General features: G+C 40.3%; 3 protein-coding genes across 9 annotated transcripts; 2 read left to right on the forward strand and 1 right to left on the reverse strand.

Moving 5' to 3' along the window:
- The first annotated feature begins 902 nt into the window (after positions 1 to 902).
- On the forward strand, positions 903 to 44,886 carry tead1b (TEA domain family member 1b). 5 transcript variants are annotated; one of them, XM_061067930.1, is made up of 14 exons: positions 903 to 1,071; positions 13,494 to 13,746; positions 29,491 to 29,555; positions 31,270 to 31,332; positions 31,423 to 31,485; positions 33,712 to 33,723; positions 34,819 to 34,950; positions 35,255 to 35,301; positions 35,390 to 35,451; positions 36,666 to 36,790; positions 37,968 to 38,141; positions 39,947 to 40,087; positions 40,185 to 40,337; positions 41,777 to 44,886. In XM_061067930.1, the coding sequence occupies exons 2-14, from the start codon at positions 13,545 to 13,547 to the stop codon at positions 41,888 to 41,890; spliced, it is 1,353 nt and encodes a 450-aa protein (XP_060923913.1). In that variant the 5' UTR covers positions 903 to 1,071; positions 13,494 to 13,544; the 3' UTR covers positions 41,891 to 44,886. The 5 variants fall into 5 exon arrangements, with proteins under 5 accessions (XP_060923913.1, XP_060923911.1, XP_060923915.1 ...); XM_061067928.1 differs by having other exon boundaries at positions 31,270 to 31,485; XM_061067932.1 differs by lacking the exon at positions 31,423 to 31,485.
- Positions 44,887 to 47,917: 3,031 nt separating this feature from the next.
- On the forward strand, positions 47,918 to 49,186 carry rassf10b (Ras association domain family member 10b). The gene has a single exon (XM_061068893.1). The coding sequence runs from the start codon at positions 47,918 to 47,920 to the stop codon at positions 49,184 to 49,186; it is 1,269 nt and encodes a 422-aa protein (XP_060924876.1).
- A 13,248-nt stretch (positions 49,187 to 62,434) lies between these two features.
- On the reverse strand, positions 62,435 to 70,210 carry btbd10b (BTB (POZ) domain containing 10b). Of its 3 annotated transcripts, none has more exons than XM_061067911.1 (8): positions 70,142 to 70,210; positions 68,445 to 68,641; positions 66,708 to 67,023; positions 66,428 to 66,530; positions 65,784 to 65,904; positions 64,492 to 64,689; positions 64,292 to 64,402; positions 62,435 to 63,486 (listed from the first exon to the last, which is right to left on the reverse strand). In XM_061067911.1, the coding sequence occupies exons 1-8, from the start codon at positions 70,198 to 70,200 to the stop codon at positions 63,158 to 63,160; spliced, it is 1,434 nt and encodes a 477-aa protein (XP_060923894.1). In that variant the 5' UTR covers positions 70,201 to 70,210; the 3' UTR covers positions 62,435 to 63,157. The 3 variants fall into 3 exon arrangements, with proteins under 3 accessions (XP_060923894.1, XP_060923896.1, XP_060923895.1); XM_061067913.1 differs by having other exon boundaries at positions 70,138 to 70,210; XM_061067912.1 differs by lacking the exon at positions 70,142 to 70,210 and adding an exon at positions 69,612 to 70,127.
- Between the last annotated feature and the right edge of the window lie 1,879 nt (positions 70,211 to 72,089).

Consider the following 72,089-nt stretch of genomic DNA (forward strand, 5'->3'; position numbering starts at 1 on the left):
ATGCACTTATTGTAAGTCGCTGTTGATAAAAGCGTCAGCTAAATGAAATGTAATGTAATGTAATTTCTGGAAACTCTCTTGGACAGTTGTTCTGAAATGGGGGTACGTGTTCCCCTGGGGGCACGTGAAGGCACTCCAGGGGGTACGTGACATTTAAAAAAACAAACAGTTATTTGATACATATTCAAGAAAAGATAAGTGTAAGTTCATGAACTGAATTTTATATTCAGTAGGCTATTCAATTTCATTATGATTAAAAACCCAACCCTCATCTTTTTTATTTCCAAATAGTTTAAAAGAGACCACTACGAATGAGCAACGTTATACATATTGATGGAGTTTTAAATGTTTTGTTGATGTTTTTCAAATGTTTGAAAGTGTCTAGATTAATATATTAGACACTGATGGCACAGTGCTGTGTATTACATCTTTTTTTCAACCAAAAATGCTTTGTGCTGGTTAAATAAAATGAATAAATATTTCACAGGGGGTACATCACTGACAAAAGGTTGAGAACCACTGCTCTAGGATGTCCTGACCCACAAGTTGGGAACCCCTGCTTCAAGTTAATGAGAAGAGGACTTGGCTCTGTGTTGATACTCGTCGCCAGGATCGACACTCGGAGACTCCCGGAGCTCTAAATTCGGAGCTTTGCGGCCGGCCCCTGAATGCGTCCGTTCCCCGGGATGTGCCTCCCCTCCCTCCCGGACTCGCCTGGTCCCTCCCCGGTCCCTCCCCGGTCCCTCCCTCGGTCCCTCCCCCGGTCCCTCCCGCCGCCGCTGCCCGGGCTGCCTGCCGCCGCCGCCGGCCTCGGGATGACGCCACCTCTCGCTCCGCCCCGGCGCACCAACTCGCTTCCTCGCGTTCATTTCATTCCTCGCCTCATTCCGAGCATTCCTCGCATCTCTTGTCAGTGGTTCACCCTGAACTCCTCTCCCCGGGCCGGCTGCAGAAACACCACAGTAACTTGACATAGTATTAAAAAAAAAAGAGAGAAAAAGAAATACCCAGTAACATCACACTACTACCTAAGGCAGGGGGACATTTTTTAAATGAGATATCAATAACGAGGTAAGTTTCGTTGGCAGGTATTCTCAGTGTGGACTTGTGTTGTGGTGTTGATGGAAGATGACGGTGCTCACTCTTCCTCCCGTGTAGCCTCAGGTTGTGTGTTTCCTCACGGACACACACACATGCACATGGCCGCTGGCTGCAACAGGAGGCTTCACTTCTAACACTCACTGTTGCAGCTCTCGGCTTCGACACAGCAGCGACGCAAATCTTTGACATTTTTCACATTTTTTCCCCCGAAAACGAGCCCGCTCCTCCGCCCCTGTATAAAAGCCTCGTCCGCGGTCAGACCCTCGTCAAAGATCCGGGAGCAGCCCCCCAAAACAAGCCCCCCTACCCCGCAGCGATAAGAGCCTTTTGGACAAGATGCCGGTTCAAATCGTTGCTGTTTTCCTCTCCGTAGTGGGCTCAGCCGGGAGTTGTTCTCGGAGCTTCCATCGGAAGAGAAAATCCCTCTCGGAGAGACTTGTTGCTTCAGCGCACTTTGACGGTGCTTTTATTTTTTCCAAATCTCCATCGAAGTTTGGTGTAAGTAGATTATTATTTTGTTGGGTATTGTTTCTTACTTCTCTCGACGGTCTCCATGTTGTTACTGTAACAGGGAACGGTTATTACTCAGGATTGTTTCATTAAAGCTCCTCTATGACGCGTTATCCAAAAACAAAAACAAATGTGTTTATTTGCTGTGGTGTTGCTGTCAGGGTTTTATTAAAAGACCATGACTTGACCCTTAAGTTGAAGTAGCTTATATTTAAGTTAGCTGTTCCCTTGTTTTTAAAATAGCTGCAAATTGAAACATTGCCTTTAATTCAAAGGACAATTTTGCTGATTTATGTAAACGGCAGAATTTGTTGGGCTAAATAGTATTGGAAGGGTTTAACCTGGTCCTTAAGTTGAGGAGGAAAATTATATTTAAATGTAAATGTTGACATTACATTTTTTTTTTTTAATGGCTGCAAATTGAAACATTGCCTTTGATTCAAAGGACAGTTTGTGGATTTATGTAAAAGTGTAGAGTTTCTGGAGCTGAATGGTATTAAAAGGGCTTAACATGAGCCTAGAGTTGAGGATGAAAACTACCTTAAATTAAAGTTTCCTATTCCCTTGTTTTTAAAATAGCTGTAAATGCAGACCATGCTATTAATTCACAGGACAGTTTGCTGATTTATGTAAAGAGCGTCTTTGTGGAGTTTGTGAAGCTTTTTATTTGGGGTTTCCTTCATTGTTTTCCTTTCCTCCCTCTGCTTTGGGAAATGCCTGCTCAGCTAAAACTGCAGTCCCCCAGCTGTGGGCCAGCAGTGTGTGTTTGTGTATGTGCGTGTGTGTGTGTCACTGAAGTTTTACACCTCTCAATTATTTTAGCCACATACCTTATTGTGGACTTCCTGGATACGACATCTTCTATTATGCAAAGGGAGGGGGTGAGAAAAAGCCATACGCACACATTAGCTACAGTTGATTTAGCTTAAAAAGTTTGTTCAAACACTTACAGATTTCCTCTTTGTGCCAGACTCTAGTTACTCCCCGCCACCTCCTCAGTATTTGTTGCACTACATTGTCAGATTTGGTTTGCTTTGAACCAACAGGCCAGTCAGGTCACCGGGGCACTGTTGACATGGCTCAGATATGCTGCTGTGATTCAATTAAAGCGTGCATATACTTCATTTAACAAGCCACGTTTTATAAAATATTCACATGACCCGATTTATAATGTTTTGTCAGCTATCTATTCTTTCTGCTAGAGCAAAATTGCCTTATGAGAAAATTAATTATTGTAAAAGTTGCTGCTTTGTGTTAAAATAATCTCAACATAGGGGACACAGCTGAGCGTTGGGCTGAAAAACATTACCTGATGTTTCTGTAACAAATCCACTTTAGCTTTCTGCTGCAGCACCGACAGTCTCTTACCTCCTTGTGTTTTTCATGTGAAAGCATGAGCGGGTTATGTTGAGTGTGCAGAAGCTCTCTGCTCTCATAAGGTTAAATATGCATATTCTTACAGTTAACCTGCTGTTAAACATTTTGTGTAACTTTGTAGAAAGCAAATAGCTGAGAAAAAAAAATCCGTTGTCATGTAATTTACGTGAACGGGCTGTTATCACCCACAGGAAACAGTCTGAATGCAGTCAGGCGTAACTCCAGACATGTCACAGTGTAAATCTCCCTGCTTGGAAGAAAAAAAGTAGGAGTAGAAATAGATGCTTTGTTTTCGGCTTATGTAACCAGTGGACCTGTTGGAAGGAAGCCTGCATAACATTTGAGCAAGAATAGGATGTTGTCTTTGTTTGACCCAATGAGACTTCACTTCTGCAAGTAGGAGTTTCCAAACTAGTTTGTTTAAGAGACTACATAGACGTGTTCACTGCTGTGATTACATGGAACACTTTACTATAACTAGTCTATACTTTTAAATAATGTAGAATTAGTATTGAGCCAATGTAGTTTTTCTTTGAAAATGCTTTTTTTAAATGGGAATGTGATGTTTATTTAAGTAGATGCCATTAAATATCTGGATGCGAGCGAGCCGTGTTTTGTATACGGCTCGTCAGAGACAACACAGGCGATGTCTAACTTTAGTGGTTTGTTGGCTCAGGTTTTGTTCATTTATGTTCCTTTGCTGAGGTCTGAGGGCAGGACTACAGAGTGTGGACAGAATAATGTGCTTTTGTGAAGGACACAGTGGACTGTGTTAATTCTTGGAGTTAAGTGAGACTGTACATTTCTTGGAGGTCCATATTCACTATTGTTTTGGTCATTTGTAAGCTGTATTTGCTCATTTTGTGATTTACATGAAAACAGACAAAGATTTATTTTCTCCTGCAGTCGTTGGTTTGTTCTTGCAATGGTACAGAACTTGACATTGTCTTTGCGTACAATAATGACAGAATATAACAATGTTTATCTTTGGCATTTGGGAATATATTGATGTGTCATGAAATATAACTTGTATCAGTTTGGACCTTTTAACCACCGTTAGAGTGACATTGATACACTCAATAATGTTAATGACTTTTTTTAAAACCAAGTGAGGAATCCAAACCCTCCCTTGAGCCATGTTATTGATATTGTGAATATTAACATCCTGAGCTGAAATTTTAGAATAACTTCTAATGGTATTTTGATTTATAGCACATTAAGAGCAACAGTCTGAAGTAGGAAGCACCTGAGTCCTCGGTGCTCTCTGCAACAGGTGTTAGGGTGATACGGGTCAAATTATCTACGGTTTATAAAATTCCATCAGTATTAGTTTGAATTACATAATTATGGGGTATTCAATCCATCTAATATTTTTGGTAAGATTTGCTAAGCTGTTTGATGTCGGTGGCTAAAGGCTTTGTTAGCTCTAAGTTTTTACAGTGTTCGGGCATTAATCTGTTTCATACATTGTGTGAATAGACATATTGATGGTAAAAATAAAGGCTTTACCTGACTGAAAATATAAATGTATGTGTAACGAGGCATCTTCTCTATTTATGGGCCTGTTAAATCCCTCGTGGGAATGTCAACACATTATGTGTCCCACATTTTAATTGAAACGACAATACGCAATATTATGATTTGTTTTTGTTCTGAAAATTCCAGAGTAGAAAAACAATGTGTGATCTGTAATTGAATGTGGACACATGCTCATTAATTGTGTAATTAGATGTGATATGTGGCGGAGTTAGAATCCCATCAAAACATCAGTGTTGTTCACAGTCAAAGTGCGCTTTTAAAGGAGGACACTCCTACAGGCGTCCAGACTGTGTGTGCCCTGAGGTAAACTGTGATCTAGAAAGGGAATTTCAGAGTGTGTGCTGCTGCTCAGCAGTTTGAGCAGGGCCCACTGAGGCCAGTGGAGAGAGCCACCAAAAAGGAAAAGCTGGCTCAAAGCCACTGACGTCATCTAAGTAAATCTGCTTCACTGCTGCAGCCATAAAATGACTGCCAGCTACCGAATGCACTTTGGCCTTGTCAACTACCTTAGTGGTGCAACACTGTAATTTTTTTTCTCTCTCTCTTCATGTGCATACTCATGAAAGACACTTTGTTTTTAAGTCTAGTGTCGTTCTGCTGTACTAGCAGACTTTGGCTTTTTCATTCATAAGGACAAGTCGTGTTTGAGCCTTTCCAGGTTTTCATAAACGCATCAAATCCCTCAGCTTCTCTCACCCTTTGATGTCATAGCACATTAATATAGCATTGCTAATGTGAACCATATGGCAGTCTCAATCATTTGCACTGGAGAACAGAGCATATAGACAGTATAATGTCTGTTTAATGTCCTAACCACTTATTACTGACGGGCTGTGCCTTAGAAGCTGTTCACTGGGACATGCACTTTTTCTTCCTACTTTTATTTGAACACAAAGACAAATAAATGAGCTGCTTCATGATCACTCACAGATGAAAAGCAATATTTTCTCCATGAATCATTACATGAGTCAGTTTCTGAAACCACTATAAACATTTTGAGTTCTTGACCACAATGAAAGCAGGAAATCTCGGTTTCAACAACTTCCTGTCTCTGGTGGCCATAGGAGCCGCCGTGGTGTTCAGCTTCCCCACTGGTGAAAAGAAAACCCCTTTGGAACAAAGGCTCACAGTCACTTCATTTACTGAAAGTGTGTATAATTTGCGGCTCGTATACAATTGTGGGTTATTCAGTCTCTCAGGCAACGTATTCAGTCGTTGCTTGTAACAAATTCCCACAAGACCTTTTATCAATGGTCGTTGTGTTTTTGATCATGGCTGACACAGATCAGGCAGACTCTCTCTGTCCTGAAGGTGCCCTGGATTCAGACGGACTTGAGGATGAGCTCCCAACATTGATATGCAGGCTGTGCCCGGTAAATAAGTTTGGAATCTGAGCTGGGACACGGCATCAGAGAGCGGCATTGTCCAGTTGAACATTGTAGGAACGCATGAAGAACCTTAAATTCTTAAAAATAAGATGTTTATCTATAGTCAAGGAATATGAGGAGACCCGTATAGAGACAGATTTAGTGATCCGCCAACATGAGCCTTTCACCGACACATTGGTATCGCTGTTAATGTTTAGCAATATGTACCTATATGAAAACCTTTATTGTACAGAATAAACCATGCAGAAAAGATTTGCATTTATTAGAATATTTTCATTTCCTAGTTCAAGTTCTGTATACTTGGTGGTTGTGTTTTCTTCTTTTATTTGTAGTTTTGTATTGATAGTAAAGTATAAAGATAAACTGTTAAAAATTAAGTCTCAATTACATCTATTTGTCAAAATTGGCAAATGCTTTAAAACTTATGTGCCAGCTGATTTACCGGTGGGGTAAATTTACCCCTATTTATTATCTGTATCGACATCAAGCCCCCAATATCCATATTGGTCAGGATGAACTTCCAGTGGCTTCAGGTAACGTCAGGTCAGCGTAATGTCTGAAATTTAAGTTTGTCTGCTTCTCTCAGTCTTTTGATATAATGACTAACAGGCTTAATACTTTTTGTATGTTTTGGTATTTGTAGCTATCTCGTCATCTCACTGCTGGTTGATAGTTGCCTTGGATCCGTATTTCTCCTTCGTATCTGAAACTCAGTCAAGATAACCATTATTTGTGTTTAATTTGTAGATTCATCTCAAAATTTATTTTCTTTCTTTTGCAATGACCTACAAGTAGTCATGGCAATTAGGAAGTCAAATTACATTTCTGTTACTTTTGAAGGATCTTTGTATCCATCTGTGTTTCCTGCTCCAACTCTTAGAGCCTGCCTCTCCTTCATTGAATTAGGTGAAAGAGAAATTTGGTAAAATATGTGTTTTCTTTTGTTATGTTAGAAGAATTTTAATTTGGCTCAGGTTGGCCTGTGTTTTTGTGATCATACCAGTACTGGTGTGTAGCGGAGCGTGTGCCTTAGTAGTAAATATGGCAGCTTTAATACAAATAAGCCAAAGGTTTTTAATTATTTCCTTCATATCTTACTTGATCTTCTTTCATTGCCAAACAATAATGAAAGAAACTGAACATGGCCAAAAGGTTGAAAAGGCAACCAACCTTAAAATAAATAGTTTTAGTAGTGGAGAATTATTACACTTTGTGTTCACATTTCTAAAACACATTAAGAATATTTCACTTTCTTTGATGATGGTCAGTTCTCTAAATGCTTACATTATTAAAAACCTTAAATTTAGCAGGATCCATGCTGTGGCTTGGTCTTTACTGTCTATAGATTAATGAAGAATTTTTCAACGTAACCGTTGATAATCTTGTACAAATACTTGTGTATAAATAGATTCTCAATGCACCCACAGTCATCGCTAAAGTCTCATTAGAAATTCAGAAACTGTTATGTAGTATAAGAAAAGAAAATATCGTTTGACGTTTTTAATTACACTTGTCAATACAGCACCTCTCAAGAGGTTGTTTCATGGCAGATGATTCCATGGTATAAAATAGTTGCCAGGGTGAAAAATAAAGAAGGGAGAGAAAAAGAAGAATGGGACGAGACAAGATAGTAAGAAGTACACAAGGGGATAAATGATGACTAGAGATGCAGAAGAAAAGAGATGGAAGTCGGTGTGAATTGGCAGAGCCAAATGCAAATAGTGGCCTTCATGCTCATCACCATGATTTGTTTTTTCATGAGCGTCCACACGCGTCCTGAATGAGCCGGTGGCCAGCCCTCGGCCTGCTCTGCTCTCATAACTGTCAGGAGATCCTTTATCTGACGGACCTTTATTTACAGCTTTAATTTCCTGAGCTTTATGTGTTCTGCTCGCACACCACACCACTGTGACATGGACGAACGCCGTCTGGAATGCACCGCAAATTTTTTGATAGGCAAATGTCCCCCGAGCTTTCATTACATTTCATGTTTGAATGGTAAATTGTATCCTCAGAAGGAAAGATTTTTGTCTCTGAGATTACAGTGATTTTTTCCCTCTGTTGTTCGAAGTGGAAGACCTTTAGCTATGCCTCTTTTCTGGACTGCCCACATGTCTGATTTTATCCAGGTCATGTTGTTGCTACCTGTTTCTCAGTCTGAGGCAGGTAGAAAAAGGGGCTGCTTTGACAGAACCTGTAAATCAATCCCATTCTCTGGCAAACAAAGATTGATCCCTCGGTGGCCTGACGGTTGCTGGGTGGTGGGATCCAGGCCTCGGATTTGAGTGGGATGATATCAGACAGATTCATGGCACATAAGCCTTCTGGTTCAAAGAGGCATGAAATAAATACTAGGCCACTGCCAATAATAAGAAGCAGCATAAGTACGCTTTCACACCTCTCCAGCGGACCTTTGTAAAATGAGAATTGAAAACCTTGTTTATGCATTCGTCCGTACTATAAATGAAACCTAAAGGAAAATCTCACACAGAATCAATCGTTTTTTCCTGAATTTCTTGCATTCTGTAGTGACATACTCCTCTGTTTGGAAATGTTTTCGACATGACTGCAGTAATTAAAATTTCCCCTGCTATTCAGCCCATTTCCTTTTCCTAAATGAAATGCAGGAGGTTAAGTGCATGCTTAAAAAATGTGTTTCAATTAAAGTCTTGTACAGGTTTTGTTGATTTTATTTATTTTAAACAGTGGCTGCATGCCGCCGCTCCACCTTGAGTTGTAAAGCTTTCTAAATAACCTCAAAAAGTATCTCCATGGATTTTTGGTGAATTTAATTTTTTTGTGTGTTCCTTGTAACACTCAAGGTCTTCAGGGACCTGCTGTCAAAGCCCTCATTCCATAAACATGTTTTTCACGAGGCAATTAATTTGCTTTAATGACAAAAACTAAATGGAATTTCAGAAACGTCTTTCATTGTAAATTTTCATAGCTGGTTACGCATGGCTCAAAACCGAATACTTTTGACATCGCTGTTGCAATTATGCAAAAGCCAGGATATGTCTTTACAACACAGTGAAAATGTGGAGTTTTGAAATCACAAGGTAATTATAGTTTTACACATTGTGGCCTTAACTACTGGGCCATTATGGGGTGCACAAAAGTCATTCACAGCATCATTATTGCGCCCTCTGAGATAACGGCACAAAAGAACTCCACGTGGAAAATTACATTTGAGACCTCTCATCTGCTATTTCATTACCTTGCTCTTTCTGATGGGTGAAATGGGTTCTCTTAATTTAAGGAGCTGGATTCCAGCTTGGTGAGTGATTTATGTAATCTCACGGTAAGTGTAATTTCCCATAATGCCATGTCAGAGCTACTACTCTGCTTAGCTACCACATTCACTCATTGCATTGTGAGCCATCTTCGCCCTGCACCTCACAAATAAGACCATTTCTATGGTGTACACACTGCAAAGACAGAAGTATGCAATTATCTGTGAGCCACAAGTGTGTCTATGGGTGACATTCATGCCTTCTTTGGACAGACATAATTAGTCCGCAGATTCTCAGGCACTAAGAGACTGTCTTCATTGACAGCTCTGCGAGGTTACTCACATGCTGCACATGGCAAAGACATCCGATCGGTGTCATGGGATTCGAATAAACAAATCTGTTGAACACAGGGATTAGTTATATGCTCAATTATTGAACTGTCTGGTAAAAAAACTGAATGATAAGACAAAGTTTTATAAATCGATATCTGTTGCCTTCTTTAAACTCATTGCTTACACATGCATGAAAAATGTAACCCCAAACATTAAATTTCTTTTCTCATTTACCATATCGCCAAATATGTTGGTATAGTTTAACACTTAATAAACAACACTGTGTAGTTTTGACAGACGGGAGCTGAATGAGTTTGTGTCATCGTGTCTGTGCAGTGCAGCGTCTTACAGATCAATGGAATCTTAACAGTGTTTTAAACCAAAGACAACATTTGAACTATATAGTTTTAATTTGGTCAGCGTAGTGTATTCTTGAAGTGATAACAAGCAGATGCACATGTGCTGCTTATTCAAAGGATCTGGGGCCCAAATATTTTTTGTAACATAAGTTTTCAATTATGTTAGTTTTTCTAAAGATATGAAGGAGAAATTCACTGAAAACATCACTCAGATCACTAAAGGGGATTAAAGTAACTCTAAATAACCAGAAAACCTTTAAGTTTTTTAGGTTAGGTTTAGGTGTAAATGTGCATAAAACCTATGTCACGAGTTCTGGATGACCTGAAGTGATGAGTTGATGCATGACTTTGGGATCATTTTTTTTCAGAAGCTTTGTGTGACTTGTATGTTGAACTTGAACTTTTTTATTTATGAGTGAAGCTTCAGTCTTATCTGGAAAGGTTAAATACCTGGGGTCTGCCACGGTGGCTCTGCCTCACGACTCATTCTCTCATTATTGATGGAAAATTTGGAAATTTGGTGGTGGTGAATACATTTAACAGTCAGTGGGAAGGAAGTCGAAAGTCAGTTTTCTATGGTGTTGTGGGGTTTGTTGTGTTATTTGTACTTGGCTGATTTGTTTCATTTTTCCTGAGAAATGTCCGTAGAAGCGAAGTATTGATGTTTTTTCTGTTGCTGAGTGATTTGGGACATGGTGATGTAGACGCTTCATCATTCTTGACTTCATAACTCAACATTTAATCTTTAAAGATACATTTCAGCAGCAGCAGCTTTTCCTTAATATCGATGTTTGTCAGAGAGGCTAGTGGGTGGAGCTGATGTTTATGTAGTTCATTGCATGTTACTGTAACAGTGATATAATTGTCCTGGTGTGGTGTTGGAGGAAAGCACCTGCAGAGGAAGGAAACAGAGCCAAATGTGTAAGAATCAATTTCCTGTAATGGACGGAGCCACAAAGTCACTGAGGACTACTTACATGAGTCCCACTTTATCAACTTTAACATACCGTAGAAATAAAACAGAACCAGGGCTCATCCAACATTTATAGATATTCAGAGAGAATTTTTGTCTCTTAACAGATTTAGAGTGATTTACAAATAATGTTTGTTAAAAAGCACTTGACTTATAATTTAAAGGATGTTTTAGTAGATAATACATTATAAAGCTTTATTGAAACATACTGAAAACCACTTTAGTATAAAACATATCTTACTTTTCGTGGGCCTCTGGAAACCTCTGTAATTCAGGGTTTGGAAAGGATGAGGATTTTATTTTCTCCATCTTGCTATGAAAATGTAAGCTGGAAATGATTACCGGCACAGTTCATCATTTGGTTGGGATGAGAGGAGCACAGCTATAAAGAGTCGCAGCCTTTTAGTGGTTGAAATGGGAATTTATTTTCCCCCTCCCTCATCAGTTTGTGAGCTCGTTCTGCAGTGTCAGCAGTCGGCACACAAAAACAGAATTCAGTAAAAGCTCCCTGCTCTCCGGGAGTTTCCCCCCCCCCCAACAGCTTGCTACCATCCCCCCCTTTCCCCCTCATGAACTGACATGCTGGAAGAAACATATGCTACTATTCCCACTTCCTGACAGCTTGTGCTGCTTGAATGGGATCTTGCTCAGGGAGGAAGCAGTTGTCTGGAAAGAGAGGAGAGATTAAGAAAAGAGAAAAACCTCCATGATTTTTCTGTAAAGGAAGTAAAACATCAAGCTACTGTAGTTTAAATAGTGAATTAAGGGTACAGCCAATAGAAGCCTGACAGTTTGATACTAACTCTTGAGATTGAAACACTTTTTGCTGACAGTCCAATTTGTGATTTGTCCTGAGCTGATAGATACAAAATACACACAGGAAGCATGTTGATCAAAGTTATAGGGACTTTGAAGAGTGGATTTGTATCTTTATATCTTTGGCTAAATTACCCTTTGCAGTGACAGCAGCACATCAGCATCTCAGCAACAACAGCTGGAGTCCCAGCGTGAACACTCAACATATTCAGCTTCAGTACATTTGACATGCGCCCAATACACAATCATTTTTTCAAGCTATATTTATGTTGAAGAAAAGATATAAAGCCAAACACAACACTAATTTTATTGAATATTCCTCTCTGGGAACTTTCAGAAGATGTGTCTGTATTTAATTTTTCTTCCATACCTTTGTGTTCAGTTGCTGTACCTTGGCGCGAGTTCTCTGAAACATTTCTTGTTATGATTATGCAACCATTATTAACCTATAACTAAGAACATTCTTGACTCCTTGTTTCCTTGAGCTTTTCATGTTGCAACACCTGCTCATCTGCATTTGCGAGATAACCCATTTGACAAACAGATCTGGGAGTGGCATGTTCTAAGAATAACTTCTCCATATTTCTACAGCATAATAACACGTATTACCTTGTAGCGTCCAACCTATAGGTTCTGTATCTGCGTAGTTGCGAGGGGTTGGCTCAATCTTCAAAGTACTGCGTACAGAAATGTCCTCATTCATCCATTACCATGAGGGTCTGTGTGTCCCAAAATTTGTCAGCGTACATACAGTGTACATCTGCTAATTATGTGCATTTCTTGTGTTTCATCCAGCCCTCAAGCTAGTGCACCTCCACCATGCCATGTACTCAATGTACTCGACCTCTACATCGTTAATGAGGCGTTTTCTCTCTGGCCATGCGCAACACAGAACCTACGAAGGACGTTCTGATGTCTGCTCTTTATCTAATCTAATCAAAACTCTTGAAGTCCAGCGTTGGACTCTAATGCCACTGTATGCAGAATGCTTTCCATTCACGAAGGCCACACACTACATCAACCACAGCCCTTCTGAATCACATTTCACCACCCACATGCTTCAGTCGCATCTGTGCATTCATGAAGTCGTATTGTGTAATACTTATTTCCCATAATATAATGTTCTGTTTTTTGGTTCTTCTGCTCCTGGTGCCGCCACCACATAATGACGCAGTCCTCCGTTTATTAGCTGCAGATTTACCATTAAGCGTGTTGATCTTTTCAGTACCTCCTGGTGAGACTTTCTCCTGTTATTTGAGCAGTTTGGTCGAAGAGAACTGAGTTCTTGGACCGTGTCGTAAATCTGCAAACTGTGGATGCCTGTAGGTCTCCGGTCTCTTTTTAAAAGAACATGTCTAATGTCTATATGTACTCGGATGTCTTCTGCTTTTAATATTGCAGAGTGACTTGCGTTTACATTGGTGACCAAGTGTGTTTGCTCAAGGGCACTTCAGTGTCCAAGGCTTCTCTCTTATTTCCCGTCCCAGATTTATGGCTCCAGGCCAAACACATTTTATTGAAAAGTCATGGTTGACCAACTGCTAATCTCTCCATGGCCTTTTTATGTGTAGGAGCAAAGTTTTTTTAGGCATCGGGTTCATTTAGTCTGACATCTAATTTTTAAACCTTTTTCAAACCCGACTTCTCTCATTTATTGAGGAGTAAGAACCAAAAGGTTGATGAGAGAAAATATTTTATTTGTTCGAATTCATATCACCCGTTGTAAAACATTATTGGTGATGTCCAATTTAGTTTGCCTTCTTTTGTTCCACATCTGGTTATCAGCTAACAGCGTGCACTTTCTGTCCACTGTTCTGTTGCGGAGAGTGACAGTTTGCTTGTGTTTGTTTATTTGGGAATTCCAGGTCTCTCCCTAGTCTGTTCCAGGCTTCAGCTTGGAGAGCCCAACCGCCAAGATGGATCCTAGCAGCTGGAGCGGCAGCGAGAGCCCTGCCGAGGACCTGGAGAGGATGAGCGACTCGGCAGACAAGCCGGTAGACACTGATGCCGAGGGAGTGTGGAGCCCTGACATTGAACAGAGCTTCCAGGAGGCGCTGGCCATCTATCCTCCGTGTGGACGCAGGAAAATCATCCTCTCTGATGAGGGAAAGATGTACGGTAGGTACAGATGTGTTTTAACCCAAATATTATCTGTGTTTCATACTTTTCTAAGAGGTGAGAACTGAAGAATAATTTGGCATTTTGGGGAATATTTGCTTTCTTGCTAGAGTTAAAATGAGAAAATCGATATCACTCACATGTCTGTCCTTTAATATGCAGCTAGTATCTGAGCTGGTTAGTGGTACTTAGCAAAGCGAATGAAAACCTCTAGCCTGCATTTGGCTACATCTTGCTACTAAGTTTAGTTTTAAAACGCGTCATTGCTGCTCCTCCAGCGGCAATGTTGGCCCCGCATTAGTTTGAAAAATCCAGGGCTCCATTGTGGTCTGAACGGGCAACAACAGAGACGTTTGGACACGATGATACAATCGGCTGCATCGGTTTCCTGATTGTTGGTTGTTATCAGTCACGACCTGACTATCAGTGGTGAAGGCAAACAGTTGCAAACACTTACTGTCAGTCACAGTTCCACCTCATCCTCGGACCCAAACAAATACATCCCTCTTCCTACTTTTCACCATTGCTGTTTCTTGTTTTGCTGTAAGTTTGCCACCAACAGCAGAGTATAAAATCTCCTTCCTGTTTACAGTACATACCTAAATGATCAGATGATATATGTTGTGTAAGTATGGATGGAGATTATAACTGAAGGGTGCAAAGGTTATGAAACCATCACCCGGTGGCTCAAGAACTACCTTTTTATACCTTGTTTTCTAAATGAATACAAAAAATGAAAGTGTAAAAACATCTATTTGAGGTAATTTCTCAGTTACCAGGAAAATAATGGCACCTGGCCAAATATACAGCCCTTTTTTCAACTTAGGTGGTGTATTCACTCCTGGGTCTTGTTTCATATTTAACCCGGCATCAGACATGATATCAATCTAATTTTATAATTACACAAAAAGAGTGAATGAATGCATTTTCCTAGAAAAAGACTCAATACATGATTTGGGCGGGGAGATTCAACATTATATTTCAGTCTCGTATCTCCGATGAGTGCTGTGATGATGGCCTTACAGCTACGACTCTGGTTCACAGAAGTGCAAGTTTATAAGTAAAGCAGCATGAACTATTAGTCAGTAGCAGATGGTACTGCGGCTGCCACCAGCTGTGCCCCCGCTCCTCCCTCCTCTTCCCCCGATTCCTGGCTGGGTGATGTCATGGAAAGAGGGAATATTTTCTCTCTGCGGTGTTGGACCGTCTCACAGCCTGTCAGTGTCAAGTGAAGGCAGAAAGCCCCTCAGAGCATTCGCTCGCAGCTGTCATGTGACCCCTCCGGCCAAACAAAATGTAAATTCTAGGAGTCGCAGTGAAACCCCTCAGCTGCCAGTACAAAGATGTGAGCTCAGACAACAGGACCCTCCCTACTGTTGCTTCCTATGATTCCCAACGTCCCCATTAAATTAGAGGATGAAGATTCGCTCTTTTAAAGTTCAAAATGAGCAGTGCTAACCGCAGACCTCACTATAACCCAGAGGACCTTCTCAATGTCATGCAAATGTTCAGCTTTCTGTCACACTGACATTAAGAATATATGTATTTTGACAAGTTATGGAGCAAGTAAACATTCAGAGTTAGTCGTACTTGTTGATTTACTGCAAGCAGCCAAATGTTGAAGGTGCCTCGCTTTCAAATATTACTATCAAATTAGATAAGCAGATGATAATTATCACAACTGGCATTGATGCAATGACAAAAGACAAGCCACTAAAATCTGCCTCATGAAAATGATTTATAGGGAAAAAAGTAGTAGACTGAAAAATATTGTGTTTCAACTTTTCTTACTCTGCATTTTACAATGATTGTTACTCAAGAGAGATTCAAAACCCTAATAACTAACCCGAGGAGACGTTTTGTGTTTGCGGTGTTGAATCCACCTTCATATCTGCTGAGGAGACGACTGTAGGGTTGAATAGACGTCCGTCCTGCCAGATGTGTTCCGGATCTTGTTACATGCTGTCTCACCAGTGGCAGAATCCTTCCACTGGCTAGTCATAGTAATTCAGACCTGGTAGATTTGAAATAAATACCAGATATTTACCCAACTTCAAGTGTAGAAACGGGAAATATGCAACAGATGATTATGTGTTGTGAAATTGTGGCAGAGAATGGAGGTACATTGTCAGTTGTTGGCAGCTACAGAGGTTATTGTTGTTTTTCTGAGATTTCAGGGAGAATTGTGGATTCCTCCCTCTTGCTTAACATGAGTGTGTTTCGTGGGGATAGTGCTTGTTGCTCAGTCCTGCAACTGTGCTGCATCCCAGTGCCCGTTCCATCATACCATGAACTATGACAATCTCCCAAAGACAGGAAGGTTCCTTCTGAAAGTGCATTGAGACAGTTCAGTACTAAAATACATTGTTTACCCAATATGAAAGTTGGACCAGGAACAATTCAATGGGTTGTCATGGTTATGGGTATAACACAGTATTTTCAGAATAAACACTCACCCATGTTACTATTAGGCACTTGAGGATTAGAGGAAAAATGATGCACGTCCTTATTCCTCTTTGTGTGAAAATAAGCAACTAAATTTCCACACCTGCTATATGCAGGGCAGTATTATGCAAAGGCAGCTGTACATGTTCTGCTTAATACAAAGGGTCGTATCTGTTCCATTCAACCCTATGTGCGTCCCTGTAAGAAGGAAAAATGTCACTACTTCCTCTTTGTCACTGCAGCATATGTTTAAATGTGTGACATATTGTATAATAAATCAATGGTCAGTGTTAGGCATTCATAATGTAGCAAACAAAACAATGCATTTTATTTTTCATCAATACTATTCAGTTATCCTGCAAATGTGTTGTTTAAAAATATAATTTAAAAAACAGGTCAAATTTATTTTGCTATTTAAAGAACTTGTCTGAAAAGATGGAGTCCAAGCCCTGGCTGCCCCCGATGAACAGAAGACGCTCTCATTGCCATGTAAAGATAAATTCTTTGTAGGATGCCCCAGGTTTCCGTTCGTGCTTCTTTAAACACCGTCAGAGATTTACCAATGAAATGGTCCTCCGTGCTGTTAAAAGGGATTGATTTGTCTAAAACATTCAGTGATCTGGCTTTTTAAAAGGGTTCAGCTAACCACGGTGAGGCTGATATGGTGCTGTGGTCCAGGTCCATAGGGTTTATAACAGACACACACTGACATCACACAGAGACTCTCATGGCATCTGAGATGAAAGTTGTATACAAGGAGGCAGGTATTTTGTGGTTGAGAGACCCTGGGGAAGGCATAGTGTTCCATACACAGAGCTCATCACAAGAGGAGCCGCCCTGAGTGCCCTTAAGCCCTTTGTTATCTTGGGGTAGAGTGCAGTTAATTAGCAACAGTCTCTATAGCAACTGTGTTGCGGTACAAAACAATTTCTAATTTCTGCTTCTTAGCTTATTGTTGTGTTTACCTGAAGTGTTTCGGATACGCTGAGACCAGCGTCGGCTGGCGCTGTGCCCTTTCTCTGAGGCTAATTGTGACTGCAATGGAAGACACTACATCTGCATAGACTGCATCACCCGGCACTCTCCTCGGCCCCACAGTTATTTAGAATATTTTAAAAAGTAAAGGGAAATGGAGGGCACTGGCCCCCAGCCACAGGCCCGAGATTCTGCACTTGCATAATTCACCTGCTGTGCTAGGCTGCATTCATTTATCCCAGAAATAGAGTTGATAAATGAAACAACACGTTTCTCTCAAATTGCATGTTTATTCATTGAGTTATGTATTTGCACTTGCCCCAAACGCTAAATGACAGTGGTGAATTTTTCGCAGTTACTGGCTATAAAAAAGCAAACGGCTTTTTATTCCATCAACTGACAAATAAATATGTAAATACTTACTCTTCTTAGCCTATACCACTCCCATCTCGTGTTTTTGCTCAGGCGACCAGTTGTATTTGTTGCCTGAGCTTTAAAGTCTATTTAAATAAAGATGGAGACATAATCACCTTATGGCACTTTGTGATGGACTATAAGTCTGGTTCTAAAGAAATATCAATAATTACACTACAAATGTTTCATATTTAACCTGAAATAATATTTACAATCCAGAAATTATTAAAATACATACATGTTGTAATATTCCTGTTGCAAACGTATACTGCTGGCCTGTGGTTGCATGTTACTTTGGATGTAAAGCTTTTCCTGTTACCATTCTGCTGTTTGCTCTGCCATCTCGTCAGTGATCCAGCCCAGACCCCTCCTGTGGGAACTAAGTGGCACTTGGTTTGCAGAGATGCCAAGGATGAGTTAGATATAATGAGCAGACCTGGCTTGCCCCCGATGGCCCAGCACTGTGCTCCTCTGGGTCTCGTCTCACCGGGCCGAGCATGCTCTGAGACAGAGCGAGCGGATCTGATCCTCCCTGCTGGGCAGATAATGAGGAATTCTGGGATCAGCTCAGGCTCCCCGAGTCACCTGCATTCACTCAGAATGGAGTGTGAGGAACTTCATCGCAGCAGAGACATCACACACCTCCAGAATAATCCGTCATTTGTTCCTCTGCCATTGTCAGTGGAAGGCTGCAGTGTTTTCACACACATGGTAGTGAAAAAAGTCCAATTATTTTATGTCTTCCTCAAAAGGGGTAAGTGTAGAACGTGTAAATAGTCCTGATGCAGGTATGATGGAGGAGGGAGGAAGCCATTTTGAGGTATAGTTCGAGGTAGGGTTGTGTCGAACATGTTATTTTATCACGAGTAGCGATGAAGATGCCACATACTTCTTTCAGCTTGATACAAATTAACCTGGTTTTATGACCCTTCTCTCCAGCATGGTGCATCACTTGTCACATTTTACTCTTCTCAACGTGGATTTTCTACAACAGATGGGAAATTAAGTAAATATTATATTTTATACTTTGCGTTTTCCTCTGCATTTAGTCTTGTCCTAACGAAAACAGCTTTTTTAAATCACTGAAACTAAGATTCTTACAAATGCCCTCCAATGTGCAGATTTTCTTTAACTCCGGTTTCAGGGTACATGCATGTCCAGTGTTGCTTTGTGCAATGAATATGCACCAGAAACAACTACAAGAAATGGTGCCTGTAAAATGGTTTCTCTACGTTTGGTGAGAACTGTTTGTCGCTGAATTTATTTTGACGGCATCACAGGCTTCTGCCGTTCCTAATACTTCGATGGCAGCGTTCTTCTTTGGTATTTGATGGATCGTTGATGTAGACTTTATCGCCACCCACTGGTCCGGCACACTTGTTTGGTAGATTGTAGTCGTTTTATGTTCTCTTCTTGACGTAGATATTTATATGAAACAAAGAAGAATGTGGTCAAAAATATCTGCAGTACTGTGGACAAGAGCTGACACTTACCTGTGTTTTGTACTCATGTTATCTAGTAATATGGAGAGGAATAATACTCACAGACCTCCAGCCTGCCTCGTCCCAGCCTATGACAGCAGTCTCATACATGAGGCACGTCGGGTATATCACTTTATCTTCCTGTCTTTCCACTGTTGTGAAAGTTAATTTGGACTGATGCAATTTAAATAGTAATATATAGATACATGCATGATTATATAGTATGCATATATATTTAACGATCCCTTCATGTGTGTTGAAAAAAGCCTGGATGATCCTTCTGCACCTGTTGTTTTTCAAAGCAATGAGCTGCACTCATGGGTCTAATATGCCCAGTAGACTCTAGTCGGCGCACCTGGAGCCAACAAAAACATCCAGAAAAAAGATTACCTTAACATCATTGTGATTTTTTTTACCACACTGGTTTTGCATCGATCAATTCCTACATATCTTAAGTTTATCATCCACGTGTGTTTCTGTGGCTCGGGGAACAAGCAATTAATGAAAGCCAAAATGGCTCTACATTTGTATCTCCTCTGTTGCTGAGCAGCAGAATTGATTTTGAAGTGCATATTATTTCATGGTAGTCTGTCCAGGGGGCAGATTTCCACTCCAGCTCGTGTCCATGTTGTGGTGATCAAGCATAACATGTTGTCGCTCGTGTGAGACCTCCACTCTCACAACCTCACCCCGTCTGGGTCGTTCTTGCCTCACACAGCTGCTTATCATGAACTGTGGTGCTAGAGGGGCTCAGAGCAGAGTGTGATGCAGTGGAGAGAGATAGAGAGAGAGAGAGATTTGAAAATAGAAAAGTGGACTGTCTGAAAAAGAGATTTTGTGTGTTGCTTTGCATATTGTTTAGGATATATTCATGTTTATCAAATGTGCACTGCAACATTACATGAAATAAACATCTCACGCAGCAAGTTAATAGAGTCAATACAGGACCTAGTAATGCTTTTATTGTCAAATATTATACTGTATCACCCTAAAAATGTTCCGTGAAATTTTAGTCATTTATATTTTTACTGCTAACGTTTCCAGATCAGCGCTGGAAAGAGGATAAACAAACTGATCCGTGAGTGTGTGTTTGTGATTTTCCGAATGTGTGGAAGTGTTTGCACTGCCTGGTTGGACAACAGGCTGTGGTTCTGTGCCTGCCTGAATCAGGAGTGCCGGGGGTGTGTCCCTGCTCTGAGGACTGTGTGAGGCCCTCTGAGCCGGGCTTCTGGTTTCAGGTTGCATGTTCCCAATTGGCTGCTTTTGTTTGACTAAAACACAGCGAGACCCTCGTCTTCTTAAAGATGCAGTGTCACTTTTTTTTTGTGTGCTCTCCTCAAGGAAATATCCTCAGTTTCGTGCTGATTACATCATATTCCATTCTGACTAGATCATCTCATGCTGATGGGACCATTTTGTGTAATCAACATATGAATGGAATCTGAATGCCAGAGTTATTCTCTCGTCCAGTGCACAGGGACTACACTCCAGCTCAAACACAGACTGTCATTTGTTTCTGTGCTGTTTGTGGAGAAGAGAAATGTCCCTCAGCACTGAACGGCATTACACTCAGACAGACAGAGCCATAAAGTGATCATACTCAATGCTGTCTCATGGTCTGACCTTAACATGCCATGTATATGATCATTGCTATTATTGTCCTTGCAATCGAAGAGTAAGTGCATGTTTATGACGTTCTCACTATCTGGAGTATTCCCATTAACTATTTAGAACCTCCTGTGTCTCCAAAAAACTTGGATTGACTTTTCAGTCCAGCCTCCCTCGGCTTGTGCTCGTGATTACGGAAGAATGCGACAATAGAGCCCATCATGTCCTCTAAGTTTGACTTTTCATTTATTGGTCACAGCCAACATCTCTCCCTTTGTGCTCGGAAGCTGAATTGATCCTGAGAGATTGAAAGTATTGATTTGACTCAGTGTCTTACTTTGTTGTGGAGGAGGCGGGGGGCATAAGCAGTGCACCTTTCTGACTGTTAGAGCCAACGTTCACACATTGCACTCGCCACACAGCCAGTTCCTCGGGGGACTCATAATTACAGCCGTCCTCTCAGATTAGTCCAGCAGCCTGTCCAACTGTGGCTTCACTCCCTGGTCATTTATTTCAGCTGTTTCTCTCTCCTGAGAGGCACACCTCAGCACAATGACCAGGCCCGGTCTCTACAATAATGTATGTGATGATAAACACAGTGGCTCCTAATTGATAGAGTGATTCAGACAAGGTCTGGCTGTGCAAATTGGTCCCCTGTGAATATGTTGCAAAGAGTTGGGACTAACAGGTTTCAGCTCTGGCGTGGTTTGAGAGACGTAGAGAGGAGAGAGAGAGGAAATAGAAGGGGCCGGACCCGCTGAGTGATAAAGAGGCTGTCTTTGCCTGCTCAGCCCCGTCTGAATACAGGCACAGTTCAGCAGAGGTTGGCTGCTGTAATCCTCTCAGTGTCTCCAGGAAGGCTCAGGTTAGTGACCTGCTGCTTTGTGATGTCTTGTAAGATTTTGAGAGAACACCTCACCTTTAATCCCCCACTGTTCAACTAACACATTAGCTCAACCGCTCCTGACCCAGCCCTTGCGATAAAGCCTTTTATCCCGCTCAATAAGGTCATTTGAAGTTAAGTATTGATTTCTTATGGTGTCCAGAGAAAAAATGGATTTTTAAAGAGCTGTTAATTAGAGTTGCACACTGCATTATCTGGAGAACTTAATTTTGCCCGGGCTGGATTTTTAAACCCTGAGTGATACTTGCAGTCATCAATTAAAATCTTGAAAGCTGTAATGTCTGTTAGCAGAGCTTCATTCAGTTGACTTCACGAAATATGTTTTATATATGTGTGTACATATATTTGAGATACTGTGCAGCTATATAAAAAAATATACCCATTTGACTTAGGTCAGAAGTGGATACAATTTCTGGTTGCACTAAGTATATTTTGTTCACCTGCTTTTATGAACATTTCCATTCTGTCAATAGAAAATGTGGATTTTTTACAGGTTCTAAGTTTAATAGTTATATCCACCTGGTTTAGGTAGATACGTTGCTGTATTGATTCAAGCAAGGTGCAATGGAAGCAAACCTGGTGTGTTAATCTCAACATACATGAAGAGTGTTACTTCCGCTGTAGAGATCTGTGAGCACCAGGGACCCCTTAACCACACATGAATGATATTTTTATCACAGTTTTCACATTGTTATTGCTTGTATGACTTTATTTCGTGGAAATTCATTTGAGATTTAATAATTTTGTTTATACAATTGCACAAACTGTAGCTGATCATATCGGATTTTACTTTTAGCACAGGTATTAAAGATATTAACAAAGCCCTCTATTCAATAGAAAAATTCACGTCTGCATTCCTAACCAGTTCAGGACCATAAGAGACATTGGCATTGGTCTTCTGTGTAAATAAACACATAAAGTATCGCAAAGAATAAAACATTTTACAGTTCTGTCTTGTCATAAAATAGAGACATGTTTGAAAACCCTCTCATCGTCTCGTCTCTATCTGTCTTCGGTTCAGATATTCTCACGATTATAAATAAAGAAACAGCACTTAATTGAAGGTCTTTCTTATTTTATGTCCCAGCCTTTCTTGCCCGAGTGAGAAGTGAATAGAGCCGTTTCCTGCGGATGCGGGAGGAACACCCATGTGCAAGTGAGGCCAGAACTGAGAGAGGCTGAGAGAATTCAATGTGAGCCGCTGTATGGAAATCCTGAATCAGCACTGAGTTCGAAAAAGTGGGAAATTCCAACAATGTAGAGGTTTTGACACATTAAAACGATATGACCTTATATACAATAACAATGACAAGTTCTATTATCTACATTTTACTTCCTGGTTGGGAATCATTCCTGCCTGAATAGAACAAAGGATACATAAATACAGAGCCAGTGTAACAAGAAGATATATGGTCTATGAACTTTTCCGTTTCAGCCTGCAGGCATGTGTGTCTGTGTGTGTGTCTGTGTGCGTGTGTGTCTGTGTGTGTGTGTGCACAATGAGGAGGAGGGATTTCTATTGTCTCTCAGAGAAAAGCATTAGTGCTTGTGATCATCGTGGCGTCGCTCATACACCCGGCCTTGGAGTCTTTCTTATGGACCCACGCTTCTCGTACAAAGGCCCAACAATACAGGAAGTTAAAGCACTTGTCACAAGCAGCAGGTGGTTTGGAGTCAGTTGTTATGATCAGCAGAGATTATCTCCTGACTCTAACATGAGATTTCACTGTTAAACAGAGAGAAGAGACTTATACATGGTGGTGCTAAATCACCTGCAAGGCCATCTGTACACCTTTTGTTTTTAGTCGTTATTGTTTATGTTTATGTAGCTGACATACTTTTTTTTAATTCCAAGATTTGGTTGTTAGTCCTGTGTAAAATGATTCATCCCACATGATCCTTGTCCTCAGCGCAGCCTTTTGCCTTTTACCCACAGCTAACAATGCTAAATAATGCTAAACAGATAGCGTGGCGTTTTCCTTCCAAAAATGCCACTGTCAGTTTTCTTTCAAGTCACAAGTCACAGCTTCTTCCCCACTTGGCAAGCAGTGATTTCCCATTGATACTGCGAGTGAAAGGCTTCCTGGCTCTGCCTGCTCTTCCCAAAAACCTGGGCCGAATGCCTTCATATTGTTCGTTGAGTCTATTGTGATGCTAATGTCTGCCTGAGACCCTTGAGTCATCTATCACGGATGACAGGAAAGCTGGGGCCATTGTGTCGGCCTGCTACACGCACACACACGTGCACACACACAAGGAAATCAACATACAACAGGCTATGGTCTGTAAACCAAAAGAAAGGTTTGAATCAACAGATTAAAATCAAAATATTGTTTGGGTTAATATGAACAGTTGCAATTTAGGCTTAACCAACTGTTATATAAATTGTTGATTAAGTTGTTTATCATATTTTATATAATTATTCAGTCTTAAGTAATGGTGAAAAGCATTCATCCCAAGTTTCAAGAGCTCAAGGTCGCATTTTCATTCCAGAACAAAAATAACCAGTTTGCAATAACAAAACAAAAATTCACATTTCAGATGCTTGAACTGGGAAATATTTGATGTTTTCTTACTGAAACTATTCAAACTTAATTTTCTGTTGATTGACAGGAGCATGACGTTGTAGCTTCAGCAGTATTTTATATATTAGTTCTGTACTTAATAAATTAGAAGTCTAGGGCTGCATTGAATTACTATTAAATATCTATATATTTAAGTTGCCTGTCATTTTCTGAGGCTGAAGCTATAAGTTTTGTTCAGACCTGTGTTTTTGCTGCATGTCTTCCCTGCTCACTCTCGCCCTGTCACGCTTACACACGGTCCTATCAATAAAGGTACAAATTCCGCCAAAATATCTGAAAAACAATAAAAAATTTGCACAGTTTCCAAGGATATTTAGTTTTGAAGAACTTGAACTATCAAATATTTGTCAGTTCTGCAAGAAAAATGATTTGAACAATTAATGAATGATACTTTCTAGCCTGTTGTACCAAAGCCACCTCCGGTCTAACCACAGTTTAAAGGTATTGTAATGTGAACATTTAAAAAAACAAAGAATTGAATGAAGGGTTGATGAAAGACGGGTCTTATACTGTGTTGGGTAGCGTCACAGATTTGTCCTCGGTTCTGTCAGGCCCTGCTCACAGAGCTGAGTGGTAGGAGCCACACATGTCGGCAATCTGCCGACTGATTCTTGGCCAGGCCCGGCTCTGTCTCACTGTCTCATGGCAGAGTGCTGGGCCAGATGTGACTGTGGTTGTGCCTGCATTAGGAAAAAGTGCTGTTACAGGAAATGGATGCTTTTAAAAGGAGGAAAAGAAAAAAAACTGCACTGAGCAGTAAAGTATTGTTCTTGCTGCTCAGAGGATGTAACCAAGCCAGTTAAATTGTTTAATGTACCATTACTTAAATTAGACTGTTTGTGTTACACAGGTGTATAAAGGCGTTGGTAGTGAATTCAATGACAAGCATTTGGGTTTGCATGCTAGTGGAGATTCAGCAATGTTTTAGTGGTACTCTAGTAAAGTGGACATTTGGAAACATGAAATACAAGCCATGTTAATTGTCATGTCATATTGATTAGCCTTGTATGTTGCTTCTATTTTATACTACATTGATTGTTGAGTGTTTGCGTTGGATTTAAACACTGTTCTCAAGGACTTCTTGTGGACTGTCACTGAAGCCCATCACTAGAAATAAGATGTAAGAAGCTGTATCGGACAGCTGTGAGATGATTTATTCATTTTACAAATGTCTCAAACCTCTCTGCATGATTTCAAAAACGGTTCTTGATATCCTTTGTAGAGCTAAAACAATCTATATTTACTGAAATATTTAGTAGTTTCAGCTTTCCGTTTTTTAGAATAAGTGGTATTTTTTGTATTTAAAAGTAAATTGATCATATTTATTACTAAGACAATATGTGTTTCCATCTAACTAATAAACTGCTTCATTTTGAAATTAACTTAAAGTTGAATCCTTTGTTATCTACAATCGTGGTTTAAACTGATGTTCCAACAATCATACAGGGTGCAACCCATTAAGGGAGAGGTCGGAATATACCAGTTTCTTTGAGAAGGTTTTAAAAGCCAGAATACAATATAAACCTGAAATATGTTGTGCTCAGAGTAAATGACAAAACTCTCTCTTCACTTTACCTTTCTTGGAAAATCTAATTCTCTTTCACTTTAAAGTTGCACAAAGCACAGTAGGGCCTAAAATAGCTCTTACGCTTGAACTGACTAATGCAGAATTTGAGGGTATACATGTATTTTTCAAGGTACATGGAATCACATATTTATCAGCAGAAAGGATGATTGCACTCTTTAAAATATCTGGTTTTAGCAGGAGTTCGTAGTGAAGCAGAAAATGAGCAATGCAGGATTGATTTTTAACCAACTACATACATGTCTACGACTTTCACAGAAAACGAATCGGCGTCTACTTTGACGGTCGATCATCTGTAGGTAACCTTCAAAGGAAAACTTGGATGACCTGAAGATTTGCCTTGTCACAGCATTATCGTAAAGACAGAACCTTTGGAATTTAGGCTGCTATGTTGTTTGGTTCCATTCCCCACTCTCAACTTCTCCAGTGTGAAGATTTGCTGTGGTCATTAATTCAGTGTCTTTGAGTTTGGACTGTTGCTCAAACAAAACAAGCTATTATAGGCTTGAAGAAAATTGTCATCAGCATCTTTTCACCATTAGTTAATGGAACAAATCAATAATCAAATAATCGAGACAATAAACATCAGTCAGGATTATCAACTGTTGATTTCGACATTGAAAGTCTAATGGGAGGAAATGGTAAGTTATCTCTGGGTGTGGTACCTCTGAGGTTGGTCCACATGTCGACTGGGGACAATTCACTCCATTGTCATTCACAACAGAGGGAGCCCGTCCCAGGTTCCTCAGACAGAGGATGCTGAGGGCCAAATTGGATTTCTGACTGAATGAGGAATCAGCTGCTTGGAGACGGTCTAGAGAAAGCCGAGCCAGCGTCTCTTTGTGGGGCTGCTGCTGGAGTGCCATTCACATGTCGCCGATCTTCCACACTCATTGAAATTCTGAGGAGAGTTTACTCTGGCCAGGTGGAGGGCTCCTCTAGCTGCTAAACAACACAGACCTGCTCAGGGGTCACACTATAAATATTTAATCCCCTTCCTGCTGCTTTGAGTGACGGGAACACCCAATAAAGAGTTAATTTTCTTAGCCTTCTCCTGGCACTGCTACGACAGCAGGACCTTATTTAACCCTCAGCTCCTGTCTCAGTTGTAGATAGGTTGATCATTTAAAACGAATGGGAAGAAAATCTTTCGGGGCTTAGTTGAAAAAAATAGCCAGCACCCTCAATAAGATGACTTTCCCAAATTCAAAGTTTAGATCTTAAGCTCTGCCAGTGACACTCTGAATTTCAGTTGTATTAATTGTTCAACAGATTGGCTCTTAAAGTTGAATCATTAAATCAGTATACAAAGTACATAAAGCTATGCTTTAATCAAGCCTTAATGCATGTGAGCAAACTTTGAACCAAACATAGAAGCTGAAAAACTGACGATTTTTTTAATGAACTCCTTCCTGTACTAGTCTTCTTCTTTGAAAATGGTTATAGTCTTATGACTAGTTTTGGGAACCATAGTTGAGTTTAAATACATACATCTACTGAAAGTGCGACAAATTTATATTGTAATAACAAAATCCGCTTATCCGCAACGTCATGTAGACTTACTTTTTACAAAAACTGTCGGCAATTTGTTATTTGTGGAAGATCATTGATTTATTAGTTGGTAATGTAGCAGAGTAGCACTACATGGATTTCAGGAAGGAAAAGCTGAGTTTTATTGTGAATGTGGACAGCCACATCTTTTTTCAGGAATTGTTGTTTTGCAGAGCCAACTCAGGCAAGAAGAGAGAAAGAAAAAAAGAACATGGGCCAGCCAGGACCCACTGAGCTTTTTTCCAGCCTGGTGAAAAGAATGAATTATTCAACAGTAAGCAAGCTTTCAGCTGGCCATTTGTGTGCTTTGATCTACGAATCAGGAGTTTGCATGAATGCCTGTATTGTCATGTCATGTTTCCATAGTGTGTGAATTATTGAAAATAGCGCAGCCCTCCCCCTCCGCTACTACATCTAGTAAATTGTACACTGCAGGTGGCTGGACCTGTCACTCGCCAGATGTTGATGTTTATATGTCCAGCGTGGTCACATGACTGGGTTCATGTGTGTTGGCCTGGTTTAAATGTTCAGTGTGAAAAGAGCCATGGAGTCCACCTTCAAAAAACTCCAACAAATATGACGTTTTTTTGGGATTTATTATGGTAATGAACCATTAATTGATCATTATTGGTCAATCAATCATCACTTGCAAGACATGGATATAGCAGGTTTTGAGGTTTTGATGAAAGCTAGCTATACCTTGCTAGCATGAGTAGAATATAAGATCGCTGGTGCCACACAAGATGAGGCTTTAGGGCGATTATCTCCACCAGGGAGCTGATGTTTTCTTGTCTATTTGTCTGTTAGTAGGATTATGCAAAAACTACGAATCCGATTTTATTGAAACTGGCATCATGGATCTTGAAAATAAAATCTGATGATATCGAAACATCCACGAGGGTGTATAATTTGGTGAGGCTTAAAGGTGACTGTTGGCTCTTAGCTGAGAGGTATGCGCTATACCGAGTACCTTTCTAGTTACATTTCCATTGTTCTCTTGTCTATAGATCCATCAAAGGTGTCTGTTTATGTTCTCCGTCACATTCTCTGATCCGTGATGTGCCTCCATTGATAGAAGATGCCTTTTGTTCTGATTACCTGAGATACAGCTTATTAGCACATGTGCAACACGTTGTGGTCCCATTGTGTCGTAATAATAAAGTAAGACCATTAATTGATAATGAAGTGAACGTAGAAAAATGTGTCATTATGTTGAGGGTTTGGTGCATTTCATAGAGGAGCAGAACAGATCCATGGCATTGGTGGACTACAGCTGGACACATAATTAGAGAGCCTCCTTACCTATAATTTGTGTAATAGTTTTGGTTGGCGGCATGTTATTACCATATGAAAGGGCTAAGCTGGGGTCATGTGCATTGCTACAGCAATTAGAGCAGAGCTGAGGGCAGAAGAATGTTTGGAGCCGTTGTTAATTGGAAATCTCTACAAAGCTATGCTTTAATTATAATTTAGTCAGAGCTGCACTGTTTTAAACCCAATATATTCGGTAGCCATTATTTTCTGTAATAGTATGAACAGCTAGGACTGTTTCCTTTCAAAGCGTCGGGCTTTGAAGAGAATGAGATTGAATTAGATTAATTTGAAAGGCTGTGCTGCTGCCAGTTTTTTTTTTAATGCTAATGTCACATGGTGTTTTCATAGGGAAATTAGATCTGGTTTGTTTATAAGATATACATATCTTCTGTTTTGTACGGTTGCACACGCTATAGGTGCTTTGTCTAAATAAATCCATGACTACTACCTAAAAAGTTAATAAGCATTTTCCACATTCACAATTTGTATGTTCAGGGTTGTGTACCCTATGTACAAAGGTATTAATTCATTTAATTGAAGCAAAAAAACTTTTTCTGGAGCTTATCAGCGCTGCTGAATGATCAATGCCTCTACTTTTACCTACATTCATAAACTCAATCAACATTTTTGTTGTTTTTTTTAATTAAAAAACTAAAAATCAAACCCAGAAGCAACATAAAAAAACAAGATGATGAATGTTGAGCCTAAAGAATCACAGACACTTGTACACACTATCTGGAGCACACACACACAACAGTAAACTCTGTGGTGTTTTTTTTTGCAGAATGTTTTCTAAATTTCCACTCCTCCCTTGGCATTCAGAGTTTTTTTAAGTTTTTTTTTACATGTAACACCTTTCCCTTTGTTTTCTTGTTCACACAGGTCGCAATGAGCTGATAGCCAGATACATCAAGCTTCGGACTGGCAAGACGAGGACTCGGAAGCAGGTACGACAAGAGAGGAGATGTCTCTGTCAGATGTGAATGTGTGCAGTCTGTCGCCTTTGTTACTGCAGGAGAACAACAAATATAGACAGAGAGCAACACAATGCTAAGCTGTCCAGGGCACGTCTGAAGCTGACATAAATCAGAAATCCCTGGATTATTACATTTCCAAAATATGTATCGATATGACATGTAGCTTTTTACTAGGTTTGTGCAGTTTTCCCTTTAAAAAGCATACAGTATATCAACCTTTTTACCTGAAATGCAACCTGCCGATATCTACAGTAAAGCAGGTACTGTACATACAAATCTAAGATCAGTGCTGTTATGTGAAGAGAGAGGAGCCTGACAGTGGAAGTATTCCTCTGTATGACTACATCACAGAGGTCATGCACTTTGCAGTAAAATAGGCCTTTATTAACAGAAAGGTCGAAGCCTTAATGGATTGGTACCATCTCTGATCAAAGAGTATGGGCAGTGAGTGCATTCTGCTTTCTGCAACACACTGTATCACGCTTCTCCTTCCAGAGAGATGAGCTAAGATTCAGATACATAAATACATCTGTGCAGTAATACATCATAAAATGTAGGTTAATCAATCAGAATTAAGGGCTCTCTGTATATGTATATACTAATAAGAATGAGAAGGATGCTAGTTCTTGTATTCAAATGACCTGGTAATGACCAGCTCCGCCAGGCTTCAGTAACAACTGACTGATGTTCCCTCTAAACAGAAAATTCCCAGACTTGACCACTGACCTGAATAACAATGATAAACAGGCCGGCGTCTACAATGACGTTCGATCACTGTGTGTGTGTGTGTTTGTTTATGTGGATTGATCAGTCTGTGACTCTTCTCCTCAACACACAATCAGAATGAGAGAGAAAGACAAGAGAATTGATGCCCAACAGCAACACCTACACATCTGTTTCTGCTGTTTGAATGTATGTGTTATTTATGTTAATGTTAATGCTAACAAGCTGTTATTTTTTATCAGAGATAAGATTAAATCAGTCCGCAACAATTTTGATGATTGAATCATCATTTAAATAATTTTATAAGATATATTTTCAAAACAATTCCCCTTTCATAACCTCTAAAATTCAGATTTGTCCTTGTCCACTGAGTTTTCTATGATTCTAAAATCCAAACCTTTGGATTTTCTAATGTTGCTTGGAGAAAAAAAACTCTTTAAATAGTTCCGTTTGGGCTTTAGAAAACTTCTTACTTTGGGATTATCTTACAATTTCCTTTTAATCTAAATTTTTTATAATATTAACAAATATTTGCTCATACATTTCTTGAATTGTTTTTGTTTTATTTTTTATAAAATGCTGATCATAATAACCAGAGAATATTAAATCATTTTGAACTGTGTGAACACCAGCGGCTAACTTGGCTGGGGAAATGCCTCGTTCAGCTCCCGAAAGAATACAAGACGAGCCGATTCTCATTCAGCACACAGCAGATCACATCTGTATGTCTTAATGTGAGCTAAAGGGGCCTGCATCCTCCTTAATCAGTTCACTTAAGTAACGGCAACACACAGCATAATGCTTTACTTGCTGTTAGCTTGGTGTGTGGTGTGGACATGCTTCTGTTACCCACCTTATCTCCCTCAAGTGTTTCTAAACAAAGAACTGTGTATTCCACTTTGTACTTTCCTTTTGTTTTTGCCTGTTTTTTTTATACTCCCTCTTCTCTGTTTTAATGGAGGTGTCTAGTCACATACAGGTCTTAGCAAGAAAGAAAGTTCGAGAAATCCACGCTGCCATTAAGGTACGTCTGGCTTTGCCCAGTTGTAGGGGGCTTTTCATTGCCATGGTTACAGGCTCTTCCTTTGTTTTCCTCCCCTCCCCTACCCCGCAGGTGTCTAGTCACATTCAGGTTCTTGCCAGAAGGAAATCTCGTGAGTTTCATTCCAAGCTAAAGGTATGCGCTTTTCTGCTTTTGGGCTTGTCGGTTGCCGTGCGTCTTAACTTCCTGTTTCCTGTGGTGACAGAGTGAATGCCTGGTGCTCTGATTTACCCCCTAACCCTAATCCTTTGCTGACTGTGTTCATCTCACATGTTTTAACCCCCTCCACCCTCTCGCTCCATCTCTCACTCCTTCTGTCTACTTGATTTTATCTCTTTTATTCACCTTTCTGTATTGTCCCTTTGCTTTAAGCGTGGCTGCTCATCATATCAACGACTATGCTGTGAAAATAGTGACAGAGACAGAATAGACAATTCTCTCACCAGTGATTATAATTATTGTAATACATAAATAGCTAGCAATCTAAAAAAAAATTGGACTGGTAGTAATTTTTCGTTATACAACAAACTGACCGCTGCTGAATTTTATTTTTTTTAAAGCCATTACAGATACTGACAGTTAAAAAATATAATTAAAGGTCAGGGCGACTCATCGTCTGGAGATCATGAAAGTTTGTATCAAATTTCATGACAAAACATTTGAAATTTATTGAGCGATCTCAAAATAAGCAATGGACAGATTAACAGTAGATAAAGTTTGGGGGCGGGGGGGGTCTGTGTTAAATAAGAAAAAAGGCGATTACTTGTCTGCCTCCTTTGACAGTGTAACCCAACTTTCCCCCGCTGTCAAAGGCTCAGTGTCGTGCCTTCAGAGCGGAGAAAGGCCGTGAAGCCGGCTGTTTCTGAAATGCCCTCTCTGCTTTCTTGTTCTCCCTTCAGTCTGTTAATAACTCCGGGCTCTCACAATGCCATGGCTGTTTGTCGCTTTGCTTCCTCCTGGTTCAGATGTCGTCACTTCGGAGCGTTCCTGTCAGTTATTACAGCAACAGTGACGTCTGTAAAAAGAATCTCTGAAGAAAGTTTTTCAGAATGCCTTATTAAATGCAAATCAATGTGAATAATGAACTCTTGAATATCTCTGATTCGTATTTCAAGATATTCTATGAAGTAATGTTTAGACATGAAAAGATACTTCACCCATGTGCCCAGCTCTTGTCTTCTCTTCTCGGGGAGCCTGCTATACATTTTGACTTTCACACTTCAACTCAAATTAATGAGCCCTCATTAATCTCTGTGTGTGTATGTTTGTCCTAGGCTACCTTTGGGGACATTTCAGACTAAAAAAACAGTTATTTTGGGACTGCTCATACAAAAGGGGACAAAGCTTTAGAATAAAAACCTCAGTTGGGAAAATGATGATTTTTTTCAGTGGTTAAGGGTTTGGGTGAGGCAAGTAGTGGTTAAGGGTTAGCGTAATTCTGCTGGAAATGAATGCAAGTGTATGTAATGTCCCCAAAAGTGATCTATGACTGTGTGTGTAGGTGGGTGTGCTCTTGTACAGCTATCTTTGTGAGGACCAGTTTGAGTCATACGAAGTGAGGACATTTTGGTAAACCGAGGACATTTTTGGCCGGTCCTCACTTTGAGATCCCCCCTTTGATGGACGGTTTGGGGGTTAAGACTTGGTTTTTAGGTTAGGGTTAGGGTAAGAATAAGGTTAAGGGTTAGGCATTTAGTTTGGATGATTAGGGTTAGGGTAAGGAGCTGGAAATGCATTATGCCAATCAGTGTACTCACTAAGATAGAAGTACAAACATGTGTGTGTGTGTGTGTGTTAATGTGTGTTATAGTGTGTGTGTGTGTGTGTGTGTGGTTGTGTTGAGACAGAGTCACACAGGCTGCTAGCCACATGAATGCCTGGTCTTTCAGGGGCACAGGCGGCAGTCTGAAGAAAAACAGACAGCTTTTGTATGAATCCCTGTCTTTTCTCATTTAAAGCAAATTAGAGTTCAGTGGAAAAGAGAAGTACAAGAAGTGTGCCCCTCATTTCAGGAGGCATCAATGAAAACCTGCTGTTTCTGGTCCTGTCAATGGCATTTTAGTGAATTGACAGTCATTATGTTACTGCTCTGTTGTTCTGTCTGGAGCGAAGACCCCTGATCAGATTGTGAAATTTATAAATTTTAAGGACAAGACATTTGCCACAGAAACCAAGAATGATTTGTAAATATAAATGTAATAATCCTTTGTCATGACGTCTTATTTTCCCATGTGTTTGTTGTACTGTGTAAAGACGCCTGGACACTCAAATTAAAATAGTTTTCTACTGATAAAAGCATTTTTGAAAATTGTTGAATTACTTTACAGAATTTACACTAAAGCCCTGTTTGTTTGTGTTTAGGTTACAAGCATGGTAAGTATTCACTTCCTTCATTTGTTGTCCTGTAGCTGCTCGTCATGTGTTTGTGCTCATAGTGACACAATAGCTGCTGCCCAGTTTTTTCCCCAGTTTATTGGCATCTGTTTGTCCTCATATTATTGTTATAGTGCAGCTTGACTCTGCCAGCATGCTCACCTTCAGCTTGACAATGCATGGGTTTACTTGTGTGTGTGTGTGTGTGTGTGTGTGTGTGTGTGTGTGTGTGTGTGTGTGTGTGTGTGTGTGTGTGTGTGTGTGTGTGTGTGTGTGTGTGTGTGTGTGTGTGTGTGTGTGTGTGTGTGTGTGTGTGTGTGTGTGTGTGTGTGTGTGTGTGTGTGTGTGTGTGTGTGTGTGTTGTGTGTGTGTGTGTGTGTGTGTGTGTGTGCGTGCACTCTGCTGCAGCTTATAGTTTTTTTAGTTCAGCTCGACTTGAAGTAACTATATTAATGCACATTAAAGCTAGGCTTGTTAAATTTTGACTACAATTTGAAAACACAAAACTCACCTGCACATATCATAGCAACACGACCTTTAACAAGAGACTACGTCCCAGTGCACTTCTAGAGGATTTTTTTGGTTCTTCTTAAATTACTATCCTGTTAATTTAGCATGTCCATTTTGAATGGATTTGTATACAGCCGGATAATTAAATTAATAATAATGAACAAACCTAAACGGACCTGCTTCAGACTCTCAAAGTGTCATTAGTGTCCTTCGGTGTTGCAGGAAAAATTCCTTACGATGTTTTGACAGATAAATGCAGTCTTAATAGTACGGCTGCCGAACTAGTGTTTTACAAGTATTTTTGAAGTAGATCAACAAGCAAACTTTCATTTAAGTGCATACCACTGCTCAGTATTGTATATCGGAAGTCAATGGTAATTGTTTGACACATTCCTTTATAAAAAAAAGCCTACACTTAAATAGCAATGCTGATACATCTTCTTTTTAACCTGCTCGCTGTTTGCTGTTGTGAGAGAGGTCAGTGGTGCTTTCAGTGTGTTGTTTAGTCGGGGTTGTTGCTGCCTCTGCACCCCCCCCCCCCCTCTCTCTGTGTGGGTGCTAAGCCTTTTGTGACTGCTGTTAAAGGACCAAGCCGTGAAGGACAAAGCCCTCCAGAGCATGGCCTCCATGTCCTCGGCTCAGATCGTCTCTGCCACGGCGATTCACAACAAGCTCGGCCTGCCAGGCATCCCGCGCCCAGCCTTTCCTGGAGCAGGGGTAAGAGCCTCATCGGCTGCAGCGCCCACCACTCCACCCCCGCTTTTGATCCTCCTGGGGCCAGCTTCACCCCCGGCAGCCACGGGGCCAAACACACCGACAGCCAGGCCAAATCACATTACACACTGCATCTTATTTGTGCCTATCAGATAAGCAGATGATCAAAAGAAGTGGTATTCAAGATAACTACATCCACTGAACAAGGAGCTAAAAGCCAGTTTGATCTTGTAGCTCACAGCTGCTCACAATTGGATGTTGTTTGTACTTTGTACTTTGTTGTCTATTTATACATCTTATTGTCTAGTTATGGCAGGGTATGATATCGACCGGTCAGCCGGGATCGTCACAAGAGTAAGTATCACACGTTGACCTCAGAGTAGAAAACTTCAGCTTAAAATTCTTTTTTTTTTTAAATGTTGTTTCTCTTTCTCTGCTCCAGTATTAAGCCTTTCACCCAGCAAGCCTACTCCACTCAGCCAGCAGTCACAACAGCCATTTCAAGTAAGAATTTATTTCATTTAAAAACTTTCAAGGAAAAATAATCCAAAATGAACCTCTCTTTTTTTTGCATTTTTGTACCCTCTGATATGGCTCTTCTTTGATAACTTTCATCATAAGCCAGCTGAAGATCAAACTCACTTCCTTGTCACTTTGTCTTTTCCCTGCTTGATTGGAGGCAGTTCAGAACCTCCTCGATTGTCACTTTTTGCTGTGAAACTATCAGGTTTTGAGGATCTGGTTTGAGTCTACAAATCTAATCAGAATCAGCTTCTCCATATTATGTATATATGCTGTATATATATTTAATATTTTTCATTACTTACTATTACTTTTTTAAGGTTTATTTTTACTTGTAAGGTTTCCAGCAGTTCATGTTGCACAACCATAACAAGAAAGAAATCAACAAAAAGTCCTGTTATGCAACATTTTGTTTCATTCTTTTTTTTGCCATTTGAAACTTGCTTATTTAATTGCATACCTCAACCAAGGCCCAACCGTCCCATTATGAAACCACTTAAACTTCAATAGAGCCCGAATATTATTTTGATCTTCACTGATTTGAGCCTGATTTTCTTAATATTAAAATTCATGTTTATTTTCTGAGAAGTCAAATTGGCTGATCATTCAACCTTCCTTTGTGATCCCACTCCATAATTTAATGGATTCCTTGGCCCATGTTCCTTCCTTCCACCATGTTTGGAGGAAATCCAGGAATGTTATTGTGTAATCTTAACAAACAAAAAAACTTAACCTCCTTGTTAGAGACAAAAACATCTGTTGCCTGCGAATACAGAACTCATGGAGATGCTGGAGACTTTGTGCTGTGATGTAATATTATCACAAACATGACAAGGTTGTTGTGTTTTAACTTTTTGGATGATCAATGTTTTGTCCCAGTGTCAGTGTTTGTTACTTCCTGCATTGAAGTGGGCACAAACAACAGAAGTAACATTTTAGAAATCAGAAAGTACAAACTAATCCCACAAAGCTTCAAACAAGTAAAGATCAAATTGCGGCAAAAACTGTGGCGTTGCTATGAGTGAAACCTAACTATTTATTGTGGTGCGCCTAAACCTGACTACCAGCAGATGTTCCTAATTAAACTGTCCTAATCTAATCTAATAGGACAAAGGATTTATTTATTCTAAAATGACCCATTTCATGCTGTAAAACAACCCTGTGAGAGGATGAACCTTACTCTGGTTTTACTTCAGGTTACGAGTCCACGGCAGCTCCAGCTCCCACCGCACCAGCATGGCAGGGCCGCTCCATCGGCACATCTAAACTCCGACTGGTGGAGTTCTCCGCTTTCCTAGAGCAGCAGAGAGACCCCGACTCAGTGAGTAAAGCATCATACCACAGCATGAAATCTATCTCGTGGTGTTGATTCACACCTCTTATCGTCCAGGCCGTTCCTCTATGAATACACTGGGTCAATTTCCCAGGCAGACGGGTCAGCCGAGACGAGGCCAAAACAAGCTGAGGAGGGTAACGTCTGGCGTGCAGAGTCGCACAGCAGGAAAACCTGCAGGAATACTGTATATTAATCAGATCCTTAGAAGATCTGCCAAAACTATATTTGAACTGCAGACTTCGGCTCAGCGGGATAAACAACAGACTCACTATGAGTTCACTTATCAGCAGCTCACATTTCATACTTGCCTTAATGTTTGTCTACATTTTCCCGTGCACTCGCTCTCTTCTGGTATTGATATGTCATGACAACGGCCATTAATCTTACATGCAGCAGTGCCCTAAAGGCCACACGCTACAGCGGCTGCTCTGTGAGCTTTTAGACTGAAGTGCAGTTGCCACATGACAGTTTCATATGCTCACAGTGAGGGCAACAAACCTCTGGAAATCAAATGTTATTCTCTGATTTGTTGCTTCTCTTTCTGCTGGTGGCAATGCATCATGGGTTTTAAGCTGAACAGAGCTGTTTTTATTCACTTTGTAAAAACATAATTCAAATATTCTCGTTTTAAAAGTTTAAAGCAAGAGATCCAACCTCAGTGTAATTTTATATTGTCAATTTAGGTGATTGTTGCTTTGATACAGAAATGTTGCTTTTCATGTGAGTGAAGACTGAATCCTATACTCTTCCACCATCCGCCTGAATTATTTTACCTCATTTAAAGCTCATGATTGATCTTTCTTGCTTATCATAATAATATCAAACTTTAATATCCAGCATCCCTGCCTTGATTAACATAAGGGGATTTTTTTGTTTGTGAGCAGAATAATTTTGCCTAATTTTATTCTAAGGGTTTTTTCACATCATCAGAGTATATTGTTACCAATCTAACTCCGGCTATAGACGTTAGTAAATTGCTATAATTGTCTTATTTTACTTGTCTTTGTATATTCACTTTGTGTATGTGCAATAATGTTATTGATTAATTTAATTTCAGTTTTATGTGACATGTTTTTTTTATTTTTCTAAATGACAATAATACAACTTGAAATACATATTTTTGTATTTTTTCCTAATGTTATCTATTTGTTTCCTTTTTCAGTACAACAAGCACCTATTTGTACATATCGGCCAGACAAATCACTCCTACAGCGACGCCCTGCTGGAGTCGGTGGACATCCGTCAGATTTATGATAAATTCCCTGAAAAGAAAGGCGGACTGAAGGAGCTGTACGCGAAAGGTCCACAGAACTGCTTCTTTCTTATAAAGTTCTGGGTGAGTTTTATTTGTCATGAATTTGCCAAAGCAATATACAAAATGTCAGCATTGCAGATGAATTCCTTGATATCATTAGTAATGTTTTGCACATTGTGGGATGTTTGACGGCAGAATCCTGTTGAGAAACAGTCTGTTCGGGTTCATCTTTAGTTACTGGGTGTTATCACTCTACACAGTCATGACTGCTCTCTTAATGTTTGCAGAATGCACCCTGCTATATTTGGACTTGCATAGCAGGAGAGCTTTTGATCAAAGCACTCACTAATTCAGTGTAATATCTCCAAACAATGGAGTGACCTAGTTGCACTCCTAATGGCTGTTTAAACATTGCATGTATTTCCTCCTTGATGCAAAATGCTAACTAGCGGCAGCCAACAAAGTAGAGACCGCATGCACTTGGACCAAGTCCCTTCAAATTCCTTTTGAAGTGAGCGACCAATCTAAATTTCAAATGAAAGACAGAATCTGCACAATAATGAACGTATAACTGCTTTGCTTAATGAAGGAGGAGAATGTTGTAGGAGGACGTCTCCTCTCTTTGTGTCCATAATGAACAGGATGTTCAGGGCATAGAAAGGCTGCCCTCTGGGAGCAGACAGGTTCAACATTATAAATCAGTCTTTTAATGTAACTTCATTTAATCCTCCTTACAATCTTGTTTCCAATATGGACACATTAACATACTGATTCAGATGCTGCCTGAGATCTTCTAATTTGGTTTTCCATCTCAACAGCGCTTTGATCAGAAGTTTTTAATGCTGAGTTTGATACATTTTACAGTTACCATGTTAAAACCAAAGTCTGACTTCCTCTGAAGGTGCAGATATGTACTGTCCCCAGTTCAGTACTACACTATGTACTCTGTCTTCATGTTTCTACACTTCCAGAGTGTATAGAACAAATTTCAGACACTTGTGTGGGTTGATACAAGTGTTTTAAACTGATTGCACTGCCTTTGTTGTGAGTCTTTACAAGGCCAGTGTCAGCTACCCTCAAAGCTGCTATGATCAATACTTTTATGAGAAGGACAATGTGAAAAGAAGATGGCGTGTGTGTGATGTTTCATAGTGATAAATACACAGACAGTTATCGCTTTAATCTGCACCTTCCATCTGCTCAGTTTCAGTTAGTTTCCCTGTCTGTTCTGAGACTTCACTGTTTTGGTTCACACGCTTCTCTCAGAGCTTCTTCTTCACCTGTTCAACTGTTTACTGAAGAAAACCCTCTAATAAACCCAAATCGATGTGGATCTTAGTGGAGCATACAGCCTCTAAGGGGCCAGATATGTTTTTGATTTAACTTAAGTTTGGACGTGGGGATTCTTTGCACTGTTGGGTTGATATTCAAAATAATGTTCGAATGGCAAGAAAGTTTTTTTGTTAGTGCTTGGATGCCTGTTGTTATGGCCACTGATTAGATTTTGCTCTTGGTTTTAGGTTTATTGCCACTACCCACAGATTTCATCTTAAAAACCATCGTACCTTCAAGGTTTAAGTGGGAACATTACATTCCAAGGGTTTGTTTTATATGAAATAATTAATTGTTTGATGAAACCCGGGGAACATGAATGTGTTTATGTCTGATCTTAAACGAATTTACTAAAGGTGTTTACAGTCTGCCTTTGGTTAAACAGAGATGTGTAATTGTATTGTATACAACAATTGTATACAGATGTGCAAGGTCAGGATACACTGTAATACACTGTATTTATCTGTTTGCTGTTTTTTGTGTGTGTTTTAACCTCTAATGTGGACATTATACACATATCTGCATCAACAACTTTTTTTCCTTCTGCTCCTAAGGCCGACTTGAACTGCAACATTCAGGATGACACCGGCTCTTTCTATGGCGTCACAAGCCAGTATGAGAGCGCAGAGAACATGACCATCACATGTTCTACGAAGGTCTGCTCCTTTGGCAAGCAGGTCGTCGAGAAAGTTGAGGTACGGATTTTACATTATTTTAATCAGAGCGATGATTAAAAGTCTGTGATTGTGCACGCTTTCTGAGCATGTGTATTTTGTATCTCTTGTTCCGCAGACTGAATACGCACGGTTTGAGAATGGGCGCTTCGTCTACAGAATAAGCCGGTCTCCCATGTGTGAATACATGATCAACTTCATCCATAAGCTAAAACATCTACCGGAAAAATACATGATGAACAGTGTGCTGGAGAACTTCACCATCTTACTGGTAATCACTTCACTGACCTGAGTGGGTGAGGTCCCTCTGCAGGACCCTCATTCTTCTTCTCTCCCCGCTGCTGTGAGGGCGTGTTGGTCGCTCTGGTTAGCTTTAAAAAAAAAAAAAGAGGGGGTGTTGTGTGGAGATGAGTTCCTCTCGCTGGTCTCACATTCCTCTCATTCCACAGAGGATGAAACGCCGTGTGTGGAGCCTCATTATCTGCAGGGGGAAAGGGAGGTGGCAGGAGGAACCCCTTGTTATTAGCCATCACATGGGGTCTTAAAATGTCATTCACCACTATTGACAAAGAAAAAAGAAAAAGAAAGACCTAGATCCCCATGTGGAAGGGGGGGCACTCAGGATGTCAACCGGGGACCCGTTTCTTAAAAGTATACAAGATGAGGACGATTGTGAAAAATACCAACACGAGATTCCTCCTAAATTATTGTTAATTAACAAATTCTTTAGACTGACTCAGGGAAAGTCAAGATGTCTAAGGAACAAAAGCGGCAGGAGGAAGCAAAAAAGCTTTTGTTCAATTTAAAGTTTATACTTTCAACCGCTAATGCTTTAAGTGACTTTTAATATAAGGTGAGAAATGATGTTCGAAGGAATTAGCTAAAAATGTATTTTTGCGCACTCTGTCTGCAATTTTCTGTCATCATTGTCTCCATGGATAAATTAATCCTTCACTACCAGGAATTATACAGGCAGAGAGCCAACCGCTCAGACTGAGGACTCAGCATTACACTTTGTTTCATTAATCAATGACTTCATGTTTAAACCTTTATTGGAGAGAGAGACTCAAAGCAACGACCTATATCAGTGCTGCAAGGTCTGGTAGACAAACATATAATTATATATATTATTATTATATTATATATTCTTTCTAATGATTTTACAAAAATACAATATGTAAACTGCAGCAGAACTGAGGCTGAACTCTTACAAGAAGAAAGCAGAATTCGGACTTAAATCAAAGTTTTAGCTATCGAAGGTTTGTAAGGTGTGTAAGATTAAGGTTAAAGGGATCTAGTGGCAGAGATTGAATATAAAAATAATCCTGATGTGTTTTTACTATTGTGTTTCATCTAAATTGTACAAATTGTTTCTTTACCCTTGAACGGGCCCTTTATATTTAAATACTTTATATTTAAATCAGTAGTGTGCATTCTCCATGGAGGCATCCATGTTTTTTACAGTAGCCCAGACTGGACAAATTGAAACCTTTTGAGTTTTTATGACAACTAAAGGCTGCCACAGGCTGAGCTATTCAGCTGCAATATGTAACTTCACCACTAGATGTCACTCAATTGTACGCACTAAGCCCTAAGTACATCTGACCTCTGGTCCTTTCAATTTTATAGATTTGTTGAAAGTCAAGTCCTTTTTCTCGCCCTGACTTCAGTCCTCACTGATTCCACTCCTGACGGCCCTTTCTGTTGCAGGTGGTGACGAATAGGGACACCCAGGAGACGCTGCTATGTATGGCGTGTGTGTTTGAGGTTTCAAACAGCGAGCACGGCGCCCAGCATCACATCTACAGACTGGTGAAGGAATGAGAAGCCCCTTCTTTTCACAGACTTACCAACCTCAAAAACAAGTGGCAGTGCCTCTACCTGAAAGTCACACCTAGAACGCTTTCTGGTCATGGAATCGGGTGAAGTTGGTCGCTATATATTTTGTTTGAATATAAGTGTTTGTTATTTGACTGCAGCTGTGAATTGCGGTACAGTTGTTTTATGTTTAAATACGGGATGTTTAAACTATGTTCTGTTGGGCATAAATGTGGCCGTTCTTAAAGAATTTACTTGATTCATTTGGTAAATGGAAATCTGTGCGTCGTCTTCTGCTTCGTCTCGTAGACTAAGAAAAAAAACTGAAAAAAAACGGAAGCTGGCCTTTTCTACCAGTAGGCTCATGTGGTCTGTGTAATATGTTTGCGTGTGTTTCGTACATCTGTAGTTTATGATTTGTGAGCATATATACTGTAGATATACAGACATGCACCCACAGCCAATAGATTTTCCAAAGAAACAAAAGTAACACACTACAATCACAGTCTCTGAAAGAACAGACGTATATTTATCCCCACTGAAGCACTCCAAGTCAAACACTACGAGCAGAATGAATGCACTGTAAAAAAAAAAAATACAATACAAATGTTTTGCTAGAGTCTACTACATAAAGGAAGTCAATCTTTTCCACCTGTTATTCATCTCCTTGCTGCAAACGAGTCTTTCCTCTGCCACAACTGAGAATTTCCTCTGCAAACATTCCTCCAAACAGACTCAACTAGTCCAAAAGCACTTTTCTCCCCTCCCTGGAGTCGCCTTACTGATATATCTTTCTCTTTTAGATCTGTGGTTTCTATAATCGTTACAGTGTAAGTCACTTGTAGACAGCAGACGTTGTTCAGAATCTCCTCCCCCCCTCTGGGATCGCCGCGTAATGACTCCTTCATATTCACATGTTTCTGTGGCCTACACTGATCCCGAGCCTTAAACATCTTCTAGCTGTGTGTGAACTCCAAAACATGCCACAAATACTGTGATCTCTATACGTGGGAAGACACTTTATAAGTTTGCATCGTGTAAGAAAATTCATATTACAAACAGCCAAAGTGTAAGTGTACAGTGCCTTAGATTATATCCTGACATCACCCTTTGCTTTGTTTCAAGTCGAAAATCTATTTTGTGGATGAGACCGGAAAATAGACTCACCAGTACACTCCGAAAAAAATCCAGTGTCTTTTGTTTATTGTTGGTTTTTCCAGAGGCAGAATCCTTTATAATTGTGAGTCCGTTTGCAAATTTAAGGTCAAAATCTGTTGTGATACAGGTTCTATTTTTCTCTAAACTCTGTAATATGTGTCCTAAAATCTCAGTCTTTTTCTGAGAGTGTACTTTAAACACAGACCGACTGCCTTTCCTGTTGTAACAGACCAAAAAAAAAACAGAGATACAGTCAATCTTCTGTCCTGTCCTGCATGGTAGCAAGGAAGTGCCTTCGGTTTGAAATTTACAGCTTCAAAAAGTCGAAACACAAACTTCAAAAATTCAAATGTTGCTAGACCAAAAAGGGAGACACAAGTGAGACCGATCACCACATTGCCTTTTGTTTGTAATGTCAGCAGGGGAAAGCTGGATACTGGTAAAGTAAAGGATCTATACATTTTATTTTAAATTGATTTCACTAATGATGATGTATTTGAAGAAAACCGTTTTTTCTTTGCTTCTTTGAGACACCTGCGGATACAGCTGCTGACTGCACGCAGGATGTCCACTCTAGTTCACTGCAGCCGTCTGCTTCGTGCACACTTGCAGGTTCAAGTGTTTTGTTTATTTTATAAGGAAATAAAAGGTTCTTTGGAAACTTTAAAGTTTCCTCTTTCCCGCAATCACAATGTGAAAACCACAGAAAACATCCGACCTTCTTAATGTTACCTTTGACGACGCTGCAGGGACCAACATGCTTTTATTATCATATATATAATTTTAAATAATTATTATCAGTACGTCTGTAGAACAATTTCCAGACAATCATTTGGATCTGTTTTAATGCGGCAAAATCTGAACTTTTTTCCATATTCTGTTTAAGACGCTGTTTGTTTTACTGCCGCTGTGGACGAGGCCGTCAAGGTTAAAATGCGTGTCAACGCTAAGGACCATAAATACTCCGACTCTTACGCTTTCTTACAACTTCATCATCTAATGTGTTTTAATCGAGCTCTAGATGAATGCAGACGATGTCTCTGGTGGATGCAGATAAAATCAATCATTCAGTATTTCTGCCACAGTCCTGTGGACACTGGAGTGTTAAACAGGCCTTTTCTTATGTTTACCCTGTGTATCTGTTCACATTTATTGATTATTACTTAGTGAGATGTTCTTATTGTACTTGTATACAGTTGTACTTGGTTTTGTGATGACATTGTCTGTATATTGCAAGCCCAATAAGATGGTTAATGATGTTACTGCTGCACTGCTGGTACATTTCCACATGTCGTCCCAACACGTAGAAAAAACAGCAGGGCTGAGGCCTCCAGTGGCGTGAATGTCAGGTGGACTATTTCAAAAGGAAATGGACTCAAAAAATGTCAAATAAAAAAATCTGCTAAGTTGAGGAATCATGCTACAAACAAATCAGCAGTCTAGCTCTTGTGTTTTGTAATTCTGTAGGTACTCGTACCTTTCTGTTTCATGACCATTCTCCGTCGGTGACTTTGAAGTGACTCTTCACATGGCTCACATATAGTCGTCATGCACACATTTTGGTTTTGTGTGCAGACTTTTATTCTTTGTAAAAAGGGGCTTTGTAAAAAACGATATCTCAGCTTTTTCTTGGTACAGGTGTGTGATATCTTCTCATATCCATGACAGTAAAGTGTTGGAGCAGAAGGAGAGAAGAGAAGCTCTGCTATGTTTCTGTGTTCTGCATATGGTCGTGTTTTTGCTCTGTAACATTATGATGCCTTCTTGATAATATAGTTATTTTGTAGCTTTCTAGATACTTTCTATGTATACAAATACTGAAGTTAAATAAATTTGAAACATGTCGCCCCTTTGTTGTCACTTCAGAAAAACACTTTAATTATGGTAAAGAAGCATTTCAGTGTTTTCCAACACACTGTTTTGGTTGATTCATGCTGGACGGAGGCAACATATGTTTAACTCTTAAACTGCAAACACCTCAGATGAACAGCAGGTGGAGCCAGACACTTTAGTTTATTCTGTCCATCTCCTTATTTAACTCTTTTTCATGTAGACCACTGAAACACGGACCATCACCGATGGGAGACACTGTCAAAGTTAAGGTAAATACATGAGTTACCAGTATGTACTCTATATGTGTCTGTACGTATATAACTGTAGTCAAAGTGTATTTGTACAAAAGTGAGAAAATGTTAACCATTAAATATCTGAGGATTCAAATATTGCTCAACTGAAAAGAAAGTGTTGCCACATTAAGAATCTGAGATCAAACCTCTGGTGCTGCATTTAAATTATTGTATAATGAAAGCCATTATAGTTTAGATTGAAAAAGTAAAAGTCCTTGCTGAAGACAATTTGTGTTACATGTGTTTGATGTAGCCTGATATCTCAGTGATAGATCACTAGCTAATAAAATTACAAATGTGCTTTATTACTGACATCATTGTAAAATATACAATTTCAGAAATAATCAACTAAGTTCCTGCACTAAAACACTGACCGTGTTTACAGGAGCAAACTGTGGAACAGATAATTCAGGTCAGAAATGATCTCAAATCTATAACATTAAGTATAAATGATTTAATGCTGTTGACAATGTGGCCCCAAAAGATTGTCTTTCAGCCATGTTTGTGTAGTGCATAGATTCCCCCTTTACGATGAAACGATGTTTCAGTCTTTTGTAGTGCATTGCGCCATCATGTGGACATTTAAGGCACATTGCATCTTCACAGATGTGAGGGGTACAACAGCTCTTTGGTTCAAGGCTGTTTTTTTCTTGAGCACTTATCAACTGTAAGTGCTAGAAAATGTGATTTGACAGAAAGCTGCCCTGACACCAGGTTAAAATTCACTTCAAATGTTAGAGATTCTTCATAACATTACAGTTTATTCAAGTGAATTATCAGGCTTATGTACTGGGCAGGCGTTTAATAAATGTGTTGTGATTTATGAAGGTTTTATAGGTTGAACGTCTTCATATCAAGCCTGTATTTATATTACTATGGCTCTGCTTTGTTTAAGGAAAGTCTGTTGCTGTTACTAGATATGAACAGCAGGAGGCAGCAGTGTCCACTACATAAACTAACTTTAAATTGATCACCATTATTATTCTGACCTATTGCTCACTCACTCAGTTGCTACCTCTGCAAACGAAACAGTCAGATAGGTGGAGGTGGAGGTGGAGGCCCCTGATCGGGAGAACTGACCCCCCAACATTACTGTAACAAACTTTAAAGGGATAATTCACCCAAAAATTTAAATTCACTCATTATCTTCTCACCACTATGCCGATGGAGGAGTGGGTGAAATGTTTGAATCCTAAAAACCCTTTTTCGGGTTTCAAGGGTAAACTGTGTTGCAGCCAGATCCAATCCAACCGATTCATCAAACGTAAAAAAAATTAAAAAGAAAAAGAAAATGACTTCATATTGCTCCTTTGGTGTCATCCTTTGGTAAGTCCCGACATTAAAATTTGACTCGAAAATCGGTTTATGCTATGTGCCAAGTGTTTTGTCAAACACTCCCCCCACCCCTCCATCGGCATAGTGGTGAGTAGATGATGAGTGAATTTTCATTTCTGGGTGAACTACTCCTTGACCTTTAATAACAGAAGAGAGTAGCACTTTTCTCTCTTGCTTTGTAACCACGACTCAAAAGTCCATTGCGCATAATGGCTGAAATCTGAATGTGAAACAGGCAACAGACAATGAGAAGAAACAACATAAGGAACTAAAAGCTAATGAGGCCAAATCTTTTCATTTACGGGAGCGTCCCCAACAGAGACAAAAGAAGACAACACCTTTCACCACATATCAGTGACGTTTTTCTCACAATATCATTGTACAACATTAATTTAATTCTCAGCCATGTATCATAAGATGTTACCTGAATTGAACCATTGGCTTTTCTTTCAGTCACTGATGTGTTCACATATGATGTAGTGTCAGGCTGTCTATGCCTCTTAACCAAATTTTGTACATTGGTTTTACTTTTTAACTAAATGTTGTAATGATCGGTGTTTGTGTCTCCTAATTGAATTTTAACATTTGGTTTTACTTTATTAATGATGTACGTTTATCTGTGATATATTGTGAGGTATCCTCGGTGTCTGGACGCTGTGAAATAAAACATTTTATCATTATTATCATAACACCACAAACCTCATAAATCAGAGGTGGTGAAATCATTTCCACCTATAAGAAAATATTTAGTTCCAAAAGTCATGGACTGAACAAACACTCCAAATTGACTCAAATTAAGTGGAACAAAACCCAACTTGTTAGTATGTTAAATGTATAAAACACAGGTTCCCTTTTCTGGATCACCAAACCTGATACTAAATGTATTAAAGGGGATTTATTTCAGGAGCTGGACGAACCAAAATACAAAAGTACGCAAGGAATAAAGATGCAGCTAATAAAAGTACTCATTAGTCATTTGAGTATCATTTGGGGAAGTGTAATCATGCAGATCAGTATCATTGAAACAAAAAATATTGAATTTTTATTTTTAATTAAGGTACTGAGACTCCCGCTGTTCATCACCAAGACCTCAGATAAACTGATTGTTTACTAAAGTCCCTCATGTCTCCACACTATCGGCTCCTCTGTCACTGGTGTGAGTCATGTGACCAGAGGCAGTACTTATGAGGGAGAAGTGTTTCTTTGACTGGTTCCCAGCAAAGTGCACCAGAGGACACATGGAGCCGCAAACCTCCAGACCACTCATACGCGCCCAGGTCGCAGCGGCGCGCATTACGCACACAGAGGAAGTGTGTTTGGACACCGCCGCGCTTTTCTCCAGACATGTGGATTCAAACATGTCCTCGGAGTGACCTTTTACTTTCTTTATTTTTAAGTTGAACATAAACCCACGATGGAGGAGAGTACGATATCAGTGTGGGTCTGCCGGGAAGAGAAGCTCGTCCTCGGCTTGTCGAAGCGCACGACCTGCGCCGACGTGGTCCAGGTGCTGGTGGAGGAGCAGGACCCCCCGAGCGGCCTCTCCGCGTCCTGCTGCATCGTGGAGAAGTGGAGGGGCTTCGAGAGGATCCTACCCAACAAAACCAAGATGCTGCGGCTGTGGGTCGCCTGGGGAGACGAGCAGAAGAACGTGAAGTTCGTGCTGGTGAAGAGCGAAGTGTCCCTGGCGAGCCACGGAGCCCGGAGCGCGGAGGCTCGGGTGGTGCGGAGCCACCAGGGCCCGGGGGGCACCGGAGGATCCGCCAGGTCCCCGGTGGGAAGCATCTCCCCGGAGAAACAGCGGCGGGTCGTCAGGAAAGCCTTCAGGAAGCTGGAGAAGATGAAGAAGAAGAGACCGAGGGCGGCGCGCAGGGACGCGTCCTCCGCGGAGAAGATGGAGACTCTGGTTCATCTGGTGGTGTCCCAGGACCACACGGTCCGGCAGCAGGTCCAGAGACTCACGGAGCTGGACGCGGAGATCGAGACGTGCGAGGCCAAGGTGCATGTGGACAGAATCAAGAGACACGGAGTCAACTATGTTCAGGACACGTATCTGGTGGAGGCAGCCTCCAGCCGCGAGGAGGACAAACTGTGTCCACCCGGGACTCTGGTGAAGCTGGAGGAGTACGTGGTGCGCTGTGAGGAGGTGCTGAGGCTGCACCAGGAGCTGGAGGAGCAGGAGGCTCAGGTGGACATCATTACGGCGCAGATCCAAGAGGAGCTGAACCACCGCTGGATGCAGAGGAGGAGAGAGGAGCAGCGGCCCGCCGGGGGACCACAGAGCGCCCCCTGCCGCACGGACACAGACACTACAGCAGAGGACGAGCTGCTTCTGGAAGGAGAGAGGATCAGAACGCAGCTAGATGCGAGCTGGTACATCGGTCTGCGCCTCAACACTGACTTAGAGGCTCTTAGGAGCGATTTAGAGCTGAGCCAGGAGATTTGTGATGCGAGGGAGAAGGAGATGAGGGATTTGCTGGAGAAAGTGAACACTTTGGACATGGACGAAGGGACAGGGGTGATGATGATGATGAGCACTTTGGAGAGGAAGAGTGAGTGGGTGGAGCAGGCCAGGGGTCTGTCCAAAGCTCTCAGCGTGAACGACGACGACTCAGACACTGGATTAAGTTCCCTGCACAGTCAGGACTCAGACTGCCAGACTGTGTGGGAGTCACTGGTTTAATATTGGACCCAGAGTCCTTCAGCTGTTTGTCATTTATCACTGCTTCAGTCTCAGGGATCTTAGTTACTCTGAAGTGAAGGAACATTACATTTCCACAGGGCAGTGACATGGACCTGAACCCATCTGGTTTTACTTTGCTCTTGTTTGTTTGTTTGTTGGTTCATCAGCAGGTTTATGCAAAAAGTACAGAACTGATTCACAACACACTGGGTGGAGGGGAGTTGGCTACAAGCACGAGCCAAAGAAAAAACATTTCACTTCACTGTGGATCTGGTTAAAGAGGTTGATCCAGGATTGTTTCTTCAAACACCTTCCTTGACATCAATTTCTCAGGAAATATGGATTTATACATACAAATACATATTTGGTGTCGATATCTAAGATTTTGTAACATTAAGTGCAGAATATAAGTCCACTTCGCTTGTCTTCTTATTTTTCTATTTTTGTTTTTCTAAGAGCAATAAACACGTGGATTTGTACGGCATCCCAAAAATCCCCCATATGTCCCTGAGTTTTTATAACATCCATCTTAAACCAGTTTAAGAACAACTACAGTTTTTTTTTATAACACCAATTGTTCCTCAAAGCTGTTTTTTTGTATAAATAAAATAAAATAACAGTTTTGAATGTTGAGTTCATGTGTCCCTCCAGTCTCTTGTTAATAATATTTGACCCCTGCAGCAACGTCAGAGAGGACACGAGACTCAAGAAGCTGCCAAGACCGCTTGATCATTTCTAAGCTCAGAGACAGGCAGACACAACATACAGTCAAACACTGTTTATCCTGCAGATTATCAATGTCTCCGTTTTCCCTGTGACCCAGACACTGTGTGATAAATACAACCTCTCTGCTGTGAATCCTAAAGTCATAATAACATGTGAAGTCAAAACAGTGACACCAAGCTCAGCAGGATGAGTCACAAAGCAGAAATGACCTCGGTCTCTCTCAGAGGATAAAAAGTGACATTTCACACAGAACAGCTGCTTCGTCGTTGCTGCTCCTGAACCTGGACAACCTCACAGAACCTCGTTGAGGTATTTTACACAAATCAGAGTATTAAGGGGTTTTAAGGCAGCCTGCACACAACCTTCATATTTTAAGTTTAAAGAAAAAACACACTGCAAGATTCATCCAGAAATAAACAGATCACTTGAGGCTTTGCAGGCAGAGTGAAAACCTTCAAATCCACAGAGTCAGGAACAAATTACATCGAGACTAGTTGTATGTCAACGTAGGAATTAAGTGTGTGTGAAGGTTTTGGTGACAGAATATTTTTACAATCTGCAGACTTTCCTTCAGTCCCTCCTCGCCTCACCTCTTACTTCTGACATCCCCTGAGCTGCTGTGCTCTGTGCTTTTTATTTAAAGCTCTGGTGATCTGACAGGTCACCGCATCTTAGTGTTGATATTTTCTGCAAAATTAAGGATTCTGTTTATCAGCCAAGTTACAAACGTATAGAATACAACCGTCCCTAAGGGAAAATAAACAAATAATAAACCGCTCTTATGTAAAGCTTTGAAATGATATTATGGCCCACGCCCTTTAAGGATGATAAACTTAAAGGATCAGACATCTGATGATACCACAGATCCTCTGTCAGTGTCACAAGATTCATTATGTCTCTTTAGTTGTCAGTTATATTCATTCAGTGACACATTGGCCGCCAGCTTATTTTTAGCGCCTCACCCCTCCCTGCTCTCTAGTTACTTTATATACAAGTGTCTCTGATGTGTTCTTTGCAGTTTGGTTGACAAAGTTCAATTTGATTTTAGTGTTGTATCATGAAAAGTGCCAGACCGACTCTTCTTTTAAAATGCTACAAAACCAAACACACACACACACACACACACACACACACACACACACACACACACACACACACACACACACACACAAACAAAGTGAGGACCGGCCAAAAAGGTCATCACTTTCCCAAAATGTCCTCACTCCGTAGGTTGTAGACTCAAACTGGTCCTCACAAAGATTGCTGTACAAGAGCACACACACACACACACACACACACACACACACACACACACACACACACACACACACACACACACACACACACACACACACACACACACACACACACTTCTGGGTTTGATCTGTAGGCTTGAAACATCATCCGAGTCCTTTCACATAAACACTTGTACTCTGTTTGTACAGTGAAGTGCAGTAGATGGATTCTTCTGATATCTATCATTAAAAGCTAAAGAAATAATGTTGTTGCTGATTCTCAATCCTAAACTGTCGGGTTGAAAAGGTTTCAAGCGTCAGCACCAGAGAATTAACAACACTGAAATAGTATAAGGTTTCCTCCCTTGATAAACCCGCCCATGTGTTGCTTTGCAAGCGAACACACAGTGATACGCACGACAACTGTAACATATACATTGCTGCCGTCATCAGAGTTGTATAGCTACTTAATAGGTGAATAGAATTATTCAAAACCACAGAGAGAATAAAGGATGAGCAGAGAGTTTTCTCAGCATATACAGTGACTGAGAGGAAAAGAAGATGTTGCATAACTGTGTGTGAAGATCTGGGGATCATTAGTTTATAGTGTGTCCCCAGTGAACACAAGAAATCGTTAAAATTACATTTTACCCTCTAAGCACTTCTATTTTCCAGAGATTCAGTGAATCAAGTTTAATAATTATATGAAAATGAATTAATTGAGAAACAGGCTTTCCACAGTAACGATAATACACAAAGATCAGAAAAAGTCAAAGCTAGCATGCCCTTCAAAATACTCATTTAATGTATTTTGTCACATAACCAGAATTGGAAGGCTGATAATACACATGAGGCTAACGCTAGGTTAGCAGCATTTCTACACATCTGAATTTTATAAGAAGCATACAACGTATATTTCATCTGATTTTCCAACATCACTGAGGGAAAGCCAACTTCAATAAATAACAAACATTAACATAGCAATGACAAACCGGTCCCAGAGGTGTCTGTTCTGTTGTATTTCATGCAACGTGTGTTGTCAAATCGATTTCTCCATTCGCATTTGCTGTGCTTATTTGTTTGTGTTTTCTTTCAGTAGCAGTGCGTTGAGGAATCATGGCTTCTGTAAACATGGCTTACAACTAGATCAAAATATTGATTTGACGTAGAGCAACAACAGACGGACACAATGCCAACACCAATATGTTTAAAGGTTCAGTGTGTAGAATTGAGTGACATCTAGTGGTGAACTTAAATTTTGCCGCTGAATCCCCCTCACCTCACCCTCTCCTTCCAAACATGAAATAGAAAATGTGGCAGCCTTCAGTTGTCATTAAAACTCAAAAGGTGTTTAGTTTGTCCAGTCTGGGCTACTGTTAAAAAACATGGCGGCCTCCTTAGGGAAGACCCTATATGTAAATATATAGATTTAGATGAAACACACTGGTGAAAACATCACTAGGATTTTCTTACATTCAATTCCTGCCAATAGATCCCTTTCACCTAAGTCTTACACACTGAACCTTTAACCCCAAGTCACAATATAAATATGACTTTACCCCAGAACAATCCTGTGGGAATACGGAGCATTTCACTGGCACATCAGTGTCCTGGCTGTCTCGGTCTAAGACTCAAATTGATCCTCACAACAATAGAAGTAGAATAGCAGACACACACACACACACACACACACACACACACACACACACACACACACACACACACACACACACACACACACATGTACAAGCCACCTTAAGTGTCTTTGTCCCGTGGATTCAGGACAGCATCATTGTCAAACAAGGGGAAGTGCTGTATTTCATTCTCTGTGAATGGCAGCCTTCCTCCCGCTCGACGCACACAGCCATGCTCTCCTCTGTGCTCCACTCTCATGTGGCTCCCTTTTCATCTGAGGAACATAAATTAACTTGACCTGATGGGAATAAAACTTTATCTTGCATGTGACAAGTGGCGGCGTAATACAATATACAGGATTCTCAGAGGAAAACGGGACAGTCTCGTTCTTTGCCTTTTGTTTCAGAGGCGCAGTCTGTGTGGAGCCTTTTTCCTCAATCACTGAATTTTAGGTTTTAATAAGCTGAGTGTTCCCCGGACTCTGGAGCTGTTGAGAAGATTTTCAGGAATCTTAAGGGTCCTTCTCTTGAAGCTTTTCACTGCGCTGGCCTGATTTAAAACACAAAAGGTTTTCAGGAATGTCTCTAATACATCTGAATATTTCGTCTCAGAGCTTCCCACAGTCCGTCTGATAGCTCCTTTGTCTCTGTTATCACAAAAGTTCATCAAAGCTTCTGTCTTTGATTACAACTCTCTGGCTTGTACTGAAACATGTATAACTCACATCCGTGTGCACACTAACAAAAACATGTCAGGCTCTGATAAAGAAAACGTCACAGTCTTTGTCCGGGGGTCATGACGGGGTTCATGGGTCAAGTTATCAGGGGTTAGAGTTACTGAAGCATCTGACTCTCTCTGCCGAAGGGGTTGTGGGGGTGACCGGTGGGGGGGGCAGTGGCCGAGAGAGGCAGCACACTTTGCGCAGCAGGACTCTGACTCTATGGACAGAGAAGAGAGTTTCCTGTGGAGGGAGCAGGGGTCTCTGCACGGCCTCTAAATCATGACGTCACCTTAGTTAACACCAGAACGAGCTGAAAGTTTCCATGGTGTGTTTGAAATGCTGATGGTTAGGATTTCTGGAGAGTTCACCAAGTTTGACTTAAGACTTATAGAACACTTTAATGCTGCATTGAATAAAATCTAACAGCAGCTTTACGATAAAGCAGCGGAAATAAGAAGCTATGATGGAAAACCAGTCGTGACATTAGGATCTGGACTCAAACACTTCACCCCCCCTCCATCGACATAGCGCTGAGTTGATGAGTGAATTTTCATTTTTGGGTGAACTATCCCTTTAAGCCCTGCGGACATATAATCACTTATATGCAATGTTCGACAGTTCCATATTTTTCTTCTTAACACTCTCTATCAAATACAAATACATTTGTATAGTTTGTATATAATTGTATCCAATTTAGAGACCTGCACCTGCATGAATATTCCAGAGAATTAAATAGCATCCACTGTGCCTTGATTCACGTTGATTCAAGTCACACGACGATAGGAAAATAGGTGGAAACAACCTGTGTCACTGTTCTAATAAATAACACACAACCCTAGCACACAAAATGAATGAAATGATTATCAAATTCTCGAAATGCTTTCTGATTAACTTTGTATAGACTGATTAGTCGATGAATCACTTCAGCTCCACTGCTGCAGGTACTTGAGCAATCTGCCATTTCCATGTGAACTTTCAGGTCTAATAACTGTCTCTGTCGCGTTTGGCCTCTTCTACAGTGAAACATGTCAACACCACATCAAACTGCTGTCTGGAGGAAAAGTCACCATGTCAAATTAATTACACTGAATTGTGATTTTTTTTTTCTGTTGTCAAAGCAAATTCTTTAAAATTCAGGAGGGGAAAAAAATGAACTTATTTCAATGGCAAACCTGCCCGAGCTCTCTAATCCCCGGAATGTGTCACTCTGTGCCCCTGGCCGCCTTTGTTCGGCCTCCGAGAGTGATCTGCCATGAAGTCACTAATGAAGGTATTGACTCGAGCGCCAGGACTTCAATACCAGGGCTGAGGTGTGAGCCACTCAGAAAGCACTTTGCCTGCTGTTAACAGACTGGGGCCGCCAGTGTGCGCTCATTAGACCTCATTGTGCTAGTGGCAGGTGTGTTAATCCTGTAAGGCTGGGTGCTGACCCCGGGACCTCATCTGTGGGATACTGTACAGCCTCTCTGTGAGCCACTCAAGGTCTGTCGCCTCCTGTAGAAGTCGCATAGCCCAGATCTGTCACCAACGGGCTCATTACCCTCCGATAAGTTTCCTCGGAGGGGCTAGGTGCCGGTTTCCGGCTGCTTGGAACTAATTCATTTAACCACAACATTTTGAACATCGACCTATCTAGCAACGTAAAAGGAAGTCCAAAAAATGCCTGGTTCACAGTCCTGATCAGCACCAAATTTAATGGGTTCTTTCTTAAGGCATAAGGAATCTTTCCACCCAGTTTCATGGTAATCTGTCCAGTAGTTTTTGCGTAATCCTGCGTGCTAACACACAGACAAACAAAGCAAGACTAAACCACAACATCCTTGTGGAGGTAACAAGAGAGCAAGAAGGTTCAGTCCTGACACAAGGTGAGAGTGTGGAAGCAGGAGGTCTTTGAAGATATCCGATCCTTCGATCAACAGTTTTAATGTTGTACAAATCCCCAAATCACAACTGATGGAATGACCATCAGTATAGGACAATATTTAGCTAATATTGCTAATACTTGTGTAATGCCACTCTGAGAGTTACAAAAATGTCCCTTCTTTTGTTCTCTCTATCCTCTTTCTTCTCTTGGCTCCCTCGCCTCCTTTTTCTCCTCTTTCCACCATTTCTCCTCTTTCCACCCAACCCTTGGAAGCCCACTGCCCCCCTTTTGGGCAAAGAGACGTTTTAGAAGTATTTGCTAATTGTGGGAACAGTTGGGTTTATCTTGACAATACATGATAGGGTCTCTGCCCGTCCAGACATACGTATATTAAACAGAACGTATTTGATGCGCTCACGAAATTACAGCGTGAAACCAAAACTAACTGGATCAAATTTAACAACGCAATTAAAACCTTAGTTTGGACCATATTCCAGACTTTCAGGTGTGAAAACACCTGGAAACGGACTTGTTTCAGCAACCACTGGAGTCGCCCTCTGCTGGTCATCTGTGAGAATACAGGTTTCATGTGACTGGGTATTCACTTTGCGGCAGCAGCTCTCGTTACTTTCTCTTTTGTCAAACTCTCCCCGTTGGCTTCCCATGGCTCTTTGCCTGGCTTCACCTGGTGGCACAGTACAGTTTGAAGTGTTTCAGGATTTAGTGGAGAACATCATATACAGCAGCTTCAGGTGGTCTGTGGCAAAGGGCCACACCCGTGCAAAAAGAAAGGAAGCTTCAAGTACTTCACAGCTCAGTTGTCTCCTCCCAAAACACACAGACATTCTCTTATCGTGCACAACAGAGGACTTCATGGGTGTGCTTGGTGTATCAGTTACAGAAAAACTCATCAAGACGTCTGGGTGTTTCTGAAATGCACTAAACCGCTTCCTCTCCACAAAAGTCAATGGATCTCGCTCAAGGCAAAAAGCATAAAGTCCCTTTCCCCTAACAAATACTGTAACCCACCCACTGCCTTATCACTTTATGGGAAAGTTGGGTCTCACATACAATGCGCATGGATTGTGTTGCAGTATCTTTGTAGGTTATACACGCACACACACACACACGCACACACACAAACACACACACACACAAACACACACACATGAGTCTGAAACAGGATCAAAACAACACGAATGTTGCTGATTATGTTGCACCTGCTAAATACAGTGAGTATTGAAACCTTTATTTATATAAAATAATCTCAATTACACTATATGACATTTAAGCACATCCTTATTCACAAGAATACAAAGGCTTTCAAGTCTCAGAGAGTCTGCCATTGCATTGTTTTCACACAGGGCTGTTTTTAGTCTGAATGCTTGCTGACCTATGTTGATACCAATTATGTAATTTTGTAGAAAAGCGGACAAAATGGAGGTTGGCCAAATATTCTTATCCAGAAAAGTCAAACACAGTGACTTTCAGTATGTGCAGGAGCAGAATGGAGCCTCGTGGTCTATTCGACTTCAGGGTGAAATTTCTCTCCTGCTTTACTCCAACAACTTTCAGGAGGATTTAATGCTGATGAGAAGCAAATCAAACTCACAAAAATCTGAAGAGCAACAGCAGCTAGAGAACTTCACTTTTAGGTCACTCAGTAAATAACTCCATAGACGACACTGATCCCAGATCCATAATCAAACATCACATATCCAGACATTTCAGCGAGGTCTCTGGTGAAACCTCACTACACAGAGTGCAGGAACAAACACACAACAGCAGCTGATGCCTTAGTGTTCTTCTTTTCCTAAGACCATTCATTCTTCTAACCCTAACCCTAGTAAAAGAAAGATATCTGTGTCCTTGTGGTCCTTTGCATCACAATAAAAGTTAAAGTGAAGCTTTGTCCAAGATTGTTGCTCCAAGGACAAAGAATGTTCCTCATACTGAGAAAATGTCTTCTCAGTGTGCAAAAAAAAAAAAAAAAAGGAACTGCCAGATCAATATATGCAGGCAGGCGAGCACTCGACACTCGAGTGCAAACCTCCCTAATGCGATAAAAAAGTAGGCCCTCTTCTACTTGTTGCTATGGAAACCAGTGATCTGTGGGAACCTAAACATTGTGAGGACGCCAAACTCTAACAGAAGAGTCTTGTTTACGAATGAGGAATGAATGTTGCCTGGGTGTTGTCATTCAAATTGAGACAAGGGTTGAAATATTTCTTGATAGAAGAGACATTCAGAGAAGAAGTGCAGCGGCAGATCTGTCACATTCACTCCTCCGGGGCCAGACTGTGTCCAGCTGAATAACGTCTGTGACCAAGTCCACTGTCGAGTCAGTCATGTGAAGGAATAAAATAGTTTGCAGACAAAATATTTGGTGGAACACAACAGATCACACTCAAATAGAAAACATTTTATTATTGAGAACATATTTGGATACCAGGTTTAAGAATATCTCATATAGCGACTGGGATTCATTCAGAAACTGGGGAAAAGCACTCTGATAATGTTTCTCTACCAAGGTTTTGACTTTGGTCATAACAGTTAATTTTGCAGAGAATAAATGTGGTGAGTGAGGTGATAAAAAAGGACAGGGAGCAGAATACATGCATTCAGCCGTGGATGAGCACGTTAACTCCTGAGATTTTGTTTTGACTGGTATTTCTTTAAAGAGACGAACATTGTGATTCAGTCTCTTGAATTCAACAGCCACACTTTTCACAGTCGGGAACTTGGACAGACATAACAATGTTTAGTCATCAGCTGATCAAAGTTGCCAGAACCTAATTTCACCATGACAGCCAAATGTCACAGCCCCAGCAGGATGTGTTATATTTACTCTCCAGTGGTTTTCTTTCAGGGTTTTTCCTTGTGACTCCCTCCTGACAGATGGAGCAGTCACATTAGTGTTCATGATAACAATCAGGTCTTTTTCGGGGCTGGATGGAGAATTTCCATCAAAAACTAATTTATCATCCTGCACGCAGGTTTAAACCAGATATTATACTGTACCATGCAAAATACTGAAATCTATACAGAGCAACCGTATGTTGTATCTTTAGTTAGGCAGTATAGCCCATAATCATGTACACCTAGGATGTCAGGTTTTCATCACAAAAATAACCAGTGGCTGGATTAAAACGGAATTTAGTTAAATGATGCAGAATGGTTCAAGAAAGAAGCCATTAAGTTTTGGGGCTGATTTGCATCAGGGGGAGGATGTAGGACATTTTTTTCACTGTCTTTATCTTTGCGAGACAGGAAGCGATTTTACAACAATTTCGTTGATTTCACAGAAAATTATTTGTGGATGTTGCTGGAAAAAATCTGACTGGTTCAGAGAACTGATATTTATCTGCAGCTCCGAATACAAATCTGGATCCACTCTAGATGCTTCAGGCCTTTTTTCTATTAAGGGTCCAAACTAATCTCCTTAATATCTGAGTAAGTGGAGACTGAGGCAGTAATCATCAGACACACTGATGCCATGCAGCTGAAGTACACTCTGTAAACATAATTACATTTACACAGTAGTTATATTCCACTGTAGCAGAGAATCCCCCTTGTATTTGATGATTGATATGACATGGCTCAGTCAACACACACAAATGTGCCCATTAGCGCATTTAGTCTCATGTTTCTTTTGTCTGACTCTGACATTTGACCTTTTGCATAGCTGCCTCGTCTCTGCTTTCACATTGTGCTGCTCGGCTTTTGTCATTTTTGTTGATGTTTTCAACAATACAAATTGTTTCTATGGCAATTCTGTGGTTCCAGTGGACTGACAGGAAAGCTGAATTAGAAAAATAAAGTTATATTGAGCTGCATACGCAAAATATTTATAGTCACTCTGTTTACGAAGATGCTCAGTCATCCAAGTTATGGGATATTTACAAATATCAAAAGGCATCAGACAACTGGATGACATGAGACAAATCAAATACCAATGCCTCCAGTGATGACATTTTTTTAGTACAATAGCAAGTACAAATTGGCCTCGACTTAAAGTATTATTTGTACTTTTATGAATAGCTGTTAAAGATTTATTGTCATGGGATAAACCACCTCGAGATATATTATCTTGTTTTTAACAAACACTTACAAACAACACAGTACAAGGGACAATAATATGGAACACAAGAGTTAAAAAACAACAATGAGAACAAACACGAGAACAAAGTGGACAGAAAGAACAAAAGACAAAAATTACAAACTCAGACGCAACATAATCAAAACACTAGACACAATCAAAGTAGAGTAATTAAAGATCCTTTGAAATAATAATACGAGAAATCATGGAAAACATGGATCATCGACCTTGTTACTGAAAACACTCAATTTTTTAAAACTGAGACATTTATTTTGAATAACCTAAATGATCAATTATGTTATTCATTCATATTTGATTTGGGCAGATGTGTCTCAACCACAAAGGGCCTAAGGTTTTATGCTGTTCCATTGTGAGCTTCTTCACTTTTTCCTTGAACACAACAGATCAAAGCCTCAAGTGGACGTTCAAGACTCTGTTCCTTTATTTGTTTAATGTTCGGCTCTCACATGGTTTTCACTTAGCTTTGATCTTTTGTGGAAACAAACATACTGTAGCCAAAGTGTATCTCTTTTTAATGTGCTGTAAAACTTCCTGTTAATGAAAGCAAACAACACTACTGATAATACTTGCATTTGTTGTATTTGTTATAAGATACAAAAAAACTATAGTAAATTACAGCCTGTGAGTATTAAAATGACAATATGACTAAATTATGATAGTCACAGAAAATGCTTTTATTTCAGGGTTCAGAAATTACAGCATTAAAACAGAACCCACGTGTTTCATTCGATTTCACTCATGTCGGTATTTGGTGCACTGACACTTGATTCCCCAGAAAGAGCAGATGGTGGGATTCAGTTTAATAAGGTGTAATGTTGCACGTTCACATCTCTCAGGCTGGGTTATATTAAATTAGAAGACACCAGAGCCTGTTCTCACCCATCTGTTAAAGAATGAGGGTGGAAAGCGTAAAAAAAGAAAGAAAATCAAACTTATAGACGTCCAGAGTGTCTGATTGAAACCAACAAAGAAATGAACTGGTCTGAACCCAGTGTTCTGTGTGGATGAACTGGGGTGACCCTGGTTATTATTACATCCCTCTGATCCACTTATCAGTTGTATGAAGGTCGTCATCTTACTGCAGCATTTGTTTTCTAATTAGAAATAAAGCCAGATGACATTTCTTCCTCCTCTCTTCTATTTATTTTCTTGACCCATTTAAACATGTACTGTTTTATTTACTGAACAGTAATGTGCATAAATAACAGAATTGTGCCATATTCAGCTGAGACATATGCTCCAGTCTGACAGATCACACTCCAGATGTTGTGGGTGTAAATGAGAGCACGAGGCAAAGTGTTGGTGGTGTAAGCAAACTGTACGTGACCAACGTTTAGAGGAGGATTCAAATGGAAGACGTTTAACATTTTACTTAAGTAGGAGTACAAATAAATAGACAAAGATGTACTCAAGTGAAAGTTACAATACCTACTTTTGTACTTGAGTAGAAGTAAGCAAATACTTTTTAGTATATATGTATTTAGTATTAAAAAAAAAGAACTTTGCAGAGAGTAATCTATTTCCTAATGACATTCAAGTACATCAGTATCACTTAGTCTCAGGGCAGGCTTTTCCAAATCCAATGCACGAACATTTTATCTGATCCTTTTTTTCACTGTAATTGAGTTCCAATGTGGCATCATCAATTTGTCTGTTGCACTCTGCTGCCCCCATATGGTGAAAAGAGGCTTTTCATGGCACATAATTGTGATCTCTCATGAGGTCTTATGAAAATAACTTTTGATTTCTTCTCTCTTTTATTTAAACTTGAATCATCAGTTTATAATCAAACAACAACACTAGACACATATTATGACATTATTGTTTTAAAATTATAAAATTAAAATAGAGAAGCATTCCTCATCATTCTGAGACATTTTCTCCTCTGTCGTTATCATTTTAGTAACAAACTCAGATAAAAACATGACCTCAACAACAACAAATGAGATCTGAACCTTTTTTAAGGGCAACGGCCATTTTGGTTCACTCACCTCATGTTGGGCAGGGAACATCATTTTCATGAAGATGACAAAAAGCAAAACTTGATGAACTGTTATTGCAGGCATTCACAGTGTCTTCACTCAAAGTCAAGGGTCCACGTTCAGTTATTAGACTGATGAGTGTGAAGGTCGTCTGGTCTCCTCTGGTGGAATTACAGAGCTCTGCAGTTCATCTTACCTGTGGACACTTCATCCATTATTTGCCCTGGTGCTCCTCTGTCGCTGTCTGCTGTGAGGGCTGCAGACGAGAGAGGATCAATACCAGCTGCTGTGAGTTCAAGTTAAAAGATGGATCATTCATCACATTAAGAAGCTGCTGCTTCAGGTTTATGGACCCTCGGACCAAAGAGGTTGAGACTACTGTCTCTTCCAATAGAGAGGTGACGTAAGTAAAACTGTCTTTTTCTATCCCGATACAAAATCATGTTGTATCAATCTGTTCCATGACATACTTTATTTTATCCTGTCATTACTTACTGCTAGGCATTGATTGCTATACATTTTGCTTTTATTTAAACAAAAAATAGCAAATAAGTTGTTTTAGCTAAAACGTCAAACTTGAGTTGACACGATAGGAAAAGTAAGACTCACCAACCTGAGCAGGAACAAAATGTATCTGAACCAAATGCCGGCATCCACAAGGTACATGTTGAGATATATTTGACAGGATAAGACATGTTTCATCACCTTTCCTCTGGTCACATGGCCGACCTGACAGCAGCTCTAATCAGAACAGAGTTAATGAAGATAAACGCTGAGCTCTGATGTTGCAGCTCTCAAATCAGAGGCTGCAGATTAATCATCCAGTATCTTGCTGCCTTCAGGTATCTGCAATCTGGATCTTTAAATATTCAGAGACTTCAGAGCTCTTCCCCAGACGCTCTCAGATTCATCATATCTGGGATCAACCACGTGTGACTCTATCATGGATCAAATATACAAAGGTATTTTTTCATTTTGATGTCTTTATTTCATGATTTTAGGTTTTATTTTTAAACAACCATTTCAAGCTTTGCACAAAAAGATTTTGACCACAACAGCCTGTGCTCTGCTTAATATCTTGGCCTCGGGAGGAGCATAACATCACATATCAGATCCAGTCAATGACTACATATCCCATTACAAGATTCAGAGACATCTGAGAGGAATCAACTGGAGATCATGACACTAAGTGGTGATTACTGATTTTCTCCATGACCAGAAAGTCATACTAGTGAGTCTGGCTTTCTTCCCCCCTAAGCACATTTAGTAAGTAGGCCACCCAAGACAATCAAACTTAAAGTAATCATCAAATTAAAACCTGTGTGAAAACAGTGACACCACAAAGTGTGCTCAGCCAAACGTATCAAATTAAGGTACAAGAACATTGTAAATAATATGTTATTAATAAGTGTTTTACAGATTTTTTTCCCAAACAGAAAAATAAATTCCTTTGGTCAAGTAAAAAACAAAATTTAAAATAATAATAGTGAACTTTTCCTTTCACCAGTCTTTTATCCCTCATGATTCTTCTTGTATAGTCTTCCAGGTTCTTGAGGCTCTAAGGCTGCAAATGAGGTGTCAAGGCAATATGGTTATGGTGCCCCTGGCGCTCCACACTGCAGCATGCTGGGAGATGGACTAGAAGAGTAGGAAAGGAGCAGAGGCATTGAAAGAGGACCAGAGCACCGTCAGACAGCAGGAGAAGGTGCGTCAGGGTCAGGCTCGTTGCTGTAGTTGTTGCTGTAGTGATTCCCACTTGGTGGGTGATTAGGTAGGTTGTCCAGTTCATCCACTTGGGGGCCAGGGTGCATCACCAGCTGGTCCTGGGGGATGTCTGCTGCCGCCGCCGCCAGGTTGGTGATGGACTTGGACTTGACACACTGGAAGTCCACGTGGCGGCTTTTACCCTCCTCCTTTTCCCAGGACATGCGGATGAAGGGTCTCTGGACATAGTTGTAAATGACCTCTGGACGTCCTCCTGGTCGTTTCTTTACTTTCTCTTTATATGTAGGGTAACCTGTCGGAGGCACAGAGACAAGATAAGCTCAGTGTATGTTAACAGGTTTTCCCCGGGAAGGTGAGGTGATCAAACACTGGCTTACAAGTTGTTGTTTTTCACATTTTCTATTCTATTCTATTGCAGCATTATTCTATCTTATATCCTTCAAATTCACTTTTCCCCCTCATCAATCTCCAATTGATAACTCATATTGACAACGCAAAAGCTGAATTTTAGAGATGTTTTCTAATTATTGAAAAGAAACTGAAATGTCACATTATCTTATTGTAAATATTCAGAACCACAATTAAAGTCAAAACCTCAAGCTGTTCCTGATATAATATGTTCATGAAAACAGGCTCCTGGAAACATGGAGCCTCTGGTCACGGCTGTTACATGTTTTACATATGCTTTTTTTTACTTCTTAACACATCAGCAATGTCAAGAACTTCTGTACAGTGAGTTACTGCACTGTTGATTTTCCTCTCAGTGACCTACTTCCTCATTAGATTGATTCATTTGGGTCAGCCACTTAAACAGACATCAACTAAGTGATGCTTTTAATGCATGTTGACCACTTTCCTATGACACCAACACCCACCACATCTGTGGTATTTTCCTTTTTTCCTCTTTCCATTTGTCTGAGAAAACCTTTGCTGGACTTAACAAGTCCTACTTTCAGTGTAGTATTCTGCTCATACATTATTCATCTGCTATTAGTGAAACCTTCAGCTTGTTTTGCTATCAGCACCTCAAGCTGTACCATGAATTTCACTAAAAGCTAAATCTATTTCATTATTTATCACTGACAAGTTCCACTTACCTTCAATGCCCAGTCGTATTTTCTTTAATCCTCTATCCTTTAAAACCGACTTGGCAACATCTCGGTTTTCAATGTACTTGAAAAATCTGTACAGTTTTGTGCTGTAGATGACTACAAAGAGAAAATAAAAAAACACTTGTTTAGAACATATTTGTCTTTTTAACATTAATAGATCTGTGACTCTCTATCATATTACTCACTTTGTGAATATTCCTCTCCCATTTGTGGCGGATATTCTTCATCCCAGTCCACCACATCATCATCAGTCAGGACAACGATGTGACACTCCCTCTCTCCACTCTGAGCGCTGGCCACCATCAGAGGCAGAACCATTTCCTCCAGGTAAAACTCAAACTGTCGCCGAGCGCCATCGTTGGACAGCTCATGCATCAGGGCACCTGACGACAGAGGAGATCAAGAACATGGGTTAGGAGCTGAGGATTATCCATCATGCATTGCATTCAACAGTGCTTTCCATAGGCGCGGGCTGTCTGGCCAATCAAGTCCAGCCGACTTCTACAACTACTATTTCCTCAGATAGGGAGCAGGGCCTTCATCTCAACTGGAGAAGGAGCTTTACAGTATCTTAGGTAGGCTTGTATTAGATAAATGACTTCATCACAACTTCCATCTGTTTGTTTATCTGGCCACATTTGAATCCACTCCGGCTTACCCTGATTATTTGCATTCTCCACCTGGGGATGGGCTGCATTCACACGCACAATGTGACGTTAACTTGAGTTTGGTTGTCAACAACTTTACATAAAAATATAAAAGTACTTTGTCAAACCACCTTTAAAACAAACATGTAGCAACCCCCCCGCCCTCTACCAGCATAACCTGCAGGCACTGAATCACAGCAGCAGCATAGGGAGGACAACAGGAGGAGGAACTGATTCTGACTTATGTTGGAAAATTATTAATCGTACAGACATTTTAGATTTTTATCACTGACACATTATTGGGTTACTAATTTGTTGTTGTGAAAAATACGGCTGCTTCTCTAGAAACTGTTATTCCACAGAAACAACTTTATCTTAATGGTTCTAAAATATGTTTTTGTGAGAAGAGACGCCACATTAACCCTCAAACCACAATTTGCATTAGTGGTTATTGCTTCCATGTTGTCTTCATTTTGTGATTTTATTACGATGTGATCAATACAAATTGTTCCGCATTTAAAACCAAATATTGAAATTAATGCAACTTCCTAAAACAGAAATGTTAACCTAATAATCAGTAACAAATACTGAAAACATTTGAAAGGCCTGAAACCCTGAATAAAATCATTAAGTTCAAGAGATATCCACTCTGACAGTTTCAGTAACAAAAATAGCAGCCGTGTCTCCAGTTCAGTACACTGAAACAAAGTACTTAAAAACTAATAAACACTAAAGCCATAACAGTTCCAAGCACAATCCTTCTACACCATAAAAGTAGTAACTTTAGAAAGAAAATTTGTGTGTGTAAGAATACTGAAGGAAATACTCACTAAGGTCTCTGCATTTGATAGTGCTGTAGTCGAAGGAGATGCACAGATAGTCACAGGCCTCTCGTAACTCAGGGATAGAGATTCCATCAGGGCAACGGATGAGCCCTGATTTGTAGTAATCCTGTCAATTATACAGAAATCACAAATAAAAGCTTATTTCCCTGTTTAATTGCATCAAGGAGGCTATAATTTACTTTTAAATGTTTACATACTGAAACACATACTGAAGAATTAATTAAAGTAGATAAAATAGTACTTAAGATCTATGAATTGTAGGATCAGACTGCAACTTTCTTGCTTTTATTTATCTATTACAAGAGCTACAGAGACACGTAGGATTGTATGGCCTTTGCGGAGAAATGTGCTCTACTGAGTGCTATTTTAGTGAGTCTAGTCATATTTCAAATTTGTCCACTCAGTTACTAGTTGATTATGTATAAAGCTAGCTGTAATGCAGTCACACATACATAAAACATCCATAAATCCAATCATAAAGTTTACAATGGTTTGTGGAAGCTATTTTAAAAGGGTTGTAAATTTAACTACATGGACAATTTTGAAGTTAAAGGTAGTCCTGCTGTATTACATAAAATAAAGTATCTATAGAGTAAAAAAAAATAATGTTAATAAAGAGACATACTGACCAGAATTGCTCGGAAAACTGTTGAGCTGATGCCCTCAGCCACCTCAAATTCCCCCTTTTCGTTGGGCCGTGTGAAATTATGTTCTCTTCCAGATCCAAACATTCTGAAAATAAGAAGCTGCGGTTTAATATTTGCATCATAGAAAAATAAATTATCATGATGTCTATAATTAAATGCATATTTATTTAATTTATTCATTACTGATTGAAAAAAACAGTTTCAGTTAATGTAGCTACAACGAGAAAGGACAAAGAAAGATGAAGATAAAAGTGCACCATACCTGCCCAGCATGGTATTGGGTTGCGCAGTGAAGATGGCGGGATCGACTACGAAGCGCGTGTTGTCAACGATCAGAGTGACTCTTTCTGAGGTCCTGACGTTTCGGATCCCGACACCGGCGCCCGCTCCTCCCTCTTTGGGATTCTCATAGACGAATACCATTTCTCCAACCCCCAAGCTTTTGAAGGTTCCTTCAGTACTGGACAGACTGCTGTTGCGACTGCTAGCTACCCCACTGCTGCTGGAGCCACTGGGAGAGACCCTCTGAGGCCGTGGACTACTGGGCCTCGAGGATGGGCCACCATCTCGGTCTCGCTCTACACATAAGACAGGCAGAACAATGACTTCAGGCATCCAATCAGAAACAGGAGTCCAGACAGAAATGTTCACATGGTTTGGCAACTTCATTTGGAGGTGCTTCAATTCATGAAATTCCTTGGTTCCATCTTAAGAACCAATTTGAGTAATGATCTAAACCGACCAGACTGGAAAGGGCCCCACTAGGTGCATTTGTCTTGTATCCAGACAGTCAAAGTACAAGCTGACTTGTTCTTAATACAAACATGTGGATCAGTGCAGACTTTATCCATCCACAGCCAAAAACAGCAGAGATGTAAACCACGTCTGAGCTGTGAGTTGATAAATGCTGTCAGCTGTTCTCAACGGTAGCTGCCGAGTAGGGCTGCAACTAATGACTATTCTGATAGTCGATTAGTCACCGATTATTGAAACGATTAATCGACTAATCGGATTATGAATGACACAAATTCTCAATTGCTCTTATTTAGCAAGCAGCTTTTAAATTTAGCTTGAGGTTGTTCGAGGCATGTGATGACTGAAAATAAAGGCAATAAATATTGATATTCATTAAAAAAAAATGTCTTTTAATAAACTTTGTTTCATATAAGGGTACTGTTGACACAAAAGCAAAGACAAATCAAGTTTTTGTCCATTTAAAAGCAAGGACAGGCAAAGTGCTAATAAAACAAATAAATTAAAAATCAAGTATTCATTTTTCCTGTTAACAAAAATGACAGGGAAAGTAACAGCAATAAAAACATCAACAAACGAAACTACAGTCTTCTGACTAAATAATTGTGATTAAAACAAGACGTTTGTCAGGCAATAGGATAACATAACGCTTTTAAACTCGTTAATAAAAAGTTTAAACCATATTTTTGTAATGGATGCTAGAATCCTGCGAGCAGGTATAAACGTGTATATATAACATCTGACAGAGGCAAGTCCGCATCGTCTCCGTTACGATGTCACACGTGCCTCCTCCTCCTCACATGCGCGTGTCCTGCTTCCATGGAGAGCAGGTCGGCCGCACAAATACTGCAGGTAGTTTTTCTCGGGCTGTTACGGGTGAAGTTCTCCCGAACTTTTTACTTCCTGGTGCGCGACTGCGCGCGGCAGCGGACGCCGACATTGGTCCATGTTTCGTCGCTATTGCACATGCGCGACTTTCAGAGATAGGAAGGAAGCGAGATGGCTCACTCCTCGGGTACTTCCATCAGCACCTCCGGTAAAACGCCGTTTAGTTCCGCTGCGCGGCACGAGAAACACGCGCTATGACGTCACCAACGAATCATCGACGGGTAAATTCGTCGGCGACTATTTTGGTCATCGATTTTTGTCGACTACGTCGACTAATCGTTGCACCCCTACTGCCGAGAGCTGCAGACCTCTACCATCACATCCATATAAGCCTTCTATTCTTTCCATGCATACTCACCGCTGTTGTGTTGACGGGTGGGTGAGGTGACGTTGCGGATGCAGGGGGTTAGCTGGCCTTCTCTCTCGTGTGAGGAGTCCCGGGAGCGATCGCTAGAGCGGCGGCGGTCACGTGAACGGTCACAGCCCCCACTGGCACCATGCAGGCTCATCTTCTTCTGTTCTGCTTCCAGTCGAGATGCTCGGCCCTGACTGGTGCTATTTGAAACCAAAGCATAGGTATCATTCCTCTCTTCCAAGACCAGTTTATGTACACACAGGCACACCTTTAAACACTCACCCTGGGCTGTCTTAATTCCCCAGTCTATGTAAAACAATACAATTCCACAGCACCACAAACAGGAGACTCCAAAATGACTTACAAACTGTTTCCAGGGTTTCTGCAGATTCCAACAAGTTACATTTAAGACATTTAAGACCATAATGTATGAAGTTATAGACAAGAAGGAATATCAGAGTCTCAGAATTTGTTATACTTCTAATTGAAGATAAGGCAAAGTAGAGCCAAAAGAGAACAATCCTTGAAACGCCAAATTATCTCGCAAACTGCTGACAGACAGTAGCTTTCCATATTTTCTTCCACAGCCAAGCTGAGGGTACTGAGGGGATTTCTGAATGAACAGGGCCCATTCTAGGGTAAAGAAAGCAACAATTCGTACACTTTAACACACTAGTGACAACATCAGTAGGATTATCTTATATTCAATATCAGCCAAATTTCTCCAAAATATAACACACTTAACCTTTTAAGCGACATTAAATAAAATATTTAAAACCCCCTCAAATTCAGATGATTACATTTCTTTTTTCTTGCCTGTTATATTCATGAAGGTATGATTTACTGCAGATCAGTTTTATTATACTGAAGTAATTTAAGCTATGTACACCTGATAAAGTGCCAAGTGAAGGTGTATATACCCTTATAGTACACGAGTACTTCGCCCTAACATGATAGTGCAGAATGCAGTAGTTCATACAGGGGCACTGAAAAACTTACAGATAAATAATGTGACACAGAGATGTATAGATTCCAGCTCGTCGGCGGCTGACCCCGCGTCCCTGCGGTGACCTTTAGAGATGTTTTCTAATTATTGAAAAGAAACTGAAATGTCACATTATCTTATTGTAAATATTCAGAACCGGAGGGTCGGGTTCTCAGCTGGCTCACCTCGAGTACTCTGGCAGAATTTGCGAGGTCGACTCGTCGCTTTTCACTCCCAGTTCTCGGTGTGACTGGAGCTGCTGTCATATGACCGCGGACAAGCTGCCATCAGCCGCACAGGGACAGGGACGAGCCCGGTCTGGATCTGTCACCGTTCATAATCTGATTCATGGCACAAATCAACAGGTCAGGTCCTGCGATCAGCCGCTGACACGGACCGAGCACTGGTCTGTGACTGGGTGGGAGAGAGTCGCTGACTGGGACACGGAGCCGGACGGTGTCCGGTGTCTCACTCAGGGACAAAGTCTTCTCGTCCCCGCTGCTGTCAGACTGAGTCCGACCGGGTTAGCTAGCTCGCTGTGTTAGCATTTACCTCGCGAGCTAACGCTAGCTGGCGATGCTAGCGGTGCGTCATAACGCTGTTAATACATTGTTGTGAGCAGCTGAGCGGCTACTGACGCAGGCCCGACAGAACCGACACACAGGCCGGTCACACGATGCGTGGTGAAGTCTGAAGAGAATAAAAACACACCCACCAAGCTGTCTGTGGCTTCCGCTGAGATTTAATCCGAGTAGCTCGGCAGCTAACAGCCATCTCCTTTCAAAACACCGAGCTGACGTCCTGCGTGACGTGTCGGCCGCTAACAAGGCGACGTCATCACGCAACCACGAACTTCAGTCGCTTCTACATTCTGACAGAGAAATAAACTGTATTTTAAAGATTGTGTCCATTTATAATTTTATTCTTCTTTTAATTTTTTTTTTCTTAGCCTGTATTCACCAATGAGTGCATATACACAGATAGGGATATATATATAGGTAGTAGGACACAGTTTGTGGAGAAAGAGACAAACAAAACAAACAAATCATGAGGGTAATAATGATAATAATGAAAGAAATAATATAAAGACAAACAAAACTACCTTTACTTTTCACATTTATATTATGTCATTTACCGTCTTATTTTTAACAGCTGCTGGACAATTTTCATGTTCCATATCTGTGTGATGGTTCGCGATGGTTTAAATTATTTAATAGTCTACATTGTGTGCTCCATTCTATATATATCATTCTAATGAAAACGCCATATAGTGTTGTAAAATCTAAGATGGAATTTGGAGTTGACCGACTTCAACAGGTATCCCAATTTGTTGAATAATATAATATTTTCCCCCTCACCTTAGAGCCAATACATTAAAAGTTATATAATCACATTAAAGTTGTCTTAAGAACATTTAGACACTGATCAAACCAAACAATGGTGTGTTGGGTGAAAGTTTAACCATCTTGATCAAGTTGTGATTGTTGAAGGTGTCACTTTGTTCTCTGGGTAATTCTGACAAACCTTTTGCAATATTTTAGTTATTTTATAAAACATAAAACTGTTGCATTGGTTAAATAACAATACATTGATCGATGGGCAAATGGAAGCAATTATCAGTTGAAGCCCCAAATACAAATTAGTTCAACCTCAGCTGACCATAAGAGTAACATTCTTACACATTAATAATTGTACAAATAATCAAATATATATAATTGAAAGCTATAACACGGGGGCGATTCAATGTAGGACTTTTATTTTTCACTGTGGTATTAGTACTTGTGAGTAGAGGATCAAGCTTAATACTAGAAGAAGAAATATGAAAGAAAACTCAAGTGGGATAAAAGAGAACACAAATGTTCACAGTTCTGCTACAGCAATGTCATATTATTTGAAACAGAATTGTTGTAATATGGTTATCTGTGTTAATGCAAGATAATGAAAACCATCAAGTCTGGACTCAATTTATTTGAGTCTAAAGTTATTTGTAATAAATCTAGTGAAATTAAGCACAAGCCGAGAATGAGCATGACGAGTAATTACACAAAAAGATGCCAATGAAACAATGCATGTAAGACTAGCTGGTTAATTGGTCCCTATTTGCATATTGTACATTACAGTTAACAATATACTGTATATTCTAAATACTCATGTACTGACAATTCATGTTGTCAGTACAAGAGTCAACTTAAATATTATACTAAACTATTTTAACAAAAAACAATGTGAGTGAAGGTCTATTTTAATGGCCTGAGTTACTAACCTGTTATAATCATGTTGCTAGAAAGACAAAAGAATGCAATAAAATATATAAGAATCAACCAATTATAAATTAAATATTTAAAATACAAGTTATAAAGAAGGAAATAAAACAACAAAATACAAATACAAATAAGGAATACAAATAATTAGATGAGTAAACAAAATAAATAAATGGACAATAAAAAACAATAATAATAACAGCTAGAAAAAAGTATTCACTGTGACTTCCTATAATTATGAATGGGGCTTCTATGTGGTCTGATAAAAAACAGGAAATAAGTTGTTTTCAATCCTGTTGGATCCAAGAACATCATTTGGGAAAACGTTTTTAGTATTTGCTGTGGGTCCGTGCTGTGGTTTGACGCTGGCAACAACAATGTCCTTTAACTTTTCCTGAAGCC

This window comes from Limanda limanda, chromosome 3 (genome assembly GCF_963576545.1).
Source record: "Limanda limanda chromosome 3, fLimLim1.1, whole genome shotgun sequence".
Lineage (NCBI taxonomy): Eukaryota > Metazoa > Chordata > Actinopteri > Pleuronectiformes > Pleuronectidae > Limanda > Limanda limanda.

Coding starts and splice junctions, on each gene's coding strand:
- rassf10b (XM_061068893.1), top strand. CDS start 47,918: ATGGAGGAGAGTACGATATCAGTGTGGGTCTGCCGGGAAGAGAAGCTC.
- tead1b (XM_061067928.1), top strand. CDS start 13,545: ATGGATCCTAGCAGCTGGAGCGGCAGCGAGAGCCCTGCCGAGGACCTG. Junction 36,791..37,967: donor AGCAGAGAGACCCCGACTCA/GTGAGTAAAGCA, acceptor TTCCTTTTTCAG/TACAACAAGCACCTATTTGT. Junction 40,088..40,184: donor AGGTCGTCGAGAAAGTTGAG/GTACGGATTTTA, acceptor CTTGTTCCGCAG/ACTGAATACGCACGGTTTGA.
- btbd10b (XM_061067911.1), bottom strand. CDS start 70,200: ATGGCTGTTAGCTGCCGAGCTACTCGGATTAAATCTCAGCGGAAGCCA. Junction 68,642..70,141: donor CGGAAGCCACAGACAGCTTG/GTGGGTGTGTTT, acceptor GGTTTCAAATAG/CACCAGTCAGGGCCGAGCAT. Junction 67,024..68,444: donor CACCCGTCAACACAACAGCG/GTGAGTATGCAT, acceptor TCTTATGTGTAG/AGCGAGACCGAGATGGTGGC.